We start from the raw sequence: 72,089 nt of genomic DNA on the forward strand, positions 1-72,089 counted from the left end.
CCGTGTTTGTTTCTCAGTGATAGGATTATAGATAATTTTTTTTGAGGGGTTTGTATTTTTAAATGTTTTCTATAACAAGCATGAATTAATCTTACAATCAGAAAAAAATGTTAATAAGGATAGAATATGGACGGATGTCTGATAAAGGAAGAAGATTTTAGAATCAAAGTAGGACCTTTGAGTAAATTAGGAATATGTGGAATACTGGGCACATGCAGCAAAATTTCAAGTCATTTCCATTTATCCAGTCTGTTTTCTCATCTGCCCCTTTTCCTTATTATGTATTTATGTATGTACATATTTAGCCAGATACCATTTAAAATAACTGTCTAGATCACTTAGGACAGGTTTCATATTTTAATAGAGAAGCTAATCTTGTTTTTTGCCTCTAGGTAAGTAAGAATCGTAATTTCCTCCCAGTCAAACAGGACCAGTTTCTTTTCTTTTTTTTTTTCTTCTTTTTCTTTTTTTTTAAAGTAAACTTGACCCCCACCATGGGGCTGGAGTTCACGACTCCAAGATCAAGAGTCACATGCTCCAGCTCCACTGACTGAGCCAGTCAGGTGCCCCCTCTTTTTTTTTTTTTTTTGTTTAAGTAAAAGACTAGTTTCATTTTTTAATTTTTATTTTTTTAGAGGGCGTGGAGAGGCGGAGGGAGAAGGAGAATCTTTTTTAAATTAAATTAAATTTATTTGTTTATTCATGAGAGACACACACACACAGAGCAGACATAGGCAGCGGGAAAAGCGGGCTCCCTTTGGGGAGCCCCATGCGGGACTCGATCCCAGGATCCCGGGATCACGACCTGAGCCAAAGGCAGATGCTCAACCACTGAGCAACCCAGGTGCCCAGAGAGAGAGATTCTTAAGCAGCCTCCTCTCCCAGACCACAGCCTGATCTGGGGCTCCATCTCACAACCCTGAGATCATGACCTGAGCCAAAATCAAGAGCCTGTCGCTTAACTGACTAAGCCACCCAGCCATTCTAGTTTTACTTTTTAAAGACATCTTTTATTTTGGAATAATTTTTATATTTACAGAAAAGTTGCAAAGATAGTATAGAGAGTTCCCGAACAATCTTCACCAGCTTCCCATGATGGTAACACCCTCCCTAACTGTGGTGCATTTGTCCACACTGCAGAATTAACAGTGGTATGTCATTATTAACTAAACTCCAGAGCTTTGAGGGGTTTCCATCAATCTTTCACTGATCTTTTTCTGTTCCAGGATCCAATCCAGGAAACCACACTGCATTTAGTGAACTCGTTTCTTTTAATTCACTAAAAACTTTTAAGAATGAGCTCCATCTCAATTTTGTGATTTATCAAGCCATAAATATAGGTGAAGTATCTGGCTATCTTTACTAAATTCCTTTAAATGGGCAAGAGGTGTCCAGGAGACCCTCTACTTGTGTTTCCAGACTTTGCATGGCCTCTGCTCTGGATAAAGAGCTTTCAGTTTTACAAAGAATTTTTACAAATATCTCAATCTGTCATCCCAATCTCCCCACGGAGGAGGCAAGGCACCTGTCATTTTGTTCTTTTCTGTTTTACTGGTTAAAGAATTAAACCTGGAGACAGATACACCTGTGCACTTGCCCAGGCTCTCGTGCTCAGAAGGACCCTGTGTTGGTTCAAGCTGTGGTGCAAGCTTTACTAAATTCTTCAACATTTACAAACAAGGGGCCCTGCATTTTCACTGTGCACTGGTCCTGGCAAACTGTGAAGCAGGTCTTGCTCAGAAGAGCTTGCCTTGCTCACGTGAGGGCACACGGAATCAATGTTGAGTCAGTTTTTGCATTTTCTGACTTAGAGTTTGCCCTTCCTTCTCCTACCCTAAAGGCTCTGTCAACCTTGGGATCTATGACTTGATTCCAGCCTTGTGGTCCATTCCCTGAATTCCCCAAAACTTTCCTTTTCTGGCTCTGTATCAATGCTGCAGCATTTCAGTTTGTCATTTTTGCCTCGACGACTTTGACTTCTGTTTGAAAAACAAATCAATCTGAAAACTTGCTTACCTGTGGGTTAGACAAACTGCTCTAATTTATGTTCATAATAATTTCCTACTGGTGGTTACTGCCTCAGCAGCTAGGCATTTCATATTTATTAAACAGGTTTAAAATAAAATAAAAACGGCTCTATTTTGTTTCCAAGGTTGGTTAATTAGCTCATGCTGTTGTCAGGACTGAACTGTGAATTATAACTCTTTTCCTGAGGGGAGATATTAATTTTTCTGCAGACATGGAAACATTTGGCTGAGCAGTTTGATTTTAAAATCAGGGAGCACTGCTTGGTGGCCAGATAGTCAAAGTAATGCTTAGTGGCCTGGATGGTGGATCCACATTATTCGCGTGGGCTCAGAAAGCCCTCGATAACATCATTTTATGGCCCTTGAGAGAGGTGAGGACTTCACCCAGGGTTTTGTATCACTGACAGAAATAGTGGTTTTGTCTGGGAGCAGAGGTCTGGATTGATCTAGTTTGCTTTAATTTTAGCTCCATAAAGGTCTGGTTAGATGGACACTGGTTGTCTATTAGAGCTGTGTCACAGTCATGCTCAGATTTAATTTACAGAATCGACCACAAGAATTTAGGAAAGAGGGGCACCTGGGTGGCTCACTGGTTGAGCATCTGCCTTTGGCTCAGGTTGTGATCCCAAGGTTCTGGGATCGAATCTTGCTTCTCCCTCTGCCTGTGTCTCTGCCTTTCTCTCTGTGTCTCTCATGAATAAATACATAAAATCTTAAAAAAAAAAGAATTTAGGAAAGAGAAGGAGAAGGAGAGACAGTCCAAGTTTAAAAATATTTCTGGATGGAAAAATGTGTAATTAAACCCCAAAAGGCAAGATAGAGTCAAATATACACAGGATATATGGCAGGCAAACACTTAATACCTCTAATTCTCAAAGAACTCTCACAGAGGGGTTGGAAAAATGACACAGTAGAAAAGAAACTTTGTATTCATATTCATAGAAACTAAAATGTAAGTGATTAATAAACGAATGAAAGGAGGCTTAGCCTTATCAGCATTCAAAGGAATGTGGATTTGAAGAATGATTCAATAACATTCAGTACTGGTGATAATCTGGGAAAACAGACATTTGTGTGTTGTTGTGGGAAAGCGAATGTAGAGCTTTTAGGGAAAGCTATCTTTTTATATTTGTAAAAATGAAAAAATGGATACACCTTTGGCCCAGCAATCCCAGCTATGGGGATCCATCCTACGGATTAAACACACCGTAACAGAAGGTGTAATTATAGGTACATCCAGGCAGCTTTTTCTGGTAGGGATAACACTGGAAACACCGTGAATGTTCCTCAGCAGAAAAATGGTTGAATTAATCATGCAAATTCTTGCTTTGAATGATTACTAGAAAAATGAATTATAGCTATATATATTGACTTAGATGCAGGGATACATTATGAAGTAGGGGGGAAACAATCTTCTGGGAAAAACAGACTATGACATAAGTCTGGTAAAAAAAAATAGACCTTGTCTCTCATCTGTATTTGTTTTTATACCAGCATAGTGAGAGATATAGCAGGATATGCCCTGAATTATTATTATTGGATATCCTGGGGGTTTGATTGGATTGGGGGATAGATAATATGTGGGAAGGTCTTAGCACTGTATGTATTTTAGTCAAGATTTTAAATGAATAGAGTATGGGGGTGCCTGGGTGCCTCAGTTGGTTGTGTCCAACTCTTGATTTCCACTCAGGTCATGATCTCAGGGTTGTGAGATCCAGCCCTGCGTTGAGTCCCACGACCAGCTCCACTGGGCATGGAGCCTGCTTAAGATTTTCTCTCTTGGGGCAGCCCGGGTGGCTCAGTGATTTAGTGCCACCTTCAGTCCAGGGCCTGATCCCGGAGTCCTGGGATCGAGTCCCACATCGGGCTCCCTGCATGGAGCCTGCTTCTCCCTCTGCCTGTGTCTCTGCCTCTCTCTCTCTCTCTCTCTCTGTGTCTCTCATGAGTAAATAAAATCTTTGAAAAAAAAAAGATTTTCTCTCTTCCTCTCCCCCTCCCTCTCTAAAATGAATGAATGAATGAACGAATGAATGGGATATGTCATTATTGTGTTTTTTTTCTTTCTTTTAAAGATTTTATTTATTTATTTGACAGAGAGAGAGTGAGTGAGCACAAGCCCAGGGAGTGGCAGGCAGAGAGAGAGGGAGAGGCAGGCTCCCTGCTCAGCTTTCATTCAACGTAGGGCTCGATCCCAGGACCCCAGGATCATGACCTGAACCAAAGGCAGACACTTAACCTACTGAGCCACCCAAATGCCTCCATTATTGTTTCAATTACAAATGTACAAATGCTTATTTATTATAAAGCAATGCAAAATAGAATTACATTTAATGAAAAAATGATTGTCAATTTTTTAATGTATCTGTGTCATATTTGTGTGTGTGTGTGTGTGTGTATACTTATGTGTCTCTCTCTCCCTTATGTATTGGCATAACAGATACATGTAGTTTAGAATCTTGCTTCAGTCACTTTTTTTAAGGTAGGGGAGGGGCAGAGGGAGAGGTAGAGAGAGAGAATCCTAAGCAGGTTCCACACCCAGTGCAGAGCTGGATAGGGGGCTGGATCTCATAACCCTGAGATCATGACCTGAGCCGAAGAGAAGAGTTGGTCTCTTAACTGACTGAGCCACCCAGGCGTCCGAGAATCTTGTTTCAGTCACTTAACTGCATTTCCCATGGCATTTTAAGATCCCCTGTAATATATATATATATATAATAAAATATGTATTTATATACATTTATAAATATATAAATATTTATAAATATATAAATATACATATATATTAGTATTATAGTTTTTAATGTCTGAATGGTATTTAATTTAAGTGAAATATCATTATTTTCTTAACTATTCCCCTAATGTTAGGCATATGTTATTTGTAGTTTTTTACTGTTATGGTTCTTGCTGCGTGACTACCTTTATGCTTATTATTTTAATTCTGTTGATTCATTTAAAAATATGTTCTCTAGTACATTATTACTATTCAAACTATATAGGAATATTCATTGATCTCATTACACACTGCCTTAACTATGAAATTTTACATCAGACATTTGAATTGAGATTCACTGTAATCCCTTTCTGTCTGTGGGCAAGCCTTCTAAAGGCAGATTTGAAAGTAATTTGCAAAGTGTTGCTTTCCTCTTTATTTTACTGATAGCCCATCATAAGGGCACGCATTACCACTTGTTTATTATAGGTAGAAATTTTAAATATACCAAGATGCCTATAATAGCTGAAAGGATCTCTTAGAAGAATTTGACAGCAGTAGTGAAAATAATAACAGTAATTTGCATTTATCTGATGCTCAACTGTGTGACTCCATTTTCTTTTTTGAAATAATGCATTGCCACAGGATTTCTTATATGCTTCACGGCCAGCTCGGGACACATTGTTTAAGGAACTGTTTTCACTTGCCTGAGTGACCACAGTTTATTGGTGGAAATTGGAGAGAAGAACCAGGGCTCTCTGTTACCAATGTTCCCATACATCAATATTTACTGTTTTTCTGACATATCCCTTTATCATACAATCTCTTTTGGTATTTAGGAGGGGATTTTACAAGCACCAGTAGGCTTTGAGACCCCCCCATTCCCACCCCTTCACCGCTCTTCTCTCTCTCTCTCTTTTGTTTTTCAAGATGAAGGACATTTTTTTTTTTTTAGATTTTATTTATTTATTCACGAGAGGCACACACACAGAGAGAGGCAGAGACACAGGCAGAGGGAGAAGCAGGCTCCATGCCAGGAGCCTGATGTGGGACTTGATCCCGGGACTCCAGGATTGAGCCCTGGGCCAAAGGCGGGCGCCAAACCGCTGAGCCACCCAGGGATCCCCCCCCCCCCACTCTTCTCTATTGACATCCATGCAATTAAGGATTCAGGTATCTCACTCTGATCTTTTTGTGTCTTATAAATGACTCAACTATACCCATGAGTCATGGATGTGCATCGCTGGACCATTTTCTATTACCTTTGGGGCTTCCCAAGTAGGTTTGGGCCTTGTCCTTCTTCCTCTCAAGACAGAATTCCTATTGTGGACATCTAATAATACTAGAGGTAGGGACACCTGGGTGGCTCAGTGGTTGAGCGTCTGCCTTCGGCTCAGGGCATGATCCCGGGGTTCTAGGATCGAGTCCCGCATCGGGCTCCCCAAGAGGGGCCTGCTTCTCCCTCTGCCTGTGTCTCTGCCTCTCTCTGTGTGTGTCTCTTTCATGAATAAATAAATAAAATCTTAAAAAATAATACTGGTGATATATTTGCCTCCTCTTTTTAAGTGCTCTCAGCCAACCCAGGCAAGACCTTTTGTATTTTTAAGCTTCATTGGTTGAACTAGGTGATCTAACCAATCATTTTCATTCAATTAGATCTTGTTTTTAGGATAAAGGGCTCACAGGGCTTCATGTTTCATTACTTCTCAAGCAACATCAAGATATCGTTCATCTATTACCTGCCACACTCCCTTCTCCTGTTCTGCATAACACACTTGTAGTGGTAAAGATGTCTGTTTTAAACTCAAGTGACAGATGGTACCATTTGAACTCAACAGAAGTAGAGAAGAAATGGAATGAATGCAAACAACTCGCACAGTTAGCAACTATTGAACTGATGGTCTGTATGCTCGGATGGTACAGATTGCTTCATACATGATGCACCTTAAATTGAAATGCTCTAAGATATTTGCCACTCGCTTTCTGCTAATTCCTTTTTCTGCACTCAGAGCAAGTTGCTGTTATTTAATCATGAACTATCCTCTGCTCTCATCCTCCTCATCAAACCACCACACTAGTAATTGGCAACGGGATTGGTATTATGGTAAGCAAGGTAAACAGATGTAGCTCCTATCTCTATGACTTACATTCTAAAAATAGCACTTCACAGGGCGACCACAGTTGAAGAAAAATAAAAACACATGGAACAACATCATAAAAAAATGTTACACCAGCTGTTTCTCTTACTCTGTTTTCTGTTTTCTCTCTGTGTGTGAGAAGTACAATGACATACAGCAAAATGTTCTAATCTCTAGTGTACAGTTCACTGAGTTTTAACAATATGTACACCTATGGAACCAACACCCCAATCAAGATAATCTTCCATCACCTCAGAAAGTTCTTTTGTACCCCTTTCCTGTTCACTTTCTTTTCCACCAGGCAACCTCTGTTCTGATTTCTATCTCAGTAGATTAGTGTTGCCTGTGTTAGAACTCCCTATACATGGAATCACAGGGTATATACTCTTTGGCCTCCGGTTTCTTTCACTCAACTTAATGATTTTGAGATTCATTCATGTATTCGTAGTTCATGCATTCATAGTTCTTTCTTGTTGCTGTTTTTTTTTTTTTCATTCTTCTTGTTGTTGAGTTGTATTTCGTAGTATAGCTATACCATGATGTTTTTCATTCTCCTGCTGATGGGTGCTTGGTCTGTTTGAAGCTTTGGGATATTATGAATAAAGCTACAATGAACATTCTTTTTAAAAGTAAGATTTATCTACTTATTTGTGGAGGGGGTCAGAGAGAGAGGCAGAGGGAGAAGGAGAGGGAAAGGAGAGGGAGAGGGAAAGAATCTTTCAAGCAGACTTCCTGCTGATCATGGACTTGGGGTTCTATCCCATGACTCCTGAGATCATGACCCAAGCAGAAACCAAGGATTGGATGCTCAACTGACTCAGCCACCCAGGCACCCCTGAACATTCTTGATAGAGTGTTTTCGAGGACATATGCTTTTACTTTACTTTATTTAGTTCCTGGAATTGGAACTGCTAGATCATGAGGTAGCTTTATGTTTGTCTTTATTAAGAAACTGCCATATGGATATATTGTTTTACATTTGCACTAGCAATGTATGAAAGTTCTCTTTGCTCTGAATCCTTGCCAACACAAGTTTGGTATTGTTAGTTTTTAATTTTTCAATTTAGATTTTTTATTTAAATTTAAAATTGTAGTCATTTTAATGAATATGTAGTAGTCTCTCATTGTGGTTCTCATTTGAACTTACGTGGTAACGAATAGTGCTGAGCATCTTTTCATGTTTTCATTGGCCATTCATATATCTTCTTTTATTGACATGTCCAAATGTTTTACTCAGTTTTTATTCAATTGTTTGTATTTTTTGTAATTAATTTGTAGGAGTTCTTTACACATTCTAGATACAAATTAGATAGATAGATGGATAGATAACTTCTCCACGTCTGTGGCTTGATTTTTCATTTTCTTAATGGTGTGTGTGTGTGTTTAACAGAAGTGTCTTTTGAAAAGTGAAAGTTTTAAATTTGTCTGAAGTTCCATTTATCAATTTTGTTTTATTTTAAGGATGGAGATTTTTGCATTCAGTTTAAGAAATCCCTGCCTATTTTTCTAGTAGGTTTATTGTTAAGCTTTTATATTCAGGCTAGCGACCATCTTCAGATATGGTGTGAGGTATGGGTCAAAGTTCATCTTTTTAAATATGAATATCCACTTGTTCCAGCATCAGCTGTTGAAATACTTTACTTCCCCAACTTGACTGTTATGGAATCTTTGTCAAAAATCCCTTGACCATAGGTGTGTCAATTTTTCTTCTCTCTATGGTATTTTGTTGATTTATTGGTGGATCACACACCAAAACCCTCTGTATTGATTGCTATAACTTTAGAGTAAGTCTTGAAGGCAGGGATATAATCCTCCTGTTTTGTTTTTCTTTTTTAGGAACTTCAGTCCTTTGTATTTCTATATAAAGTTTAGAATTAGTATTTAATTTCTTAAAAAAAGTGGCTGGACTCTTTTCCTGTTTTCTTTCTTTCTTTCTTTCTTTCTTTCTTTCTTTCTTTCTTTCTTTCTTTTCTTCTTTCTTTCTCTTTCTTCTTTCAAAAAAAGATTTTATTTATTTATTCATGAAAGACACAGAGAGAGGCAGAGACATAGGCAGAGGGAGAAGCAGGCTCCCCATGGGGAGTCTGATGTGGGACTCAATCCCAGGACCCTGGGATCATAACCTGAGCCAAAGGCAGATGCTCAACCACTAAGCCACCCAGGTGCCCCTTTCCTGTTTTCATATTAACCCTTGACAATTAATCTAATACTTTGGTCCATTACATTATGAAGTTTTCATAACATTAAGCAGTCTTGGTTTCTGAAAAACAAAATACTTTAGAAACTCAAGTCTTGTTCTATGAACATGTCTTTCAAGCACAAATTAGTGCTGCAAAATCAAGTTTTGCCTTTCCGCCTCATACGAGAATTCAGGAAGACTTCAAAGGCAGATGTGGGCTGATTGCTGTCATTTGAACATTAGGAAATGCCAACCCAGAGGAAGCCAGACATGCTTATCAACACGCTATGAAGTTAAACGCTGTCATTCTGTGAAATCGCTTGAAGGCCAAAGTGATTGTAAAAGACAAAAAGACATAGCTGAAAGTAAGAGAGTGTCTCATGTAAAGAAGACACTCTGAGGATCTAGAATGTGGCATGTTAAAACTTTATTTTTTAAAAAGATTTATTTACTGATTTTAGAGAGAGAAAAAGAGGGAGAGCACATATGCGAGTAGGGGGAAGGGCAAAGGAAGAGGGAGAGGGAAAGAATCTCAAACTGAGCAGGGAGTCAGATGCAGGGCTCGATCCCGTGACCCTGAGATCATGATCAAGAGTCACGGTCTTAACCAACTGAGCTACCCAGGTACCCCCATATTAAAACTTTAGATGATTATTTGATGGAAAATGCAAAATTAAAAAGAATTCCTGGACTTTGCAGGCCCTTAAGGTATCAATAGTGGTCCTAAGATGTCAGTTTGAGAACCTCAGACACAATGTTTTTGTGTTAGCCATATAGTTCTCTGCTTGCCACCCAGTAGGTGTGTATCGATTAATATTGCTAGAGGTTTTTTTCTTTTCTTTTCTTTTTAAAAAAGATTTTATTTATTTATTTGAGAGAGAGAACCAGCCAGGGGGAGGGACAGAGGGAGAGGAGGAAGCAGGATCCCCGCTGAGCAGGGAGCTCAATATGGGGCTCGATCCCAGGACCCTGAGATCATGATCTGAGCCGAAGGCAGATGGTTCACTGACTGAACCACCCAGATGCCCCTAGAGTTTTTTTTTTCTTTATCATTTTCTGAGTGACTGCTTATGCACAGTAATGGAAGGGGTTACAGAATATTCAGGGAGACACACTGGCCATTTAATAATTTGGGTCCAATAAAACACAGAGGGAATAATTTTATTCGAGTCCTCATGTACCTGCTGCATATTAGGAACTGTGCTAGGTGTTGGGTATAGGGCAATGAACAAAGCAGAGGTTCTCTTTCACGAAGTTTCCAATGTACTGTAGACTCGAATTAGGGAGGGCCTCTGTGAGGAGCGAGGCTGCTCCCCAGGGCAAAGGATGATCTTGCAAATGAAAGGCAGCCCTCCATCCTCAGAATCAGAGAACCCCACAGTCTTGATCACGGAAGGTGGGGTTAAGGCAGGAAGCTCTGGGGGAGCTCATTTCCAAACTAGACCTTGGACTGCTAGAGGTGGTTTTGTGGAAGATGGAGAAAAGAAAGAGGTGCATAGATCAATAAGGTTAGGAAAATGGAGCTGAAAGGCAAGGAGAGGTGATTGGCATCTAAGTTTCAGGGAACAGCAGGAAGACGGAGACAGCTTACAAGGCAAAGTTTTATGATTTAGTATCAGATTGTGCTTGGCGCGTAAAAGGTTCATTCAGATGGATGGAAGCATTTCCAAACCAATGAAAAAGTGTAATGATAGAACACCTTATTTTTTCTTAGCCTCACCTCTCTGAAAATTTCATTGTTAGCAGTGCTTTAAAAAAAAATCCACCCAAGTTCCACTCAAATATATTGATGCTATGGGTCCTGGGGGAACTATTTATGGCTGAGATACTCTCTTACAAGGTCATTTTTGAACATCAGTGTGGAAATAAATTCCTTTGGGTGGAGACCAAGATATGTCCCATGAGATGCCAACTTTTTCTGAATATATTATATAGTAGTGGTCACATTTTCAAGTGGTGGCAATATTTTCTATGCACATTATTTTCACTCGGGGCTATTATTTTGTGGGTCATATGTTTCATCTGTGAAAATGAAAATAATTATACATAGCAATTAAAATATGGTGACCTCTTGAAAATATCACCTTGAGTATTTATAATCCTTCTCGTACCATAAACATCATTTGTTATTAATTCAGCCATGAAACTAAATGTAATTGAAATAGCGAAATAGCCCATGGGTCTTGTAAAATTGGTTTTAAAAGCTGGTTATCTTAGGGACAAATGTAATGACCCAATGAACTCAATGTGTAGGATTTTCTTGAGGTGCCTACATCATTTGCATCGTTTTCTATTTTAGGTGTTCCTACTCATCTGTCTGGCTGCTACTGCATAAAGAGAGGATGTCAGAGCATCTGGAGTTCTGACAGACATCGGGGAGCATCTGACAGACACCAGGAGAATAAGTTTTTATTCAAGAGTATTTTGCTGCCCCCATGGGTCCGATCTGTTTTCCCTTCCGATGTAGTTAATATTCTTACAAACTGTAACCCTGTGCTGTGGAATACGAATTGCTGATATTTTTGAACTGCACTCAGGATGATCGAAAAGATATGAATACGAATCGAAATAGTGAATCAGTCACAATATAGATGAAGTTCCTTAGCAGTGAAAAACCGCAACGCAGAGAGATCAAATGTCAACAAGATGCGTGGTGGACTTGGAACCCTTCGGGATACCACAGAACTTTCTGGTTCCAGGCGTGGCCACAGCCAAAGCTAATAGGCTGATGGGGTGGTGCTAGTGGGGATAGGCGCCTTGGCTGAATGACACTCCTTGGTTCCTTTGGAACTATGGGGTGGCTTTAGGCAAACTACACAAAGCTTTGTCTTCAATCCAATTACTCTTAGTTGAAAAAAAGACAAAGACAGAAATAAAAATGTGACCTAGAAATGGGGTGTGGTTTCAATGGATGTCTAAAAAGCTACCTATTGGGGCAGCCCGGGTGACTCAGTGGTTTGGCGCCTGCCTTCCGCCCGGGGTGTGATTCTGGAGTCCTAGGATTGAGTCCCGCATCAGGCTCTAGCATGGAGCCTGCTTCTCCCTCCACCTGTGTCTCTGCCTCTCTCTCTGTCTCTCATGAATAAATAAATAAAATCTTTGAAAAAAATAAAAAGCTACCTATTTCTAAACGTTTTAGCTCCTATCAAATATATTAAATTAGTAGACCCTATTTCTCAAAATTTGACAGTTGTCACACCTATTTCCCTTCCCATCTGAGTGAAGTGTTAGATTCTGTTTTTCCGAAGGGGTGGGGAAGTTGCTAATGAGGCAGCATATCCCACACTTTGGCTAATTATAAAAGCCTTCCAATGGGGACGCCTGGGTGGCTCAGTGGTTGACCCCCTGCCTTTGGCTCCTGGTGTGATCCTGTGGTCCGGGGATCAAGTTTTGCATCAGGCTCCTTGCGGGGAGGCTGCTTTTCTCTCTGCGTCTCTCTCTGTATCTCTCATGAATAAATAAATAAAGAAAATCTTAAAAAAAATTAAAAGCCTTCCAGTGGAGTCATTATGGGGGCCATGGTTTTCTTGCTGGCCTTGAAGTGAGGGTATGAATGGAGCAATTATCATTGGATAGTTTTTGATCCCAGGACCCCGGGATCACAACCTGAGCCAAAGGCAGACACTCAACCGATTGAGCCACCCAGGTGCCCCGTTGGATGTTTTCTCGTTCTTAAAATGATGACTCTTCCTAAGACTTTTGGATGACCATATTTATCACTTATTCTGAAATGAAATGAATTTATTTGATAAGTGGCTCGGCCTGGCTTCTGAGAGCTTGGGTGCACTTTCGTAGGTGGAAACACAGCTTCCTTGAGATACCTGCCTGGCTCTCTTTACCTCCTTGCCTAAACTGTTTTTAGGTTTCTGTTATCCAAGTTCTTGGATAAAACCCCCATTTTAGGGTTTCAAACTGTAGAACTAGCTCTCACAGGCACACTTACTGTTCATGAAACCACTCGATAAAAATGCAAACGTCAATCCTTTTTTTTCTTTTAAATGTAATTTTAGAAGCTCTGGGTAACTTGGTGTAATTGAACCGTAGGGGACATGAAAGAAGGAGACAGCAGTGAGTCTTCCTGCTGTGTGTTTTGGCCAAGGCAGCCTTTTCTTGGTAAAAGATTTTATTCAGGCCTCTGCAACGGGATGACATTTGTAGTGGAGTGTAGGAGACATTGACAGGGCAAAATGCTTTTAAATAATTTCATAGATTCTTGCAGATGACACAAAGTCTGGAAAACATTCCTCCTCTCAGAGAAAGTCACGAATATCGGTACTTCTCCTCCGGTCTGAACAGCACAGAATGGCAGGAATACACGAGTCCTCTGAGTCCGGGGCAAGGAAGAGACCGCTCCTTCTGCCCTTTGGGCATTGCCCAGCCTTGGCCCTGGAAGAGCAGTCCATGGCTGAGGAACTGTCAACTACAGTGTGAAGGGGCCTTGCCCTGAAAATACATAGGAGAGCAGAACGAGGCAGTCACCTCTCTACCTCTTCAAACACGGTGAAGAGTTGTTTTTGGCCTGCTCGGTGTATGGCTGGGGAGCCACGCTGTCCACATGGGGCAGATGCCATGCCTAGAGTCTGTGGGTGGTGTGGGAGCCTGGTGCAGGACTCTGGGTGACCTCTCAGGGAAGAAGCTTTCTTCTCCACTGGTCTTACTAAAGCAGCAGAGGGAAGATCTGGAGCTGCCAGTGGCCACCTCTGTCGCCATGTCGGGAAAGACCACTTATAAGAAAGCAGAGCCCAGTGATGATGAGCTTCCAATATCTGGGCACCTGGAAGAAGCAGCAGAGCCTGGACACAGCTCTAGCATGCCCGAGAAGCACGCAGGAAAGACAACTAGAGAAAGAGAAAAGGAACGACAAGGAAAGAGTAGAAGAGAGCTTACTGTTGGCCGTGGGACCCCGGGGGAGTTCCTGTGGGGAGCAGGAGCCACATGGCAGGCCATCTTGAGGGTCAGAAGAAATGTGTGGGTCACTGAGGTGGAGCCTGCCCACCTCTTGTAATTTGATAGGCGGCCACCTGAAGATCGGAAGGCATCTAAGTTATTTAAGGCTATGATCAGCCTCGGAAACACCCCCATTTGGTTAACTTTGAGTTTCCTCTTGTGTGTTTTTGTTTTGTTTTGTTTTTTAGTTTCCTCTTGTGTTAAATGAGAGGCTCACACTTGATCACCCCTACGGTGTCGTTCACTTCCAATCCGGGCAGAAGGCTTGTCCCTTGGCAAAGTCCAGCCTCCCCATGAGTGACCCAGGTGCAATGACCGCAGATGCCCCCCAGAGATCACTGTAGGATACGGCTGATTCCTCACCTCCTTGGGCTTGTTAGGAATGCAAGCAGAGACCACAGGAGACATGGGAAACCACCCACAACGGTATCTCTTGCTTCCTGGCTGGCCAGTCATCCACCATGTCAAATATCTAAGTTTTAATTCATGGTAGAACCTTCCTTTCAAGTACGTAGTTCAGGTAGGCGTTTCCTGTCTCTGAAGAACAGTACAGTGTTCAGTTATTGGAAACTAAAAATCTTGTGCCTCTGATGAAAAGGTGAGCTTGAACACAAGCATTTCAGCTGGAATTTGGCCTGTTGCTCTCCCCTTCTCTGTTCTATGTGCTGTCATTTCAGAGCCACCACTGCCTAGAAGATGCCCCACCTTTCTGAGGACCTTATGGTTCTGCTCAGAGACTGTTCTAGAAGCACCAGTGGTTCCCCCATAACTTGGAATTTCACTGACCACGCGAGCTCTAGCATCAGGCACAAGGGTCTAGGGAAGATGGTGAACATACAAGTCTGAGTGTGCGTATATCTATGCTGTTCCTGTCTCCATTGAGCACTGATTCTATTCTCATTTAAATAGTTTATTTTCTTGTATGGAAGAGACTGTAGTGCTCACTTACTCACCACATTCACCCCTAAATTCGCCATAATTCCTTGAAGCTAGGTTTGAACAGATCCTTAGTCCTGGCCAATGAACTCTGATGGGAAGTGACATGTGCCTCTCTTGGAACAAAGCCATTAAGAAGCTGCATGTCATATCCATCTATTTCATCACAAGCTACTCTGACCCTTTAAGCCATATGTTCCAGATGCAGAGCCACAAAATGGAGGCAGATGGACTAAATGTGATTAAATAATAAACACTTCTGCACGAAGTCCCGGAGATTCCGGTGTTCATTTGTTACTGCAGCAGGGCCTGTCCTATCCTAACAGCATGGGACTGTGAACACGTATAGCAGAAAGAGATGAGCTTTATTCAGAAGCTCAGCACAGTCCCTGGCATTTTCCCCCTTAATTATTATTAATTTTCATTATTGATAAATTTGTAGGCAGTGATGAGAGCAACACTGCTGTGAGCCAAGCACTGTCAGGGGCAATGCCAATATCTGGAAAGCTTGGTTTGGGGCTCTAGTGGAACCTAGAAATGATCAGAGGGACATTCTAATGGACCAAAAATAAGATACATTTGGATAACACGTGTGCATGAGTCTTGAACCAATGGTCCTATGGAGAACTATTCCTGAAAATTCATAAAGGAGGCAGCTCTTAGGTGAAAGAAGCCTGACCACTCCTAAAATTAGTGGAAGTGCCATGACTTTCTGCCATGCTCTGGAGAGCAGGATTTTAGTGTCTTTCCAAAAACACAGAGATTCTTATTCTCTCTACGCAGGCCCAAGTTGTACACTATCCTAATATTAAGATGACAGGAACTTCAAATAATTGTTTTCCCAAGCAGATTTATTTTTGATGTCTTTTCATTCTAAATTCTAAACCAAAGGAAAAGAATTTTTAGTTTGGTGGTTATTACCCTAATGGAATCTACCAGCCTCACCCCACCATCCCCAAAGACTGGTAAGGAAATACTTAATAAAGAATTCTTTTCTTATCATAAAATTTCCAGCACATATCATTAAAGCTCACTGGTGATTGAGGACTTTTATGGTTAGTCACAGGAAAGGGAATTTACTCTCTGCACATTACAGTTTGGTTCAGCTTTATTTACTGATAGGTTCTGTTTTAACTTTGCTTCCTCCTCTTCTATTTTTATTTCTGCCATTTTATGAACTCAGATGCTAGAATATTCTCCAGTAGCCCACGTCTTCTCACAGGACCTCAGGCTTGTCTTTCTGCCTTATGGTTCAGTTTGAAAGTGAGTTATCTCTTCAAGGTCTCTCCTTCTCTTCAACAAATGGAAGATTCCTCAAGGATGCACAGCTGCTATCATGTCAAGCTATAAAGACTTTCTTAGAATGTAGACATTCAGCTCTAGGCTTCCCAAGTGACAATGCCTGGTAAACTGAGAGGGGTGCAATTCTACTAAGTCCCTTGGAGACCTTCCTTTCAGGTGTCATAGATTTATTATCTCTGCCTTGGGGGACCTGCAGGCATTGTTTCTAGCTGGTAGTCCTCTCCCACATATTATGTAGTATGGAACAACTGCAAGAGTCTATCCTCTTGTTTGCTTACATTTTAATACTTTAACTTAGGATCCTATGATTTAACTACTAAAATAAGATTTGAAAGCCAATTAAAAGATATTTAACTTTTATAAGACGTATTTCACTTAAACTTATTTGGGCCCATGGTACCCTGGACTTTACCTAGGTTGACGGATTATGGTAAGCTGCAGAGAACACATGAAGGAGCCCAACTGTTATCTCTGTGTTCACAGTAGGCTGGCCACTCCCCCCCAAATTTCCCAGGAGCCTCTCTCTATCTTTTGAGGTGACACGAACTGCCATATCATTATCTTTTTCCCTCAGGGTACTAGGGAGAGTTTACAAGGCCCCACAAAACTTAGCATGCTAGTGATATAGTATGTGATCTGCATTAGTTATCTATTGCTGCATAACAAATTGCCCTGAAATTTAGCAGCTGATGGCAGCAAACATTTGTTATCTCACACAGTTTCTGAAGGTTAGGAATCCAGCTGTGGCTTAGCTGGGTAGATCTGACTTAGGGTGTCTCATAAGATTCAAGTTCAGCTGTTGGCAAGGGCTGTGCTCATCTTGAGGTTTGACTGGGGCTATAGAATATGTTTGTGGGCTTACCCATGGTCATTGGCAGGCCTTAGATTCTTACAGACTGTTAGGCATGTGTGCCTCTTTAGAGGGCTACTCAAAACATGGCTGCTTACTCCAAGAGAGAGGAGAGCAAGAATGTACCCAAGAAAGAAGCTGTAGTCTTTTATAACCTAATCTTTTAAAAAAGATTTTTAAAAATTATTTTTTCTCTCTTTTAAAACATTTTATTTCATCTAAATTCAATTAATTAACATATATTATTAGTTTCATAGGTAGAGGTCAGTGATTCCTCAGTTGCATATAACACCTAGTGCTCATTATATCTCATGTCCTCCTTAATGCCTGTCACCCAGTTACCTCATCCCTCCCTGACCTTCCCTCCAGCAACCCTCAGTTTGTTTCCTAGAGTTATGGGTCTCTCATGGTTTGCCTCTCTGATTTCTTCCCATTCAGTTTTCCCTTCCTTCCCCTATGATCCTCTGCACTGTTTTTTAAATTTCACATATGAGTGAAAACATATAATTGTCTTTCTCTGATTGACTGATTTCACTTAGCATAATACCTGCTGGTTCCATCCACATTGTTGCAAATGGTAAGATTTCATTTTTGATGGCCGAGTAATATTCCATCATATATATATCATATGTTCTTTATCCATTCCTCTGTCAATGGACATCTGGGCTCTTTCTATAGTTTGGCTATTGTGGACACTGCTGCTACAAACACTGTGGTGTAGGTGCCCCTTTGGATCAATATGTTTGTATCCTTTGGGTAAATACTTGGTAGTTCAATTCCTGGGTCATAGGGTAGTGTATTTATTTTTATTTGAGTGAGAGTGCAAGAGAGAGAGAGCATGAGTAGGGGAAGGGGCAGAGGGAGAAACAGACTCCCCACTGCATAGGGTGCCTGATGTGAGGCTCAATCCCAGGACCCTGAGATCACAACCTGAACTGAAGGCAGACACGCAACTGACTGAGTCACCCACGTGCCCTATAACCTAATCTTGAAAGTGCCATACCATTACTTTTGTTGTGTACAATTGGTCACACAGACTGACCCTGGTACAATGTGGGAGGGGACGACACAAGAGTGTGAATGCCAAGAGGCAGGGATCATTGGGGGCCATCTTGGAGGCTGGCTACCATGCAGTCTCTTTCTTCTCTGGTCAACTCTCTTATCTAGGGCTCCAGGACCTCTGACCTTTCTTTCTTTCTCTTTTTAAAGATTTATTTATTTGAAAGAGAGAGTGAGTGAGAAAGAGAGAGTGAGCGAAAAAGAGCGCATGAGCAAGAGGGGCAGAGGGAGAAGGAGAGAATTTCAAGTAGATGCCATGCTGAGTGTGGAGCCTGACACAGGGCTTGATTTCATGACCATGAGATCATGACCTAAACTGAAACTAAGAGTTGGATGCTTAACTGACTGTGCCACCCAGGTGTCCCTGGACCTCTGATCTTTTGGTTTCTCTGGTGTGCCATGCTCACTCTAGCTGCAATGATTTTGTACATGCAGTGTTTACTTTTTGCAAACTTCCACTTCCCCTTTACTTGGTTAATTGCTGCAAACCCTCAGCTCAATCATCTATTTCCCAGAGACAACTTCTCTGCTTTTAACATTATAATTTTACAATGGGTGCTTATTCAATTAGTTTCTCTCTCTACCCACCCTCTGGACTATAAACTCTAAGTTTATGTTAGTTTTTGCTCACAAACGTATCCTTGGTTCAGTGGCTGCTGCTAGGTGGACGTATTGAATGGATAAATTAATAAATGAAGAAGGTCAAGGTCGGTACATGGGGAAAGTATTGAGAGGAAGTTCAGGTGTGCAAGGATAATAGATGTGTGAGCTGAAATTATGTGACGTGAGGGATTAGATGTTTCTCCTTCCTCTGACATTCTCTATTCCTCTCCTTTTATCCATATCCTCTCCCTTTCCTTCCTTTCCTTCTTTCCCCTCTCCTCTTCTCCTACATCTCATTCTTTTGCTTGTCTATTCCACTTTACCATGACTGTGACATCTTCTCATTGATAGTAACTGGAACAGGGGAATCACAGGTTGGAACAGGAAGATGAGAAGTGAAGTGAGCTGTGCAATAGAAGTAAATGTCTTGTAACACAGTCCTAAGTAGAGAAAATTGAGGCAAAACTTTTCTAGATCAGGAAGCGTGCTGCTGCCTTTTTACAGAAGTGAGTAATTGGGGCAGAATGCCCTGTTATGTTCATTCAATCATATATTCATTTAACCTACATCTAGAAGAAGATATTACCTGTCTGAGAATGGGCTGAGTGTTGGAGACAGTCAGTTAAGGAGATAGGATACCTGATATCAAAGAGCCCGCTGTTTAGCATCATGATACTCAAAGTGTTGTCCATGTTAGAGAACTAAATGTGAGACCTGAAACCATAAAACTCCTAAAAGAAAGCATAAGCAGTAATATCTTGGACATAAGCCTTAGCAACATTTTTCTAGCTATGTCTCCTCAGGCAAGGGAAACGAAAGCAAAAATAAACTATTGGGGCTACACCAAAATAATAGGCTCTTGCACAGCAAAGGATACCATCAATAAAACAAAAAGGCAACCTATGGAATGGAAGAAGATATTTGGAAATGATGTATCCAATAAAGGATTAATATCCAAAATTAATAAAAAACATACAACTCAACACCAAAAAACCTCCATAAAAACGAAATAATCTGTAAAAATGGGCAGAGGACCTGAATAGACATTTTTCCAAAAACATATGGATGGCCTCAGGGAAATACAAATCAAAACCAGAATGAGATACCACCTCACACCAGTGAGAATGGGGAAAATTAACAAGACAGGAAATAACACATGTTGGAGAGGACGTGGAGAAAGGGGAACCCTCCTGCACTGTTGCTGGGAATGTGAACTGGTGCAGCCACTCTGGAAAACTGTGTGGAGGTTCCTCAAAGAGTTAAAAATAGATCTGCCCTATGACCCAGCAACTGCACTGCTGGGAATTTACCCCAAAGATACAGATGCAGTGAAACACCGGGACACCTGCACCCCGATGTTTCTAGCAGCAATGTCCACAATAGCCAAACTGTGGAAGGAGCCTCGGTGTCCATCGACAGATGAATGGATAAAGAAGCTGTGGTCTACGTATACAATGGAATAGCACTCAGCCATTAGAAATGACAAATAACCACCATTTTCTTCCACGTGGATGGACCTGGAGGGTATTATGCTGAGTGAACTAAGTCAATTGCAGAAGGACAAACATTTTATGGTTTTATTCATACGGGGAATATGAAAAATAGTGAAAGGGATCATAGGGGAAAGGAGAGAAAACGAGTGGGAAATATCGGTGAGGGAGACAAAACGTGAGAGACACCTAACTCTGGGAAATGAACAAGAGGTAGTGGAAGGGGTGGTGGGAGGGGGGTAAGGTGACTGGGTGATGGGCACTGAGGGGGGCACTGGACGGGATGAGCACTGGGTGTTATACTATATGTTGGCAAATCAAACTCCAATAAAAAATATACAAACAACAACAACAGCAAACAAAAAACCCCAAAAAACATATGGATGGCCAACAGACACATGAAAAGAGGCTCAACAACACTGATCATCAGGGAAATGCAAATCAAAACCATAATGGGATATCTATCACCTTATACCTGTCAGAATGACGAATACCAAAAATATAAGAGATAACAAATGTTGGTGAGGATGTGGAGAAACGGGAATCTTAGTGCACTATGGGTTGAAATGTAAATTGAAGTAGCCACCATGGAAAACAGTATGGAAGTTCCTCAAAAAATTAAAAATAGAATTACCATATCATCTAGTAATTCTACTACTGGGTATTTACCCAAAGACAGTAAAAACACTAATTCAAAAAGATATGTGCCCCTTTATGTTCATTGCAACATTATTTGCAATAGTCACAATATGAAAGCAACCTAAGTGTCCATTGATAGATGAATGGATAAAAAAGATGTGGTGTATATACACAATGGAATATTACCCAGCCATAAAAAGAGTGAAATCTTGCCATTTGCAACACCTGGAGGGTATTATACTAAGTGAGATAAGTCAGACAGAGAAAAGCAAATGCCATATGATTTCACCTATATAGAGAATCTAAAAAACAAAAACAAATGAACAAATAAACAAAACAGAATAAGACATACAGAGAACAAACTTGGTGGGTGCAGAGGGGAAAGGGTTGGGGAGGGGACAGGAAAATAAGTAAAAGGCATTAAGAGGTACAAAATTCCAGGTATAAAATAAATAAGTCACGAGAATGAAAAGGACAGCATGGGGAATATAGTAACGTGCTATGGTGACAGATGGTAACTGCACTTACGGTGAGCACAGCGTAATGTACAGAATTGTTAAATCACTCTGTTGTATACCTGAGATGAATTTAACATTGTACGTCAACCATACTTCAATAAAAAAACCAAATCAAACAAAGTTTGGCTCACAATCCGGCGGCATCAGCATCACCCGGGAGTTTGTTGGAAATGCAGGATCCTAGGCCCTGCCCAGATGTACTGCATCAGGATTTTCATTTCAACCACATGCCCAGGTCACCTGTAGGTCTGCTAAAGTTGAAGAAGCATGTGGCTAGAAAGCATAGACAAGTAAAAAGCCGAGGACAACAGGCGAGGAAGCGTCAGAGTGGGTGTAAGCACAGTGCTACGGGGTTGCATGAAACACCATCTAGCTCTCGCCGGCTGCCAGCAGGGGAGGTGGGCAGGGAGGTCAGGAGATGGCAAACGAATGGGCTTTTGGAAAGGGGAGGGTTCCACGGGTGTAGGGTGCAGAGGAAATAGAATATGCAAAGGCCCATTGGTGCTCGGAAGCGGGGCCCATTCGGTTAAGTGCAAGTTTTTCAACCTAGAATTGAGATAAACAACAAGATATGAGGTTCAACACATGGATGGAAGCAGGCCTCGAGGGATGAACTGTGCCCTCCTAACAAGGATTGACATTGGAGGGTCACTGATTATTCTAGTTTGGGAAGTCATTCTGAGAGCGACAGGAGCAGAACTAAAAATGGTATATTAATAATATTTATGGAGCGTGTATTATACACTAGGTGCTGTACCAAGTAGTTAAAATGCCTTATTTCACCTAACCCTTCCAACAAGCCTACGAGGAAGGTGCTATGACAACTTCTTGAGGTACAGGGGGTGGATCCTATGCACATGAGTTGGGGGAGGGGTGTGAGAAGGTTCCCTTGGTGATGTTCCAGAAAGGGACAGAATAAAGCTGCTTTGTGCTTGCAGCTTGAGTGTCCATGTTACACTATTTCGGGATGACAGAGTCTGGAGAAGAAGGGATGAGAGCCAACATTTCTCTTGTCCTTTGCTTACTGCTTTCTGTTAAAATCCTGTTTTGTTTGAAGAATGATCTCTTCTGCCTCCTGACACGGGTGATACACTGTCAGCCCATTTAATGCAGAGACCCTAGGCAACTGCAGGTGCTCTGTGGGTTGCCTGTAAAGCGAATTCCCTGAATAAACAGTTCAGTCAAAAAACACCAGGTGCTCAATCTCACAACTCATAAAGTCAAGCCTGACTTTTGCATCCTGTGGAGAATCATTTTTGCCAGGGTTGGCAGTAGCCAGAATTAGGAGGCAGGATACATTTGTCTTAGGGCTCCCCTCTGTCCCCCCTTTTTGGAAAACTGTCAGACTTGGTTGGATTTTCTATGCCTCATCAAAACACACCTGGCTTGTATCCATTTCCTTAGGTCCTGTCCTCCCCTAAGAAAATGTGTCATGATGTATCAATTAACTAGATATTTTTTTTTTTTTAAAGATTTTATTTATTTATTCATGATAGTCACAGAGAGAGAGAGAGAGAGGCAGAGACACAGGCAGAGGGAGAAGCAGGCTCCATGCACCGGGAGCCGGACGTGGGATTCGATCCCGGGGCCTCCAGGATCGCGCCCTGGGCCAAAGGCAGGCGCTAAACCGCTGCGCCACCCAGGGATCCCAATTAACTAGATATTAATCCTTCGTAATGTGTTAGCCCGTCAACAACATTATAACTCCCAGGGGCACCTGGGTGGTGTAGTCGGTTAAGTGCCTGACTCAGGCACTTGGTTTCGGCTCAGGTCAGGGTCTCAGGGGCGTGAGATCAGCCCTGCATTGGGCTCTGCATGCAGTGCAGAGTTGGCTAGAGACTCTCTCTCTCTCTCCCTCTGCCCCTCTTGCTCTTTCTTTCTCTAAGTAAATAAATAAATTAAAAAAATAATAATAGGGGATCCTTGAGTGGCTCAGCAGTTTGGTGTCTGCCTTTGGCCCAGGGTGTGATCCTGGAGTCACATGTGGGATCGGGTCCCACATGCTTCTCCCTCTGCCTGTGTCTCTGCCTCTCTCTCTCTCTCTCTCTCTCTCTCTCTCTGAGTCTCTCATGAATAGATAGATAAAATCTTTAAAAAAATAATAATAGTATATCCCCCAGATAACAGATGCCTTGTATTTAGAATGATGCCAGTGTGGAGCACAGTAAACAAGAGTAGTGAGGCTATCTGCTTTGGGATGCCTCCTCCCGCTTTCTGATGACATTGTCCTGATCTGTTACAGCAGTGAAGCTGGAGAAGGGGAGAGAAAAATATTTCTTTCCTTAACTGGTCTCAATCGTTCTTTCTCTTGGTTTTGCTGTTCCTCTGGCCAACACTAATCGACCTTCCGGGTTGTCTGTGTGACATGCATCGCAGTGGTGGTTGGGCTTTCTCCATGGGGCATCAGTGTTTTCTCTGAAAGGTTCTATAGAGGGTTACTTCACGACACGTGTCCTTGACGTGTCCATCTGACTCCTGCACTTTCACTTCCATTTCCCCTTAAGCTACTGCCATGGGTGGTGCATTCCACAGCCACTGGTGCTGACTCCCTTCTTACAGAAGGGAGCCTTCTGGGGTTGGGTGCCATTACCCAAAGAATGAAATAACTTTGGAACGCATTTTGGTTTAATAAGCAACAAAGATCCAAACAGAATAGTATGTAGTATGGCCAAAGGTTAAGAAACAGATATTTTTGTACATTGTTGATAGATGTATAAATTGATACAACCCTTTTGGAAAACAATTTGGCAAGAAGTATAAAAACCTTTAAAATTTTTCATATTTTTTTAGAGTCTGCAGTTCTATTTTTAAGATAAAAGAGGAGGCAAATGTATTTGAATCCATACAAAGAAATAGCTGCAAGGCTGTTCACTGTAGTATCTGTTTTGTGAAAACTTGGAATCTACTAAAATATCCAACAAAAGGGGATTGGTTAAATAAATGATGAAATGCTGTGTAACTACTGAACATAACTTTGTATAAAAATACTTCACGGGCAGCCCGGGCGGCTCAGCAGTTTAGTGCTGCCTTCAGCCCAGGGCCTGATCCTGGAGACCCGGGATCGAGTCCCGCGTCGGGCTCCCTGCATGGAGGCTGCTTCTCCCTCTGCCTGTGTCTCTGCCTCTCTCTCTCTCTGTGCCTCTCATGAATAAATAAATAAAAATCTTAAAAAAATAAAAATACTTCATAGCATGTGGAAATGTTAAAAAATGGCTTATAAAACAGTATTATGACATGATTTTATTTTGTAAAAGAACTCTACAGGTAAGTATTCATTTAAAAAAAGAAGGAAACTGGGACGCCCGGGTGGCTCAGTGGTTGAGCGTCTGCCTTCGGCTCAGGACCTGATCCCTGAGTCACAGGATTGAGTCCTGCATTGGGCTCCCCGCAGGGAGCCTGCTTCTCCTCAGCCTATGTCTCTGCCTCTCTCTCTGTCTCTCATGAATAAATAAATAAAATATTTTTTTAAAAAAGAAGGAAACCATTTGCTTCAAAATGTTACCTGAACTATCAAGGAGTAAAGAGCGAAGGTAAAGAGGAGGATGATACCTTTTCTTTTTCATTTTCTATATTTTCTATCATCTCTACAATGTGTGTATACTCCATTTGTATCAAGAAAGTAAAAAGGAAGAACCACAGAAATATGACAAAGAGAATTAAAGGTAGAAATGTGATATGAAAATACAAATAAATTTAATACACCAAATGTATGCCACAACACCCAGTGCACTAAAAGAGATGGGTCTTGTGTTTAAGAAGCACTGTTCTTTCAAGAGAATGAGAAGACAAGCCCCAGACTGGGAGAAATATTTGCAAAATACATCTCTGATAACGGATTGTTATCCACAACAACACAGGGAACTCTTATAACTCAACAATGAGAAGTTGAACCACCCAATTAAAAAATGGGCAAAGACCTGAAAAGACACCTCACCAGAGATATACAGATGGCAAAGAAGCGCATGAAAAGATGAGCCACATTATCTATTTATTAGGGATTGCAAATTAAAACAACAGTGAGATACTACTACACAGCATTAGAGCCATTAAAATCCAAAACACTGACAATACCAAACGCTGGCGAAGATGTGGTGCTACAGAAACTCTTACGCATTGCTGGTGAAGAATGGTACAGCCACTTAAGAAGACAGTTTGGTGAATTTTTTTTCTTTTTTGGTGAATTTATTTTTTATGAAAGTAAACATACTCTTACTACGTGATCCAAAAGTCATGCTGCTTGGCATTTACCTAAATAAGTTGAAAATGTCTGTCCACACGGAGACATGCACATGAATGTTCATAGCAGTTCTGTTCATAACTGCGAAAATTTGGAAGCAACCAAGGTGCCCTTCAGTAGGTGAATGGATAAGTAAAATGTGGTCCATCCAGACAATGGAATATTCAGCACTAAAAAGAAATGTGTGCTACCAGGCCATGAAAAGACATGGAGGAAACTTAAATGTGTATTACTAAGAGAAAGAAGACAATCCGAAAAGCCTACACACCACATGGTTCCAATTAGATGACACTCTGGAAGAGGCAAAACTATGGGGATAGTAAAAAGATCAGTGGGTGCCTGGGGTTTGTGGGGAGAGGGACGAATAGGCCGAGCACAGTGGATGTTCAGGGCAGTGAAAATACCCTGTATGACACTACAGTGGTGGATACGTGTCATTATACATACACCCAAACCTACAGGATATTCACCACCATGAAGGAGCCCTAATGCAAACTAGGGACTCTGGGTGATGATGATGAGTCAGGGTAGGTTTTGACAATGGTACCACGCTGGTGGGGATGTTGGTAGTGAGGGAGGGAGTGCAGGCATGGGGGTAAAGGGTATGGGAAATCGCTGTACTTTCTGCTCACTTTTGCTGTGAACCCGTTTTAAAAATCAATTCTGTTTAAAAAAAGAGAGAGAGAGAGAGAGAGAGATGCACCCTGTATCCCAACTTGAGCCAAAGACCCTTCACAGTTTAGAGGGAACACAGGTAACAGACCCTGCTCCTGGGTTTTGAAAGAATTTTCTTTTCTGACTTGTCCTAAAGAGGACAAGGTGCTATGTGCTAAAAAACAAACACCCCCCCCCCCAGAATAAAAAAATCGATAGGAGCCACTTTTTCTCAACCCCCTTGATATTGCCTGATGGTCTAGGACCAGAGGTCAGGTCGGTAAATCCAAGATTGGGAGGAGCCACACTAAAATGGGTAAAGAGTGCAATTCTCTGATGATCTGGTTTCTACAAGAATAACATTTTTGTACATGCAGGTGAAGAGAGCAGACAGCAGAGTGTGCTGGCCATGATCTATAAATATTATTTCTTAAACTTCAGCTTTTGGTAAGTGAGTGGTTCTCCTCTTTGGCAAGTAGTCAGCATGCAGAGACCTGAGATCACCATGTTACCAGTCCAGTTGGATGTACACTTTGAAATCAGCAGAGACAGTGATAAGGTAGCTTGTTGGGGAAGTTGAGTATTTGCCCAGAAAGAGATCTATTCGGATCCTACTGGTGGTAGGCAGACCCACCCAGGGTCACCCATGGGCCGGTGAGGCTTTCCTCACAAAGGTCTTCTGGCTTGGCGTCCAACACCTGGTTGGTCCGGGAGAACTTGGATGTTTTATGTTTTCTCAAAGTCCAACTTTTCTCTTTATCCGGCCTCATCACCACTTCCTTTCCTGTTTCTCTCTTCCCCCTTCTGGTCTGCCCCTTTCTCCTCTTTTCTTTCTCTCCCTCACCCTCCCCTTTCACAGAGAAGGTAGAGTTAAATTATGTAAGCAGACAAAAGCATATCGTGCAAAGATTAGCTGCCTGGGCAGTGCAGATTAAGCAAATTAATTATAAAGATGAGATGGCTTTCTTCTGTTTCCTTTTGACAGCCCTAAGAATGGCTCACTGTGAAGTGACCAGCATCTGACGCATCCGAAAACCACTGCTCTTCTGCCCATGGGCAATGATTTCTGAGGTTCTCTGTTCTTTCTCTCTTGCAGCTTTCTCTTGAGCGAGCTTGGAGGACAGGCCCAGGACTTAACACTGTTCTTAAGGCTTCCTGATGTTTTTCTTCTGGCATTTTCCACGGTCCAGGCACACTCACACGGCAAGGAGCTTTTACAGGACTCCACAGCTGGTAACACCCTTGAAGGAAGAGGCTCAATGTTCTGTCCTCATTAATTGCCACCAATTGAGCTACACCCTGAGGAGACCAAAGTCTTTCTATGTATCTTTTACAGGTCTATGAGGATGAAAGAAGTAACTGAAACATTTAAAAAAATGTGTTACACAGCCAAGGAGATGTTAAAAGAAAGGGAAAGTAATGCCATGCTATGATTCTTTGTTGGTTATCCTGTGTTGGGATTTATAAATGAAAATAGGCAATGATGCATTTTTAATTGCCTCAAAAAGATCAAATGTGTCAATGTGGTTGGGGAACAGAGAGCGCTGAGTTTATAGATAACAAATCATGAGCATGAATTTTCCCTTCTGTATGTGAACTGATAAAGAACTCTCCAGAACTGTTTTGTGTTTCACAGTAGAGCTTTGGCTGCCTCTGTTCAGCCTGAGTAGTGTATTTAAGAAAAATAAATATAAATAAGGAAACACAGGGCCAAATTTTTTGTGCATAGAGTTACCTAGTTTATTGGTAAGTTTTCGGGTGCTTGTCCTGATGATCCTGAGAGGAATATATCACAAATAAAATATGAGGAAGAATTTGAAAACAACAACAACAACAACAAAAAGACAAGCAGTGGTTTGCTTTACGTGAGGAGAATTATTTGTGGCCACTGAACAAGCTCATGCTGTCTAAACCTGGAAGCTAGCTGTCTTTTTTTTTTTAAAGATTTTATTTATTTGAGAGAGAGAGAGAGAGAACATGCATGAGCAGGGGGAGGGGGAGAAGCAGACTCCCCACTGAAAGGGGAGCCCGATGAGGACACAGGGCTCGATCCCAGGACCTGAGATCACAACCTGAGCTGAAGGCAGATGCTTAACCAACTGAGCTTCTCAGGTGCTCCCTCTAACTGGTTTTTAACAGCTTTCTTGAGGTATAGTTTGCATACCATGAAAATTTACCCATTGTAAGTGTACAGTTCAATGATTTTTAGTAAATTTCAAGAGTTGACTAACCATCACTACAATCTAGTTTTAGAACATTCCCATCATCAGCAAACTATGGCCTGATTTTGTAAATCAAGTTTTCTTGGAACACAGCCATGCCCTCATTCACATATAGTCCAGGGCTGCTTTCCCTCTACAGTGAAGCTGGGTTCGGTAGTTGCGAGAGAATACTTATGGCCTGCAGAGCCTAAAATATTTACCAACTGGCCTTTTACTAGAAAGGTTTGCTGACTTGTGCTTTAAAGGGAAACATGAAAAGCTGAAAACACTGAAAATTGCCCAGTGTGATGAAACATGTCTTACTTAGATAAAATCTATTTTATTTTTAGACATTAATTCCAAGATTCACTGGACTCATTTTCACATGATATACCTCTTAGCCTCAATTTTCTTCATCTGTAAAATAGGGACAATTCTATCTCATAGGGCTTTTATAAATATGAAGTTGAGATGACACATGTAAAATGGATTTAGCATAGAGCAGGATACATGATAAGTATTCAGTAAATTACTCCCTGCAACCCCAGATGTCAGTGTTTATTTTGTTGCTCAGCCAGAGAGAGAGAGAGAAAGTCGAATCATTTTGTAAAATTGACTCTCAGAGGAAAGTGTGGACGTTTCAGGGAAAGCTGCAAGATTCTAAAATATTTTGGGAAAGCATTCTACTCTTTTTTTCCAGGCCTTTGCTGAGGAGGGCAGGGCGGGGATAGTTGCACCAGTGCATGCCTAGAAATCCTCACCACTCTGTGGTTAGGACTGGGGTCCTAACTGGGGAAGTCCCACATGTGGGCCCAGACAGGCCAGCTAGGTGTTCCCCAGTTGTCCAGGGCTTGGTTTCTGTAGAACAACATTGGGGCTTGTGATCAAATGGTCAGACAAAACCATGAATGAGATCTAGAGATTATCTGACTGGGCTTTTAATTGCTGCAAAGATCATGTGGTTCTAGGAGATAAGAACTACATGAAAAGAATCAAGGTCAAAGGTTTTTTGAGTCAGAGGGAAAATGAACGTATATTTCTGATGAACCAAAGAAATGCAAAATTAAATCAAGTGAGGCAATCACCTTGGTGGGGGTGACAGAGGCTAATCTGGCCTGAGAATATGACTCACATCAAAAGGATGCTATGAGCCATCCCATTTGAAAGTTTTAAAGTTGCTGCTACAAGGAATAAGTAGGGCCCTGGTAAGTTCCATCAGCGTCATGGTCAAACATTCAGTCATATTCTGGCCAATCCCCTAAATTAAATGGGAAGCCAACCCCCAAATTGTGTGAAATGCCATAATGGGTTTGCAGCCTTTAACCCCAAGAAAACTTAGAATTAAGGATAGAAGTGTTTCAGGTAATCAGAGTATGTAATTGAGTAATTAATTCAGATTTGTGTTAAGTTGAAATTTTACTAAATTTATAAGCTGAATTGGAATATTTAAAATTCTTAACTATTGTATTTATAAGCTTACTACATTTATAAACATCACTTAACTCAAAAGTTTTGTTTGTGAAGTCAGACAACTGTAGTTTCTTTTTAAAGAAAATGAAATATATTAAATTTGTAAATTTAGTTAAACATGCTTAAAGCATTTAATTAAATCTGAAATGGGATTGACATTATTAGAGGGCCTTTTAAAGGTCATTCCTAAATTTTGGTAGGTTTAACCATAGAACAAAAATTTAAGCTTCTAAAAACTTAAGGAATTAGATTTTTTGAATTTGTAACTTTAATCAATTGAATGTTGATTGTATATATTTTTTTATTGGAGCTTGATTTGCCAACATATAGCATAACACCCAGGGCTCATCCCGTCAAGTGCCCCCCTCAGTGCCCGTCACCCAGTCACCCCAACCCCCCGCCCACCTCCCCTTCCACTACCCCTTGTTCATTTCCCAGAGCTAGGAGTCTCTCCTGTTCTGTCACCCTCTCTGATTTTTTCCACTGAATGTTGATTTTTAAAACACACAAAAAACCAAACTACCCTTCTCTGTACAAAAACCACTCTTAAGGAGGGATAGACAGACACATATGTGCATGTGCGTGCACGCACACACACACACACACACAGTCCACAAAAATAGGTGACTGACTGGATGAAAGTAGAGAGTATTGTTGGTAGAAAGAGTGAGTTTTCTTCTGTACTGCATTGCATTGGTGGGAAGGTGGGGAGAATGTCCTCCTCATGTCCCCACCCTGGATAAATTAAAGATGGCTGCATATTCTTTGAAATTCCTTTCAAGGGGTGAGGTTTGTGTCTCTTTCTTGGAATCTGGGTGGCGCTGTACCAGCCACCATTTGACCAACAGTTAGCAAGGCTGGATATGCTTCTACTTGAGTCCCAGCAATGCCACCAGCCTTGGACGTACATCTCAGTGAAACCTCCTTATTGCGAACGAGGAGACATACTCACGGGTGTCCACAAGTACAGACCCAACTGACCAACTGACATTTTCCTCCATAGAAGAATAGATAAATACACTCATGTGTCGGAACGCTCTACACAGTGGAAAGGAATAAACTAGAATTATACCTATCAACACAGTCACAACTCATAAAACTAAGGGAAAAGAGTCAAATGGAGAACAGGAGTTCTCAAATCTTTTCCCTTTATTGCCTCCCCAAAGAGCCTTTTTAGACATTTATTCTTAATTCTGTCTCATGAAACTGTAATGACTCGGATATACTGTGCATCTGCTTATGAACTATACGTATATCCGTGCTTTATACATCAAAAGAGTACGGTTTTTCTTTTTCTTTTTTTTTTTTTGGCCCCTCTAAGAACCAATTATCATTCCAACTGAGAACGCATGGTGTAGAGGAATGCATGAAGTATGATGCTATTTAGGCAACATTTAAAAGCATGCAAAGCGGTAATGGTTTGCTGATGGCTACATACATATGTGGTAAAGACACGAAGGGATGCTTTGGTGTGTTACCTAAATTTACCAAAATGGTAAATACCAATTTTGGGAGAAGGGTAACTTTGCGGGGACCAGGGAGGGAAGAAAATGAAATTAGAGACCAGTGCGCCAGGGACTTCGGGTGTGTGGACGGGTACCTGGTCTTAGGTCCTGGTGGCAACCCCAAGGGGCTGTGCTTCATACATGTCCATTTTTACTAGCTTTCCTCTACCTGAAAATTTCTCCAGAGCTCCCATTAAAAACCTCTTGCAAGAAAATGAAGTTAGTGGGCTGTAGTCACCACATCATGTGATAAATGCAATCAATAGTCCCTTAGTGTCTTTTTAAAAATTTGGCTAGGTATGGCCAAATATTAAGTGACCTGAAGTTGCATGTCACAAACAGAAACCACCTTTCCTCTCACCAAAAACTCAAAAGATGTGCATGAACTGTTGCAATCGCCAATGTATTTAGGGGAGGGGAAGGAATCAGCTGGCACGTATCATCTTCATAGTAATTTGGCGAAGACAGCAAGGTACATCGGAACAAAGCAAATCCCACAGGGGATTTAGGGCATGGAAGACACACTGTAGGATTTGTAATTTCTTAATTAGGCTCATGAAGTAGCTTTCATGAAATATGCATTTGTATGTTTAATTTTTCCTTTACTCAGCACATTGAATATACCACACATGCTGGCGGTCCCTGTGACTCCCCTGGCCTGAGCTGCCTTCACCTCTTAATGGTATTATGACTTCATCTGAAGGTGAGCTCCGTGCAATTCATAAAAATCCCAAAGTTTCAGCTCACTTTGTTACATTAGGTTATTTTTGGGCTTTCGCTCATTAAAATATTTTCTACATATATATGCATACTTATACGTCTTTATGTGTATATTATACAAATAGAAATATATGAACACCCATTTCTAGAGCATTTGTCTTCATAATAAGACCCAGCAGGCATAAACAGTTTTGATTTGCGCTCGTTGAGTGTATCAGATTTTACATATTTTATTCTATTGTGTGATAAAGAAATACATTATAACAGAGCAATGTAATTTCTTTCATAAGTGATGCAGTACTTTAATATGTAACCACATAAGAGGCTCTCTTTCCCAAGCTACTACTGAATGGATGGCCATGACAGTTCTTATGAGAGAGAGGACGTCTGGCTACATGCAGCTATCATAACTTATTTCCAGATGAGTTTTTAGTTATAGTTCCTGTAATTCTACAAAGAATAAGAAAGGGAGCTAGGGCAGTTTATAAAGTAAACATTTTTTTTCTTGAAGTATAATTAACATGTAGTGTGATCATGGTTTCAGGTGTACAATATAATGATTCAACAATTCTATATATTACTCGTGCTCATCACGATAAGTGTACTCTTGATCCCCTGGTAAAGGCAACATTTACAGGTAATGTCCCAAGGGAAGCTGCGCCTTTCTTTGTGCTAGGTATTGAGGTGAGCTTTGCACTCACTATTCTTCCTTCCCAAGCTTCTAGGTGATGGAGTGTAAAAAGTACCAAAAGTCAAATGATGTCAGCATTATTAGTGGCGGGATGAAAATCTCTTAACTCACAAATATAGAGTTCTCTGGAATGAAATATGCTTTAGGGAGATGTCCAGAGTGGAGCTTTCTGCTTCCTCCTTGAACCCAGACCCCTCTATTCACCTGTTGGAAAGTGGAATCTGAAGGGCAGTCTTGATGTTCACTTCCCCACATTACTTCAGGGGGTACAAGCCTGCCTCACTCACAGAGTGGCTGGTAGGACACATTAAGAGAGAAGGAATGGGAAGTTTCCTTTTCACAGGGAAGCTCTGTCTAGGAAGCCCTAACCCATGAAGGTGGAGGATTGTCTCCTGAAACGCCGCCTAAGCTCATGAAGGACAAAGATAGAACATGCCTGACTGGACTGTGGCCTTTAAAGCTCCATAATTCTATTGATTGAGAAAAGTGGTACCCTATGAATACCCTAGACTCTAACCAGTGGGTTTTCACACCTTCTGTTGGGACGAGCTTTTGGAGAGACAGACAATGTAGGTGTTCCCACTAACTCTTGGTCAACAGGTGGAGAGACGTGGAAGTCCCTTCTCATATGGAAACCTAAGGGGATGTGCTGATGTAGAGAGGTAGTGTAAACATTCCTCTTTCACCCCACATGGATTCACTAGGCCCAACTAGAAGGTTATCCATTGGACTGGGGCCTCTGAAGTATGCTGTTCAAGTCAATGTGGCAGCAGAGGATAGAAGGCAGCATTTATTGAGGGTCTACTATGTCCTAATAATTCTACATAATTACCTAATTTCATCGTCATATCATTAAATGCCCACAGTAATCAGGTGGAGTTACATCTCTCACTGGGGGCAGGGTCTAAAGTGAGCTAGGAAGGCCCTATGGTCCAAACTAGCCATGAAGATTCCTTAGGAAAAGCGCCACACTGGCAAGAGATTTACCTTCTCAAAGTAAGCCCAACACGGAACAGAATTCCGCCAGCTCTGGAACAGAATTCCAATTTTTGCTTTTCAGTTGAACATGAGGTAAGATAGTTGTCTGTTTAGGGAATATGTTGTCTATAAAATATGTGTCTTTAAAACCTGCAGCTATATTTAGTTAGTGAGACGCTTACACTATATGACGCAGTAAAAATGGGGACCACATGAGGGTGTAGCCATACAAGGATGATTCCTACCTCACACTCATGCTTAATCATGCAATTTTGGAGTGAAAAGGGGAGCAGAATGGTATTTCCTTCCCTCTTTTTTTGGTAATTTTTAAATTTGAGTATAGTTGACACACAATGTTCTGTTAGTTTTGGGTGTACAACACAGCGATTTGATGACTGCATATGTGATGCTGTGCTCACTCTAAGTGTAGCTGCCACCTGTCACTATACAGCACTATTACAATACCACTCACTATATTCCTTATCCTGTGCCTTTACCCCCATGACTGATTCATTCCATAATTGGAAGCCTGGATCTCCTTCCACCCTTCAGCAATTTTGCCCAACACCCCCCCCACCCCTGGCAACCATCAGTTCATTCTCTGTATTTATTCTTTTACATGGAGCTGTCCAATTTTCCCTGCAACATTTATTGAAGAGACTGTCTTTTCCCCAGGTTTATTCTTGCCTCCCTTGTTATAGGTTAATTGACCATATAATCGTGGCTTTATTTCTGGGCTCTATTCTGTTCCATTAATCTATGTCTATTTTGGGGCCAGTACCACACTGCTTTGATTACTACAGCTTTGCAGTATATCTTAAAATTTGGAATTGTGATACTCTCAGCTTTGTTTCTCTTTTTCAAGATTGCTTTGGCTATTTGGGGTCTTTTGTAGTTCCATTCAAATTTTAGTATTATTTGTTGTAGTTCTGTGAAAAATGCTGTTAGTATTTTGACAGAGATTGCCTTGGATCTATAGATTATTTTGGGTAAGGTGTACATTGTAGCAATATTGATTTTTCTAATCTGTCCCTTCTCTCTTAATTTAGTTTTTTGGCCAAGGTTATGTAATTAAATTTATCTGATTGTACATATGATGAGGTTGCATTATAATGGTGTATTAGTCGGGTTAGACTAGGCCATGTTGTGGTAACAAGATGATCTTGTAGTCTCAGGGGCTGAGCCCAAGAAAATAGTGGAATGGAAAAAAAATAGTGGAATAGGAAATAGTGGCCTATTTCCCACTCATGTGAAGTCTAATAGGAGACAGTGACTCCTTAAGGCAGCCATCCTCCTTTTGAAGACTCAGCAACTGAGGCTGTTTCCATCCTGTGTCTTTGCATCTCATCTTGTAGCCTCTGCAATCAAGTCTTTAGAGAAGAGAGCTGAAAGGCCCTATACTGGTTCTTCAATGCTTTGGCCCAGAAGTGACACACATCAATGCTCACAGTTCACCAGACAGAACTAGGTACATGGTCTTATTCAACTTAATCTTTTTGGTATCAAAGATTTTATTTATTTATTCATGAGAGACACAGGAAGAGGCAGAGACACAAGCAGAGGGAGAAGAAGGCTCCCTGCAGGAATCCCAGTGCGGGACTCGATCCCAGGACCCCGGGATCACACCCTGAACCGAAGGCAGATGCTCAACCACTGAGGCACCCAGGCATCCTGGTCTTATTCAACTTTAAAAGGCCTGGGAGATATGGGGGTGCACATGGCGATACAGAGAGCAGTAAATGTCTCTGCCACAGATCGTGAATTTAATAAGGAGCAATTCTGTGCATGGCTTTGTTCTAAGCACTTTATGTGCATGATTTAATTCAATCTATGAGACAAGTATTATTTTTATCTGTATTTGAAGTCATGAAACAGAAGGCTGGAGTCACTAAATGACTAGTCTAAATGTGCCCAGTTAATAAAAAACAGAGCCAGGATGTGAACCCACCTTTATGGACCTCAGAGCCACTAACCCAGATAGCTGTCAGTGAGTCACACATCAGCCCTCTCATCAGACTTTAAGAGCGTCAGTTGGGTTTATAGTTGAATATGTGTTGTGGTTTATCCTAAACCAAAGGACTTGATTTGTATTATGATTGAGGCATGCTACCTAGTCCTGAGAGGTTTTTTCCCAAGTATTTCTTTAGGATGTATATGTAACATAAGTTCCATCCTCTCTTTTAATAAAAATGTATCCTCTTCTATTACTTCCTCTTTTCTCCCCTGAAATGGCTTCTTTGCTCCTCTCACACTGAATTCACAGCTTTATACTTATCTAGGCACTAAAAATCTATCCACATTTACTAGAAAGCTGACAAATATCCCAGTGGGGCAGGGCTGGAAGTGGTGCATATCACTTCTACTAACACTCCCTAGGCCAGAACGAAGGCATCTGGCCACACCCGGCTGCACGGGAAGCTGGGAAATGCAGTCTAGCTGTGTGCTCAAGAAGAGAGGATGGGTTTGGTGAACACCTTGACAATCACTGCCACAGCCAATATGAACAGAAAGCTAGCAACTTTACAGAGGGCTCAGTGTATGGCCCTGATTGGGAGCAAGGATTGGGGACTGCATGTCAGGGGCCAGGAGAATCATAATACTGCAGGTCGGCCTCACGTGGGACCTTGATACGCATAGACTGTTATTCCTTGGTGTTAATCCAATGGCCTTCCGGGAAGAGAGGGGCTCCTAGAACTATGAGGCAGTGGACACATAAATGGATCTGGATTTTTGGGGAACTCTATACAGTTTTTTGACACCTTATATGAGACTCAGCTACATTTTCCTATTATGCTGTGGACATCGTCTTGCTATAATGTTCACAGATGATATAATAATGAGTGGGCATCGGACATGTAATATATTGTAACCACAGAAAGGATGATAGCCTGGAGGCTCACACATTCAGCTCCCCCCAAGGTCCAGAGACGAAGGACAGCAGACACTACCCAGATCTACCACACCTGTTAAGAATGGTGAAGCAGAAGATAAAAGCTCAGATTTCTGATGGCTCTGCAGAGCCGCCCTAGCATGCCCGGACCGCCCAAATCAGGTTTACTTTATGTGAGTGTAATTTTCAAGGTGGGCTAACTGCTGTTAACAAACAACCCCCAATTTTAGGGGCTTAGTGCAACGAAAGCTCATCTTCATTCATGTAAATGTCCACCTTCGATGTTTAGGTTGCACGACTCTCCTGGCAGGTCCTTTCAAAGTGGCAACGAGGAATCTGGTCCTCCACCTGTGACTCCCCTATTTTCTAGCTCCTAGAGCCCATTCCATTCCGATGGGGAGAGGAGGATCACCTGTGGGAGGGTTTCATCACCCATGCCTGGAAGTGGCACACATCACTTCTGCTCATCGCTCATTGGTGAGCCTCAGCCACATGGATGTGGTCCACTGCAAGGAGTCTGGGAAGTATGGTTTATGTCCAGGAAGAAAGAGAATATGATTTGGAGAATAACAACCTAGTTTCTGCCATGGTGAGAGAGAAATGATCTCATTTGGGGTGCCTGGGTGGCTCAGTTATATCTGCTTTCGGCTCAGATCATGATCCCAGGGTCCTGGCATTGAGCCCCATGTCTGGCTCCCTGCTCAGCGGGGAGCCTGCTTTTCCCCCACCCCTTACCCTTGCTCTCAAATAAATAAATAAAATCTTAAAAAAAGAAATGATCTAATTTGTTTAAGTCATTGTTATTTCTAGCCTCTGCCCCCAATTGAAGTTACATCAATTTTAGTATTGAACTGGCATGTCTTATGTAACAGTATAATAAAATTGCCAAGAAATATATAAACAAGGATAAATTATATAAACAAAGATATATGATCTATATAAAATTCAACATACTACATGTTTATGTATACAGATGGGTCTGGAAATGGGAAGGTACTACTCCAAGAGGACACATATCAAAATATTTTTGTATATTTTTTTATTGGAGTTCGATTTGCCAACATATAGAACACATCACATTTTTAAACGTCGCTACTTTTAGGAAGTGATTTGAGATGGACTTTTATTTTTAACCCATGTGCTTCTATACTGATTTTTTTAACAAAAGGAATGGATTTGTGTCTATACTAAATACATTTGAAATAAAAAGGGCTCATATACAGTCATGGTTAAGGCCTGTTTTACATAACCCATATAGGGGCACCTAGGTGGTTGAGTGGTCGAGTGTCTGCCTTTGGCTCAGGTTGTGATCCCAGAGTCCTGGGATTGAGTCCCCGCGGGCAGCTTGCTTCTCCCTCTGCCTGTGTCTCTGCCTCTCTCTCTGTGTCTCTCATGAATAAATAAATAAAATCTTAAAAAGAAAATAACCCATGTAATTCTGAACTCCAAAACTTCATGAAGCCTAAGAACCCTACAGAGTTCCCACACAGCCCAGAAAATGCCTAGATGTGGAAATATAAAAGTGGCAGTGAAACTGAGGAACTCAGAGAAGATAAAGAGAAATCAGAAAGTGGACAGTAGACAAATGAACGTTTCTCCATATCCGGTGAAGACGGATCAAAGGGAAAAGTGGTTTAAAGTGCAAGATCAAGGATTTGGGTTAGTTGTCAGCAAGATCTTTTTCCACTTTCTTGCTTGTTAAAAATTGGGCTGGGTTATAATGGGAGGGTGTGGAATTTCATTTCCCAAGGGTTGGTGTGACAACAGAAGGGCCTTTATTGTTATGTTCCTCAAGTTGGATAGTATTTCATCACTTTTGACTCGCCCGGGCATGGTGATTTGAGGTAAAACCCACTGAAAGACTTATGTTTCCTATTTATCTTGTAGCTTTTGTCTTTGCTGGTGCCAGTTAGGAGTGAACTAGCTAGTGAGTGTTTTGGGAGAGCCAGAGCGAGTGCAGGCTGGTGGAGTGTTGTGCCCAGGAGGATGTGTTGGGCTGAGGCAGCACAAAGCTGTCATCCCATTAAGCAGGGTTAAGATAGAGATTTTCACCACTGATTACACCTTGTTCTGCATTCTTTTATGTTCACACTTTTTTTCTCACTTCTTAACTTCTTTTCAGCTTTCTTAGGAAAAATATTTTGCTTATTAAGGATAGTATGAATAAATGTTTAATCATCATCCCCTTATTATACTGCACATAATGCTGGTCTAGCATTTTCTAACTTGATAAATGTGTTACATTTGCTTGTAAATTAAGGATATTCGTATTACAGATGGGTGTGCCATGAAAGGGATAAAATCTATGCTTAATACCCTAAAGTCTCATAGGATACTCATGGTAAGCCTTCCTCCCCACTTTGTTTTGAGGTATTCTCAATTTCCAGATTTAGTGTTCACAATTTTGTAGCACTGAAGGCAAAAATAGACCAGGATAAATGAGCAAACTGATGTTAACTCATTTGCTGGCTGCTGCTCTTCTTCTTCTTCAAACACCTTGAGATACCCTCCCCCTAGATTGGGGGGGAGGTTAGGGGAATCAGCCAGAGGGATTGGACGGCAACAGGAATTTCAGGCTCCTTAGTAACACCCCGGTTCATGTCAGGAGGTCTTATGTTTTGATAAAATTTAGGAGAAAAGTTTGGAATTCAATAATTTTCACTTTATAGGCTCTCCATTTTCGTTTTTATCTCTGATCTGCTTAAGCAGTACACTCCTCCAACAATTTATCGCTTTTTAAGGCCATGAATTCAGAGGGCTGACAGTAAATCTGGACAAGCTCTAATATGCCCTGTGCCAACTGTAATTTAGCTAGTCCTTTGAGAGCACAAGTTTTTATTACCATAAATCTTCTGCTTCTAGACGTCTCTCTGCTGACAACGTTGTCCAATTTTGAATCCCGACATCTTCATTTCAAAAGCCCGCAAATGAAACTGCAAAGGTCAGGTTTCATTGTAATTGTGGGCTATGGTGAAAAAAAAGACCACATTCCTCAGGACCAAGCTGCCACCCACTGCTTGCTTTGGCGAACACAGGGCTTGGGCAAAATGTCACCGTGCAATTCAGGTGAATGATTACACCTGGCACTTGGATCATTAGGAAATATCTGGTCATATTTCAGTGTCTGACTTTGTCACCGCACAAGGAGAGAAAGATTTTTACAGAGGACTTAGCATATACGTGAATACTGCCTACTTCCTACTTTTGGGATGTCCTTTTCTCCTCCTTTATATAATGGATGGTTCCCAAGTTTAGGATCGTATCTCAAGCAACACAACTTTACATGGCTGACCTTTTGGTACCTTGCATTTACCGGCAAAACAGGTATAATGATGACTTCTATATCAAAGAGTCATCGGTGAGATTAAGTGAGTTAGTGCGTGCCACATACTTAACAGGGGCGCCTGGCATGAAGTAAATGCTCAACCACGGGTAGCTATTATTATGACCTCTATCACTATGATAGCCAAAGCTGTCTGAGCAAGACAGTCTATGTGATTCATTTGTATTTTCTTGTTTCATTCCCACAGTAGCCCTATGAGGTCAGCACTACTGTCATTTCTATTCTCCAGTGGAGGAAAACTCAAGTTAGAACCATAACTTGTTCAAGGAAACAGACCAAGGCAATGCTGCATCCAGAATTTGCATCCAAGCACTCAGACTCCAGAGCCCATGCTCATTAATGAAGCCATGGTGACAGAGTTATGAAGTAGATACTGTTACTGCCCTGCCCACATCCCATCATGCTTACTACTTCATGGGACCCTGGCCTGACTTCAAACTCTCAGCATCTACATTTTGTTGTTCAAGGATTCTCTCTGGCCCCCAAATCCTACTTTACCACTCCGGTGGAAGACCGGTGTCAGGGAATCAATGTCCCTGGAGCAGCCCTCAATTAATGATTGCTGTGGTCTGTAGATAAATATCCCAGCTTTCTCGCCTCTGTGTGGGATAACTCGGAGACATGTCCCACCCTGGCTCCAGGTTCCAGTTGCCCACCATAGCAGCTGGCTCTAATCCTTTATTATCTTCCTTTTGCTTCCTGACTCACTTAAAAAAGATTTATTTATTTATTTTAGAGAGAGAGAGAGAGATGACAGAGACAGAGAGAGATGGAGAGAGGGAGAGGGAAAGAGAAACTCAAGCAGACTCTATGCTGAGCTCAGAGCCCAGTGGGGGGTTTGATCCCATGACCCTGAGATCCAACCTGGGCCAAAATCAAGAGTTGGGTTCTTAACTCACTGTGCCACCCAGGTGTCCCCTGACTCATTTCCTCATGTTCTGTTGTTGTTTCTTCCATGTTCCAACAACTTACACGTGAACCATGTCCCAGAGTTGGCTTCTGGAGGAACTCAACTAGGGTAATTTCTCATGACCCTGGGATTCTGTGATTCTAAAGATGCTGAAAGTAGAAAAGGGCGAGAGAGTGGCTGGACTCAGACAGAAGGAAGAGGGTGTGCCACAAAGCAATGTGTCCTGTGAGTACACAGCAAGGTTTCTTATGCTTGGCACTATTGCCATTTGGGGCTGGATGTGTTTTAGGGGGTTGTCCTGCACATTGTGGGAAGTTTAGCAGCATTTCTAGCCTCTACCCTATAGAAGCCAGTAGCATTCCCACCTATCACTCGTTCTGACAACCCAAATTGTCTCCATCATCGCAAATGGCCCCTTTGGGGGGGGGGCAGTGAAAAGTCTCTCCCAGTTGAGAAACAATGAGTTAGAGAAATGAGACTCAATTTTGTGTTTGATTGACATACTGACTCAGCAGGTACTAACCAATTCAAGAAGGTTATAATGATAGTAACATTATTGAGTGCCCACGTGCAAGACATTTTACCTGCTGCTCTACATACCATGTCTCATTTGGTTCTCACAGCATTTTATCTGCACATCACACAAGGAAAACAAGGCTCAAGGAGAGTGAGTGATTTGCTCAGGGTCATAAAACGAGGAAAAGAAGGACCCAGGGTTCAAATCCAGGTCTGTCAGGCTGCAAGTTTATGCTCCTTTAACTAAGATTCATTAGTGTATCAGTGTACCCACTATTTATTGAGCATCTGCTGGGTGTCAGGGATGGGGCATTAACAGCGACTGCTATACTAGAACCCTAATGCTTAGCTTGGTACTTGGCACAGAGTTGTGGCTCTAGATATAGTTCTTACACCAAAATAAACAAAATCAAACTACATGAAAATTTGGGGGTTAATATGAAAAATTAATCACTTTTTTGGAGACCATTTTATTAGGAAATATGTTCTAAATCTCAAGAACTTTACAAATCAACTCTTGGAATACAATCTATTCAAAATCTGAAAAGTACATATTTGGGAAAAATCCTTTTTTCCCCTTATCCTTTAGATTTGAAAAATGAAGACTTCACTTTGTAAACCACATGTAATTATGATTTTAGTGGATGTAATGATTTTTTGGGGGGGACTCATGAAAACATGAGTTCAGATGTTTTCAAAACACTATTTCATTTCTTTTTTTTAAGATTTTGTTTATTTATTCATGAGAGACACAGAGAGAACAGCAGAGACATAGACAGAGGGAGAAGTGGGCTCCCCACAGGGAGCCCGATGCAGGACTCGATCCCCAGACCTGGGATTATGCCCTAAACTGAAGGCGGATGCTCAACTGCTGAGCCACCCAGGGGTACCCACTATTTCATTTCTGTTTGACTTAGACAATTAGCAAGAAGACCTTAGCTGCTTATCAGATCATAGTTTCACTTAAGTTTCTCATGACTAGAAACTAGAGAGTGGTTTCCAAGGTAACAGAAAACCAGGATGTTTGGCCCTCCAGGGTATCAGAAGTATAAAATGGGATTCTACCTAAGTTTTCACTTAGGTCTCAAAGTCTCATAATGAAAATAAAAAATGTTAAGTACTCTCACCTTCCAATGTTCCAACATGAGGGGCTGGATTAACACACACAAGCGCACGCACACGCAGAATTTTGGACCCTTAGATCACTATCAAGTTTGTAAGAAGACTGATGCTTGAGAGGCCAGGGGGAGGGGAGAGAGAGAGAGAGAGAGAGAGAGAGAAAGAGAATGGAGGTGAAGGTAGATGCATACCCTCACTTCACATCAGTGAGAGGGGCTTCATGGGCACGTCTCAGAGAGTGCTTGTTCTATGTGTCCTCTTTATACGGTGAGCACATAGAGATTGGACCCCCCAAGAAAGAATACAGGCAAGGGAATAACTAAATGAAGTAGCCAGTATTAGTTTCCCAAATTGAGTGGCTTAAAACAATATATTCTTTCATAGTTCTGGAGGCTAGAGGTCAGAGATCAAGATTTAGCAGTGTGATGCTCCATCTGAAGATTTAGGGAATGTTCCTTTCTTGCCTCTTCCAGTAGTTAATTATAGTTACCATGCTGTACATTAGATCATCAGAACTTACTCATCTTATAACTGAAAGTTTGTTTCCTTCGTCCAACATCTCTCCTTTTCCCCCATCCCCTGCCCCCTGGTAACCATCATTCTCCTCTGTTTCTACAGTACAGCTCTCCTTTTCTTTTTTTTTTAAGCTTCCACGTATAAGTGAGAACACACAATATTTGTATGCCTGACTTATTTCACTTAGTGTAATGAGCTCAAGGTCCATTCATGTTGCCTCAAAAGGCAAGATTATCTTATTTTTTAAGAACAAAGTAATATTCCATTGTGTCTATTTCCTTTATCCATTCGTCTGTTGATGGACACTTAGGTTGTTACCACATCTTGCCTATTGTAAATAATGCTGCAGTGAATATGGGGATGTAGATATTTGAGATTGTGATTTCATTTCCTCCAGATATATGCCCAGAAGTGGGATTGCTAGATCATATAGTAATTGTATTTTTAAAGTTTTGAAGAGGGGCACCTGGGTGGCTCAGTGGTTGAGCATCTGCCTTTGGCCCAGGTTGTGGTCCTGGGATCCCAGGATTGAGTCCTGCATCAGGCTCCCCACAGGGAGCCTGCCTCTCCTTCTGCCTGTGTCTCTGCCTCTCTCTCTGTGTCTCTCATGAATAAATAAAAAAAAATCTTAAAAAATAAAGTTTTGAGGAACTTCCATGTTATTTTCCACAGTGGCTGCACCAATTTGCATTCTCACCAACAGTGCAAAGGGTGTTCTCCACATCTTCGCAACACTTATTGTGTCTTTTCTTTTTGATAATAAACATTCTAATAGGTGTGGGGTGATATCTCATTGTAGTTATTTTTAAAAGATTTTATTTATTTATCTGAGAGAGAGAGAGAGAGAACAAGAGGGAAAGGGAGAGAGAGAATCTGAAGCAAACTCTGAGCTGAACATGGAGCCCAACTCAGTGCTCAATCCCAGGACTACAAGATCCTGACCTGAGCTGGAACCAAGAGTTGGACATGCTTAACTGACTGAGCCACCCAGGCACCCCCATCTCATTGTGGTTTTGATTTGCGTTTCTCTGATAATTGGTGATGCTGAGCATCTTTTCATGTGTCTGTTGGCCATCTGGATGTCTTCTTTGTAAACATGTCTATTTAAGTCCTCTGACCATTTTTTTTAGTTGGTTTATTATTTATTTTTGCTATTGAGTTGTATGGGTTCCTTATATATTTTGAATATTCACCCCTTATCAGACAGATGATTTGCAAATACTCTCTCCCATTCCCTAGGTTTGCCTTTTCATTTTGTTGATTGTTTACTTTGCTGTGCAGAAGCTTTTTAGTTTGATATAGTCCCACTTGTTTATTTCAACTTTTGTTGCCTCCGATTCAGGTGTTATATCTGAAAGAATCATGGCTAAGGCCAAAGTCAGGGAGCTTCTTCCTCAGTTTTTTTTCTAGGAGTTTTATGGTGTCAGGAGTCATATTTAAGTGTCTAATCCATTTTGAGTTAGTATTTCTGTGTGGTGTAAAATGGGGGTCCAATTTCTTTTTTTTGCTGTGACTATCCCGTTTCCCCAACACTGTTTATCCTTTCCCTCATCGTGTATTCTTGGCCTCTGTGTCAAATGTTAGTTGGCCATATATGCATGGCTTTTCTTCTTGGCCCTTGATTTTGTTCCATTGGTCTATGTCTGTTTTTATGCCAATACCATACTGGTTTGCTTACTATAGCTTTGTAATAAAATATGAAATTAGAAAGTGTGATGCCTCCAACTTTGTTCTTTCTCAGGATTGCTTGAGCTATTTGGGGTCTTTTGTGGTTCCATACAAATTTTAGGACTGCTTTTTCTATTTTTGTGAAAAACACCATTGTAATTTTGACAGGGATTACATTGACTCTACAGATGGCTTTGGGTAGTATGGACATTTTAACATTAATTCTTCTGATTTATGAACATGAATTATCTTTCCATTTATTTATGTTTTCTTCAATGTCTTATACTTTTCAGTGTAGTGAGCTTTTGCCTCCTTGGTTATATATATATTCCTAAGTATTTTATTCTTTTTGCTGCTATTGTAAATGGGACTGTTTTATTTATTTTTCAGATAGTTCACTGTTAGTGTATAGATACATGCTGATTTTTGTATGTTGATTTTGTATCCTGCAACTTCACTAAAGTCATTTATTAGTTGTAGCAGTTTTTCAGTAGACTCTTTAGAGTTTTATGCATATAAGATCATATCATCTACAGAGATAATTTTGCTTCTTCCTTTCTGATTTGGAGCCTTTTATTTTTTGGTCTTGCCTAGGTGCTCTGCCTAGGACTTCCAGCACAATGTTGAGTAAGAGTAGTGACAGTGGGCATTTTTGCCTTGTTCCTGATCTTAGTACAAAAGCTTTCTTTTTTTTTAAAAAAGATTTTATTTATTTATTCATGAGAGACACACAGAGAGGCAGAAACATAGGCAGAGAGAGAAGTAGGCTCTGTGCAGGGACCCCGATGTGGAACTCGATCCTGGGACTCCAGGATCATGCCCTGGGTCGAAGGCAGATGCTCAACCACTGAGCCACCCAGGCATCCTAGCACAAAAAGCTTTCTTTTCTTTTTCTTTTTTTTTTTTTTTTGCACAAAAAGCTTTCAACCTTTCTTCATTGAGTATGATGCTAACTGTGGGTTTGTCCCACATGGCCTTTATTATATTGAGGTACATTCCTTCTATACCCAATTTGTTGGGTTTTTATCATGAAAGTATGTTGAATTTTGTCAAATGCTTTTTTTGCATGTATTGAGACCAGCTTCTACATTCCTTTTTTTCCAGCTTTTTCCAGATATCATTGATATATTGTGTAAATATAAGACATACAACATAGTGATTTTATAATTGTATAGATCGCAAAATAATTACCACATTAAGGTTAGTTAACACATCCATCATCTAACATAGTTACAATTTTTGTGTGTGTGGTGAAAACTTTTAAAATCTACTCTCTTAGCACCTTTCAAATATATAATACAGTACTGTTGACTGGAGTCCCCATGCTTTACTTATTACAGAATGTATTCATCTTATAAGTGGAAGTTTGTACCCTTTGACTACATTCACTCATTTCCCCTATCCCCCCACTTCCCACTCCTGGCAACCACTAATCTGTTCTCTGCTTCTATGAGTTCAGGTTTTCTTAGATTTCCGGTATCAAGGAGACTATGTTGTCACAAATGGCACCTGCTTTTCTAACAGGCTTCCAGGTGATGCCAATGCTCCCGGTATGGGGATCATACTTTAAGTCATAAGATTTTGAGCTATCTGCCAAATACTGAACATGCACATTTTTTTGAGAGGAGGGAATTCAGTTTCCATCAGTCTTAAGCACTCTGCGACATGAAAAACATTAAGAACCAGTGCTTTAAAGAAATTAAGTTATAACTAGCCGAGTTAAGAAGCCTTTACGAGATCTGAAAACACAAATTTGAAAAGAGGCTAATATAGACACCCATGGTGGAGGCCCATGGGAATCTCTTAATTTGTGGGAAGGGATAGGGCTGTAGTCTTTATGTTCCCTTTCTCTTGAGGGTGGGAAGTGGGGAGAGGAGAGAGGTTTTCTTTATTTCTGTGGCTCATATGAAGCTCAGTGCCTCTGTGTTGCTGCTTGGGCCCTCTGGCATTTTCTGGCTCTTCTTCTGCTTCCTCACCATTTTCAGAGAGCAGGATAAGGAGATAGAAATTAAACAAAACATAAAACCTTTGTGGGACATAATGACCACCAGAGGTTGCTTTAAAGTGCAGATTCCCAGGCCTTAATCTAGAGCCTAGGAATGTGCATATTTAAAAAAATACCTCACATGACTTCGATGTGGCCCTCCCTAACCATGTTGTGAGAAACCCTGACCTATTATTTTCCAAGTGTTGTGCTGGCTTGAAGAAAACAAATTAAATCTCTAGGTGCATCACAAATCTAATTTCTCAGCTACCTGTGGTTATGAAAGCTAGGCCTCTCTCTTTTCTTATTACACTTCCAGCTAGGGTCATTTCCTCCTAAGATTCTAACTCCCCTGTGCCCTGAGGTTAAGTCAGAGCATTTCTCCTTATTTGGCTTCCTAATTGCAGGGAAGAGCTACTGTGCCATGTTTTGCAACCTCTCCACTGTACCCTGGAGGTGCGCCATCTCAGTGGTGGACCTAGAACTTTCTCTTTGCAACATGCTTTGTAGAGTCAGTAAACTTTATAAAGTGCTTCATGAGCTATTTGGACCTAAGGCATTGCATAAAGAGATTATGCAAACAGAATGGCATTCACATTGCAGGCAGGTGGTGAGAAATTTTCTCTCCTCCCCTCCTACCTGCCCCAGCCCTGGGAAGAAGTTGAGTGCAGATCTGCTGGGAAGCCTTTGCAGAGAAAGGCTGAGCTGTTAGAAGAGTAAAGTTGATAATATAAACTGGTAACACCTGCAGGCTGGAGGAAGCATCATGGGAGAAGATAGATTGAGGTGCTGGATGTTATGCTTTGAATAGGAAAATCTATCAGCTGAGGATGTAATAATATAACGATTTACTGAGCATCTACTATAGGTCAGGCACCGATCTAGGCATCTGCTTATATACCTTTTCTTATTTCATATTTGTCACAATGCTGTGAGGAAAGGCCTTTTTAATCTCCATGCCACAAACAAGGAAACTGAGGCTCAGGGAAATGCGGTGAATCTTCTCCCTCTAAGAAGGGAACTTACTAAGAACTTAATAAGTTCTTAAACAAAACATAACTAGGATTTGGATTCCCAACTGTGTTTCTTAAATCAAAACCATCTTCTTGCCACTATACAGCTCACATCCACTGATATCTGGGAGGCAAATGGAATGAGGAAGATGACGAGAAATATAAGATTTATGCTACAACCAACACAAATCCCTTTCTGGCTTATCTTTATGCCGAGTTTTGGGGTATTGTTGCTATTACACAGGCACTACTTCTTTTATGTTGTACATGAAAAATATTTCTGTTTCTGCTGAAGCAAAAAGATAATTTTGAAAGTAAGTAGATGAGGATAATATTTTGAAAATTATAACTCAATATATTTTTTATTTCCTTGTAGGTGTTGCCCTCCTTCCACTATCTTATGAGTCGTAAGGTTTATGGCCAGGCAAAGGATGGGAGGAATCAAAGATGGTACACAGGAAAGGAGGAAATGAAGGAGAAGTGCTTCTATTCCACTGGGACAGGAAGTTCTTTTGGCTCTGGGAGAAAGACCCAAGGAAAGAGAAAGAAGTTTAAGAGACCAGATACCAGTGTCCTTATGTTCTCCCCATGCTAATGGGTGAATCTCAAGAGGCGGAGATGCATCAGTAAAACATTTCACATAGTTCGATGGGTGATGTCCATAAGAGGGGAGGCTCATGTCCTACCTCCTATATGACTCTGGGAAGAAAGCTCACAAGGCACTCTGCAGGCACACAATTCTCACAGAATGTTCCAGAAGATAACCTAGGTTTTATTGAGCTCATCTATATGAAATATGCCATAGGCTTCTGATCTAATCACTTTAGACAGCTTTTAATTTAGTTTTGTTAGTACAGAGTTCTCTTTACCAACCATATTTTGGAAATACATACATGATTTCTTTTTTTGCTTTTTGTTTTAGTAGCATAACACAATGAGTCAAATTTCATAAGAGGCCAGAAAAACGTGACATCTCCTATGGATGCGGAAACTCGTGAGTTCTTACATGCCAAAGAGTAGATTTGGCCCCTCTGCCTGCTCCCATTCCTGACAACACGGCATGGATATGAGCCATGGCATTAACACTTTGTGTTCTCAGTAACGACACTCAAATTTAGGGTAGACAGTCATGACAGTGCCTTCTGGGGATTAAGGGCTTCTTCATTTGAATTCATTCATGCACAGGGGTTGACCTTACTTTAAGGAAATGGTGTCAAATATTGCAATTGTTGGATGTATTGAAAACAGACAATGACTCAAGCATGTGTGAAGATGTCATCACTATCTCCTGGCTATTAGCTTTGATGCTTGCAGAACGGATTGCAAGGACAGTTCAATTTGTTCATGGTTTCCAGTATCCATGTCCTTTAGTAGTGCCCTGCCACATCTGGGCTTAGCCTTTGGACTTGTTTTGGCCGACGGGACAAAAGCATATATGATATGGAGCAAAGACTTGAAAAGTGCTTGTGCACTGGGACTTGTCCTCTTGGTGCTCCTGGAATCTTGCCACCAAGCCCAGGCTAGCCTACTGGAGGATGAGACACCATGTAGAAAAAAAAATGACAGGCAGCCTCCAGGCAGCTGGTTATAGCTACATGTGTGAGTCCCAACCAAGATCGACCAGGGTAGTTCAAATCAGCAGAACCAGCCAGTTTAGCCCAATCTAAATTGATGACACACGGAATCATGAGATCAATAAACAGCTGTACCTTTAAACCACTACATGTTTAGGTGGTTTGTTATGCAACTGAATCAATACTGATATTGAGCACATGATTTAGTCAGCCTACTGAAAGCTGTTTGGGGTTGGAGGATGACCTCATGAAAGACAGATGAATTAAACAATGCAAATTTATTAATATATTAAGAAGCAAGACTGATCTGTAGACAGGATAATTATCAGTGCATTTTCTCCTTTAGGAGAATTTTCATGGGAATCCAAATGATACTCAAAAGGCAGCCTTGATAGCAAAAATATCAGCCTCAAGGAGGTAACTGCTTGATGTGAGAGCTAGCTTGCTGCAGCCATGTCCGCTCTCAATGTATAGTAGGTTTACAAAGGGAAGAGGGAGAGAGAACTACCAGTTCAGGTGTGATGAGTCTCCTCTCCCCTGAAGAGGCTGGAGTTACATATACAGATTCTTCCACTTTGGGTTCCCCTTCCCTAGAATCCATGAGAATTGTACCAAATATGCCTCTCTGAAGTCACACTCAGGTTATTTGGCTTATACTTGGAAATTATGATATCTTACAAATCATCTTTTATTATATAGGTTATTTCTTTGGCATTTGATGTTTAAGGTTTTTTAATCTTATTTATTTTAATGTTATGGGAGGAGGAATGGATTGAGTTGAGATAGACAGTTGAGGGAGAGGCTACTCCAATCAAGAGGCTAGTGCAGTGGTCCAGACAAGGGAAATGATTATTAAGATTAAGCTGTCAGTTGTGCAGATGGAGAGAAACAGATGGACTTGAGAGAGTTTGGAGGTAGGGCAGTCAGGACTGGATGAAGGTGGAAGTAAAGGGAAGGATCAAGGGTGATGGCTGGTTTTAGGATGGAGCAGTTTGGTGGTGTCATTTGCCATATGAGTTAAATATCTTTATCTTGTTGTTGTTGTTGTTGTTCTATGGAAAAACATGGGCTCAGAGGCATTAATTAGGATGACTTGGGCACAGTTCTGGTACCACCAAGCTGTTAGTAAATGCCAGGTTCTATTTTCATTGCCTAGTCACACAGCTAGTCTGATTCCAAACTCTATACTCTAAGCCAGTGCTGCTCAACGTTTGATGTGCTTACAAATCACCTGGATATCTTGTTAACATGCAGATTCTGATTTCTATTCTTTTTTTTCTCATAAGGTTCCAAGTGGTGCCAATACTGCTGGTTCACAAACCATTCTTTGAGTGACAGGGAATGGGAACACCTACGTGAACATGGGATTGCCACAAACACTTTAATAATAGTAATGATGTGGCTTTGGCAGCAATAAGAGCTAAACACTTACAGAGTGTGGGTAAAGTATGATCAATAGATATTTGAGTTTGCCTTTGAGGTTTCAATTATAGACTGTTAATGCAAGCAGTCGGGTTGGTTCTTGGAATAGACGAGGTAGGCTATGTAGAAGTCTCATGGTAAGAGACTAGGACGCCCAAAATGAGTACTGAGTAATTTGTTTTAATTTTATGTATCCAAAGCTATGGCTTGCAGCCTTTTTTGGTGAAATTGAAATATTCAGAAAAGAACCTTAATCTTCCACGAAGAAACAGAATAGTTTTCTTTGGAGAAAGGTATAGTAGAACTTTTCTGGGCATTCCAACAGAGACCTAGGGCAGCCTTGTATAGAATGCCCTTGAAATGTAAGTGACTGAACCACATTTGACATTCTTTAATGCATAAAGACTTACCCCTCTTTAAGAAGCTATCTCCAGTAGTTGACAGAACATAAAGAGCTAAAGAAGCTATTGCAGGCTGTCAGAAAATATTCAACTACATTAGTACAGGATCGGTTCGCTTGCTCAACAATTTAACCCAGGATGCTGTTGACAGATTTCTTAAGCAGCTCCATCAAACTGCATACAATCTGACAGCATTTTTAAGTACTAAGCACACATTTTTGTCAAAGAAAAACATTTTAAGCTGATTTCTCTTGGGGGAGGGGGTGTGTGTGTCAAGGTGTAAAATAGCTTTCATGGGCTGTCAGATGAATCATGGTGAGTTAGCATCAGAAGTGATTTTGATCACCAAACTTTAGGGCTGGAAAAAATTTTGAATCCATAGAAGTCACAGAGTCTCAGAGCTGGAAGGAACTGAATAGAACTTCTCATGAGGCAGTGGAGAAAGGTGGGACTCAAAGAGATGAGAGGACTTAGAGTAAGTCATACAACTAGTGAATGACCATCCTTAATATTGGTTCCTGACATTACTGATTGACTTAACACTAATCATTGTTAAATTGTAAGAATTGGAATTTTGCAGAGCCCACATTTTCTATGAAAAGATTTATTAAAGCACTTGGGGGATAGGGAAAAAATGGGACCTTCACATATGGATAGAAGGCTTTGACCATCTTTTGTCCTTGAAAAGTAAAAGGAAATCGATTTAGAAGCATTCTGCATTCCACAGATAGGAGACTCCTGACATTATTTCTCCCTTTGCAGGAGAGTTTAAGTCAGATGAAGAAATTTCTTCTTTCTTCTGAAGGCTCACATGAGCTAAAAGACACTTATGAAAAAGAAGGGAAGATGGTCCTTGCTTGATAAGGGCTCCTACCTGAAGAGTTATTTTTAGGGATGACAAAGATATATTTCATACATTAATTATATAGGAAAATTATTTAATTTTTATCCCTTTCATTTTCTCTGATTTTAGTTCTATTTTTCTTCCCTAAGTTCTATAGTAAACATTCCTACAGGAAAATAGTGAGTCCTCTTTTACATGACCTAAGGGAAGAAAGATATTGGCTCATACCTAGGCTACAACAGCCAGGACCTTCACTTGCAGGATTCAAGCACAACACCCAGCATGGCACTCAAGGCCATTAATGACCTGGCTCCTGCCTTGCCAACACCTACCTACTATTTAGCCATGGGAAACCATATTATTTATTTTCGAAATGCATCTTCCTTTTTCCTAACTCTGTATCTTTGCACTTGCTCTTCAATCTGCCTGGAATATCCAAGGCCCCCTCCCTTGTACTCTGAGAACATTTCCTCATCCAACTAGACCAGGTCAGCATCTCCTCCTCTGTGAAGGCATCTGCAGGGTCTGTGGTCAGAAGCAGTGGCTCCATCTTCTTGCTATTTATAGCACTCTGATCTTACTCTACCCACAGGGTCTTATAATTACTCATTTACACACACACTCATTTACATGTATGTCTCTCCACAGGGATGGGCAGGCCCAGTCTGCTTACTGAGTCACCTGGAGAGCTTCAGAAAAACTACTACTGTCCTGGCCTCACTCCTAGGGATTCTGATTTGAAAGGTGTAGGGTAGGTTGAGGGTACTGGTACTTATGCTGAAGCTCCCCCAGGTGACTCGAATGTGCATCCAGCAGTGAGGAATACTGTGATTAGAAGGTCAGTCAGCACTTTGCAGAGACTAGGCTTGGTTGGTTTTCTTTTTTAATCCCTCCCTATAGGTGCCAGACAGTGCCTGCAATGGAATTTATGTGAACCCAGAAAGTGAAGCCAGTCAAAGTAGGCTCCCCTCAACACATAATGGCTTACATTGAATGATCTGTGTTTTCAAAGGGGATTTAAGTCCAATGGGGGGGGGGAGACATGTACACAAACTTCACAGAGGAAAATGGGATCAACATTTATATTTTCAGTTGATATGATTGGCATCCAAGTATACTGTTTAAAAAAGAAACCCCCAAGGAAGCTGCCTAGAGAATCATCTGTTTGCCGCTAAGGAGTGCAGAAGTGGGAGGAGGTGCGATTAAGGTTTGTTGGGTCCCTCATGAGACCCATTCCTATAACAGCTGGGTCCAACTCCCAGCAATGTCAACTTATTAGTTCTGGCATCTTGTTCAAGGTACTTCATCTGTCTGTCCTCATTTTTCCCCATCTGCAAAATGGGATGCTGATGTTATTGGATTCCTAGGATTATCATGATGACTCAGTAAGTTAACATACATAAAGCACCTAAAACAACATCTGGTATATAATAAACTCCCAGCGAATGTTAGATCTTTTTATTATTGTTGTTGTTATTATTATTCGTAGGGAAGGTGGAAGCTGGAGCAGGAAGCTGATCAAGTGAAGCCAGTTACCCAGCACAGAAATAGATAAATGCAGTCTTGTTGTTGTCCTCTGCTGTTTGTCCAGTATCCTTGATCTAATGTGTTAGAAGGAGTGGTGCCTTTTGTCTTTAAAGTATAAATGAAAAAGAGTTTGGGAGATGCCTTGGGGCACCTTGTCCATTCAACTAGAGAGTGACCAATGATGGCACTCAGCTTTTCAAAGGGAAGCCTCAAGTGCATCGCTGAAGCCCAATTGGCTTGGGGCCTTTGGCCAGAATATCATTGTTTCCCTACAGTCCTGCTGGGGGCAATTTCAGGTTTAAAGACATATATATATATATAAGCTTTCTCTACCAATTGTTTTTCTTAGTGCTGAGAACATAGCACGTATTTCTGTTAAAGTCATTTCCTTCAGAAATGCTACTGAACGCAGAAAATATATTTCATATATTTCATGACATCTTCTCTGAACTTTTTACATGACTTGAGAGGAAAATTAACCCTTTGGCCACTACCTGTTCTATCTAATGGAGAATATGGCCATCGACTGCATGCCAGACAGGAATCCTGATACCTCTGGGTTCAATCTCAACATGAGGACCACATTTCCAGTGCACAAGCCTAATTAAATTCATTAGGAAAATAAAAAATATTATATAGATTTAATATTTTGACCTAGGAATCCCCCAGAACATGACTGATTTGGAACAGGGCCTTTAAAGAGGTAAATTAAAACGAGGCCATTAGGGTGGGTCCTAATCTAGTCTGACTGGTGTTTTTAAAAGAAACCCGAGATTAGGACACACAGAGAGACATCAGGGATGAACACCCACAGGACAACCATGTGAAGAGGCAGCAAGAGGTTGCCACCCATAAGCCAAGGAGAGAGCCCTTAGAGGAAACCAAGTCTGCCAGCACCTTGGCTTTCTAGCCTCCAAAAGTGTGAGGAAAGGGAACTCCTACTGTGGAGTCCATCCAGTCTGTGCAATTTTGTTATAACAGCCCTGGTGAACACTCACCTTCTCCCAGGTCTGATCCCAAGGTATAACACTATTCTGGTCTGTTCTTTCTCTTTCTGGATGGATGTGGTTGGCAATATGCATGGTGGGGACAACTCTTGTCCGCATCTGGGTGACCCAGCCTCAGGTGTGCAAAGCATCCTTTACACAAACAGGTCACATCCAGAGCAGTCTCAGCTTCCAACAGGGCCGAGTTCTTGTGTAACGTACCCCCCTCTTTTAACCTAGCCCCCTTACCCCCTCCTCCAGAGCAGGGCAAGGTCGTCGCCATGACTATTAAATCAGATCAAGAGCCCATTTCTCATTGGTTCACTTTCTGTAAAAATCCATTTGAGAGACCTCGGCTGTAATTACTGTTGCTTAACTGCTTTATCTTGCTTAAGACGACAAATTTTAGCAATGCTGGGAAGTAAATCATTTTTGTGGTCACATTATGCTGACTAATACCACATAATCTCAAATTAATTTATTCAAAAGAGTACATCCCCAGCCCAAGCATATTCAGTGTGTTTGCAGTTTTCCTGTTTCCAATGTGAGATAATCAGAGCATCCATTAGGACTTTTCCATAATTCCTAAAGCTAAATATGCAACATATTCTTGAGAAGATTCCCCATAAATTGGCTGATGTTTGTTTTTCTGTCCTCAACTTCCATGGACAAATCATTAAAAATAATAACAAGCACTGAGCATTCCTTTGGGTGGGACATTGTGCTATACACTTTTGTATTACCTCATTTATTACTTAAAAATAATTTTATAAAAAAATAATTGCATTAGTTGCTATTAATATCTTCATTTTGCAAATAAGGAAATAGAAATATAGAGAGGTTATAAAAACTGTCTTACTACAGGACTTTAAGGAATAAAGAACCACATTTACATAGTGTTTTATCTCGTCTGTGTTACCATCAGATTTTTTGTTTTGTTTTGAGAGAGAGAGAGAGACTGAGCGGGGGGGGGGGGGGGGGGAGGAAGGGCAGAGGGAGAAGTAGAGAAAGAACCTCAAGCAGGCTCCACACTCAGTGCGGAGCCTGACACAGGGCTTGATCTTGCAACCCTGAGATCATGACCTGAGCTGAAATCAAGAGTTGGATGCTTAACTGACTGAGCCACCCAGGCACCTCTATGAGTTTTTAATATATTTTATTGTCAATAACAAAAAGTGCTTACAAAATTTGTACATAGCTGGGGAACAGTGTGATGCAATGAGGGAAAAAAAAAACAGCCTTTGGAACCAGGGATGGTTGGCTTAAAATATTAGCTTTACTCTTAACTCTATGACCTTGGAAAATTTACCGAACTTAGCTAAGCAACAGTAGATCCAACTATCAATGAAGTTCTTATTACATCCCTCACATTATGCAAGTCTTTGTATGGACATATACAGTGGCTTCTCTGGGCGGATACTTAGGAGTGGAATTGCTGGGATGTATGGTAAAAATTTATATTTAACTTTTTAAGATACTACCAAGCTATTTTTCCCAAATGGTAGTGTTATTTTAAATTCCTATTAGCAATGTATGAGAGTTCCTGTTTCTTCACATTTGTTATTGTCTGTTGTATTGATTACAGCTCTTTTAGCCACTGTGGTGGGTATGCAGTGGTAGCTCATTGTGATTTGAATTGAATTTGCACTTCCCTAATGACCAATAATGTTGAGCATCTTTTCGTGTTTAGTATTCATTTGTATATTTTCTTTGGTAAGATGTCTATTCAGATCTTTTGCCAATGTTTTAATTGGGTTGTTTGTCTTATTAACTTGTAAGAGTTCTTTGTAGATTCTGGATAAAAGTCTGCTGGAATCCTTATAAGTTTGTTCTGAATTTTCCAACATCAAGTGCACCACACTATGCAGAATATCTAACAAATATTTGACAAGAATGACTCTGACAATGCTATTCAATTCAGTTTAGTTGAACAGATTGTTATTGAGTTATGACAATGTGGTAGGCATATTCCAGGCATGGGAGATTCAGCAGAGAATACAACCGACAAAATCTCTGCTCTCAGAGAAGCAAGGAGTCGTCATTAATGGTTGCATGGCTATCAGGTAGAAAAGACTGGAATCTGTGCCAGGCAGTCCCCTTTGAGGCTCAGGCTCTCAGCTCCTATTCTCTACAGCCCAGGCACAAGTGTAGTGAAATATGCTAAATTTCTGTTCAAGAATCTCATTCCCAATGTGACTCAAATTGTTCTGATTACCATTTGGTATCACGGAAATCCTCAATTCCGGGAGTTATTTATATTTCAGAGTGAAAACTGGCATGGAGTACAACTTTACTTATTTAGGTTAATCCTATAGGATATATTATTTTTACACACACCATATATATATGGTATATGCAACCCTGTATTTTCCTCCAAAGGCTTAACCTCCACCAGAAACTTACTGGCTGGGTCATAGTTCTCTCTTTCTCTGACACAACACTCTCCTTTTCTCTTTTTCCATATTGTTGGCCTAAAACCCGCTCCTCAGAAGTTCTGGGGACCAATCTCATCAAGATCTAAAGGTAGGGAATTTTATTCCATATCTTTAGGAAGTAGGCTACTAAAAGATCAATGGAGTCAGTTGCCTTGATGTCAAGAGAGTTTTCTCTGAGATGGCAGAGAGGCCAGAAAACCTTTGATTACAACGTCTCCCCAGCCTGCCCTTCTATTAGCAGCAGCCTCAGCAGACATTTCGGGGGATGGTGGGCCCCCCCCCCGCATCTCCGCTCACAGCAGCTTCCAGGAACATTTCTTCCTGGTGGAGGCAGCTTTCTCAATGGCAGCTTCCAACTGCTTCTGTTGCCGGCTCTCCAGAGTTCTCCCTTTCAGGGTCACTTCTGGCAACTCTCTCCACAAAAAGTTCTCTGTTGAGCCTCCTCTGCTCTCTCAAAGTGTGCTTCACACAGAGCTGTTTTTAGGATGCGAGCTGGCTGTCACATCCCAGGTGGCCGCAAATCGAGCTACTCCCTCTGGCTGTGCTGTGGCCTTTCTGCTTTTTTTTTTTTTTTTTTTCCTGCGCAGGGCCTCCTGGGAAGACATCCTCATGGCGTTGAAGGCACAGAATTTGGGACCAGACAGACATATAATCCAGGGCAGGATTTTCCTAACTGCCTCATCTCAGGTGAGTGACTTAATCTTTGTAGTCCTCAGTTTCCTTTTCTATAAAATAGAGGGATACATTTTCCTGCCTCATGGGTTACTTTGAGGATTAAATGAAAAGCACTTTGTATCTGGCACATTCTAAGAACCCAGTAAATACTAGCTACTATAATATTCGATGCCGAATAAATACTGCTTGAATAAACAAACTCTGGAAGGGACTTGCAAACAGCCCTAAATTCTTCACCTTGGGTTTAAGGACATCCTGGAAAATTGGCAGAAGAAACAACTGCCTGTTCTTTCCAGCACACTGCCATGTCTTTACTGCCACCTTTCCCATTTGGACAGCTGGAGTGCTCTTCCCTCCTTCACCGGGGGGACCACTCAGCTTTCAGATCTACCTCAAATGTCATATTATGTGTGACATATGCCCACAGCTTTTACTATGTGTATTTATCTAATATTGTTTTTCCTGTATCGCACTACAGCACTTGTCTGTCTGTCTTCTTTACCAGACTCAGAATACTTGAGACAGAATTTTTGCCTTATTTATTTAAGCAATTTCCTGTCAACATGTACTCAGCCTAGAAAGTTATTTGAGATATTTTATATTCTTTTTTGGTGAATGTATTATGCCTTCAAAATCTTGTATTTTATATTTACAGCACATCTCAATTTGGATTACCCACATGTCAAGGGCTTCATAGATTCATGTAGCTAAAAGGTACTGGACTGGACAGCACAGTTCTCAATGCTCCATCTTCCATATTCTCCTGGCCTTTGTGCATATCAATTGTAGCCCCTAGAACAGATTATATTACAAATTATCTGTCCATGTGTTTGTCTCCTATAAGCATTCCTAAGAAGAAGATTTTCTAACTTATCTTTGCATCCCCATTCCCTGATGTAGTGCTTACCATATAGCAAGTTCTCAATGAATCATTATCAAGTGAATATTATCGATATCATTTATTGGGTAACTAGTAAGTGCCTGGGACTTCATACCTGATATTTCATTTAATCATTACACAACTGGTTTGGTCATCCCGAGTTCACAAATAATACAATGGAGACTCAGAACGTTTAAGAGATTTCCTAGAAGTTATAAAGTTTTAAGTAGCAGAGCTGGGGTTGAACCCTTCTGGCTCTAAAATTGGAACATGGCTGGGGCGCTTGGGTGGCTCAGTAGGTTAAGCACCCATCTCTTGATTTTGCCTCAGGTCATGATCTCAGGGTCATGGAGCTCCCCATGTTGGGCTCCTCACTGGGCATGGAGCCTGCTTAAGATTCTCTCTTTCCCTCTCCCTCTGCCCCTCCTCCCACTCTCTTTCTAAAATAAATAAATAAATCTTAAAAAAAATTGGAACTTGGTTCTCATCAGTGCATGTGGGTTCCATCCCAGCTTCATTTCTAATAGGATGACCTTTGGCATAACATGGAACCCCTTGAGCCTCAGGTTCTTATTTGTAAAATGAAAGAATTGAAATAGCTAATGTCTAGGGTCTCTTTTAGTTTTGGTTGCTGCAATTATAACTTCTTACATATAATTGAGTCAATTTTTCTCCACATCTAAGTGGTTTCTCAGAGAATAAACTATCTCCCAAATTAGGCATACTTACGTCGCTTGGTTACCTCCAAAGAGTGACTATATATTCACCTGATTTTATTGTAAGAACTGTGAATAAAAATTAAATTTTTATGAATGGAATTTTCTTTTTTATCCTGCATGAAAAAGCAAAGGTTGTTTTATTGTCATTCTTACTTGATTCTAATGCTTTAACACTGGTTTCCCCATTTAATTAATTTGAAGAACTCTAATGAACCTTGTGAGCCTATGCCTAATTTTAACAAGGAAAGCATTTGTTTTCCCCTGAATATTCTCTCCCCAGTTCTCACAATCTTCCCTTCATAGCTAACATTTATAAACGAAGATTAGGGGCGCTAAAAGAAGCCTTTACCATGAAATAAAATCAAGTGGGAATGTCTCCCAAGGTCCCTTCTAGCCTTAATTTCATATGAATTTTTCCTACAAATTGTATAATAGTGGCTTTACATATTCAAGGTTTTTTGAAAGTGGAACTCATAGGCAGTTGATGATAGGGAATTAATCACACTCTATACAGTTCTAGAGCAGGGGCTCAGGCAAACAGCCTGAGGCAAATCCAACTTGCTGCTGGTATTTGTAAATAAAGTTTTATTGGCACACAGCCATGCTCAGTTGTTTATGTACTATTTACTGTTTTGGGGCTATCTATGGCTGGTAAAGATGAAAATATTTATTATCTGGTCCTTTACAGAAAAAAATTTGTTAACCTCCTGTTTAGAGTACATTGCTTTGGTTTGCTAAATATCTTTGGGAACAGCCTCTGCCATGAGGGACATCAAGATTCTGAAGTGGCCTGTTTCTTTTTTTTTTTTTTTTTTTTTTTTTTTTTTTTTTTTTTTTTTTTTTTTTTTTTTTTTTGAAGTGGCCTGTTTCTTAAGAGAGTTCACAAAAAGCCCAGCTGGAATCCAAGTTTGGTAAAAGTTTGAGAAGAAGAAATAGACTCTGGATCTACATTGTGGGAAGAACAAATTACTTCATGCTGGTTGTGATGAAGATGGGAAACAATGTGCTTGCAGTTGTTAGGAGGGGTTTAATTCTAGAATTTTCTTTTTTTTGGTTAAGATTTATTTTGAGAGAGAGAGAAAGAGAGAGAGAGCGAGCGAGCATGTGAGTTAGGGGGAGTGGCAGAGGGAGAGAATCTTTCAAGCAGACTCCTCGCTGAGTGATGAGCCCAGATATATCCCACAACTCATGAGGTCATGACCAAAACCAAGAGTCAGATGCTTAACCAACTGAGACACCCAGGTGCCCCAATTCTAGAATTTTCTACTTAACATTTTTGTGACCTTACCAGGTAAAGAAAGTAGTTTTTCCTGACTCTTTGTCTTTAGTTATAATATATGACTGATGATAATATATTCCTCCTAGGGCTGTATGAATCTTATGTGAATTAATATACACAAAGGACTTAGAACAGAGCCTGGCACTCAAAGAGCACTAACCATTATTAAGTAGCTATTTCAAACGAAGCAAAGCGTACCAAGAAAACATTTTCCCTCTGAAGTTACTCTAGATTTCAATTTACAGGATGAACTAAATCAGTTACCAAAAGACTACATTCATTTTCCTTGTCATGTAGAATCCTATGGTGACCTCACCCCAGAAAAAAAATTCATAGGAGAGAAAATTAATTACATTTGGCAGGGACTTTTATTTGTTTATTATTAAAACATGTTCTGATGATGCTCTAGCTGCCATAGCCAGAGGGAAGTAATATAGAAACCAAAGCAAATCAGCAAATTTGAACATTATTTTCTGAATATGATATATATTAGAAAGCGTATGCTGTTTGACAGATACCAAGTCTTTGGGGCTCCAAGAGAGGCATCCATCATCTCACAGAACAAAATCAAACTATCAAATGGGGGAAAACATGGCTATTTACTCTAAGTGTCATCAGCGCTAGTTATTGTTTTGGCTTGAAGGGGATAGCAGCTGCTGTTACTGCCCTATACACATTCCCTCAGCACTGATGTATGTGTGTGACAGCTTGCCTTTCAACTGCCAGCACCTGTGATCTTTCAAGGATCTCTCTGGCCACCAAATCCCTCTGTCTACCCACATACAGTAGGCCTGACATGCCATATAATAAACACTCTCTGGGGGCAGCCCTCAACCACTACCTAGTGGGAATTGGTGGATAGATAACCCAGCTCTTTTGCCCCTTGGATGTGAGGTTTCTGAGGATTGTTTTACACTGGCTCCCAGAGCTTTCCAGTGGGATTAAACCCCAGCTTTCCAAAGTAGTAATTTGCTTCACCATAATCTCTTTCTTGGCTTTCTTCCCTGTCCTTTCTCACTTCCCTATGCATCTCAAATGTTCCCTGGGATTACCTCCAAAATACATTTCTTGTATTTGAGTTCTTATCTCAGAGTCAGCTTCTGGCAAAACTGATGGGAAGATAAGTTTTTAACTGCACCCCAGTGACGCATTTCCCTTTTTTATTCATAGAAGAACTCATAAGCACATAATTAAATAGGTTAACTATATAATGACCAACCATTTTTACCAAAAAACCCCCAGTTGATTTCCATACAAGAATCACTTGGATCAATTTTCACAGATAAGATAAGTGGAAGTGAAGGCACAATATGGTAGATATAAAGCTTAGGCTCACTTAGGAAATGATTTTGAAAAATCTTCAACCTTTTCCTAAGGTCAGAAAGTGAATCATAAACTTGCTGAGGTGTGCGCAGAAATATATTTGTTCTGGTATCCAAAACCCTTTATGTTCTAGAAAATTTATCTAAACTTTCTATGCTGCTATTACCAGCTTGTTTTCATTTTTGGAAACAAAACAGAACCACCACATATTCATAGCTGCAGAAAGGATATCGAGCAGGGTTTCTTAATTCTCAGTCTGTTGATAACAATGATTCACAGTTGGGCTTTGAGGGAATCAATGGAATCTCTGGCATTTTCTACAAAATGAAGACCATGCACATTTTTTTTCTGAAGAAAGTTCCTTGAACTTGCATTAGATTCTAAAAGGTGTCTATGTCCCAAAATACACGGGAGAGACCAACCACATTAAAGATACCAGAATTGATTAGCAAGGGCCTTTAAGAGCATCCTCAAGGAAATCTTTGATAATATTAAAGCATAAAAGTTTAAAGATTCTGGTTCTGATCATGGCAGAAGTATGGCTATCAGATTTACCTTTCTTTTTTTTTTAATTTTTATTTATTTATGATAGTCACAGAGAGAGAGAGAGGGGCAGAGACACAGGCAGAGGGAGAAGCAGGCTCCATGCACCAGGAGCCCGATGTGGGACTCGATCCCGGGCCTCCAGGATCGCGCCCTGGGCCAAAGGCAGGCGCCAAACCGCTGCGCCACCCAGGGATCCCCAGATTTACCTTTCTATCATAAACAACTATCAAACTGGACAAAATATATGAAGCAACTGATTTAAGGCAGTAGAGAAAACAGGGTTTTGATCTTTGAGAGGAGATACATGAGGTAAACTCCATATTTACTCTGCTTTCTGCTTCGGTGAACTTTCTAGACTATAGCACAGTGGTGTAACCCAAACAGTGAATAGCAATCTTGCTCTGCTTAGGAAACAGAGATTGGACTTCTGGATTGTTAAATTGGCCGGAATTTACTGGAGAGAGTGACCTGAGCAGAACAGGAGTTTCAGAAATCTGCATAGGTGAACTCTTGATTCTTTGGTCAAATGCAAGCTGTATAGGCATAGGGTGGAACTCTATGAGGTCTAGCAGAGAACAGCTCCTAGGAATATGGAAGAGGGAAGAGACATAGTAGATTCAACTGGCGAAAAAGAAGAGCTTTTGCTCAGTACTTAGGTCATTCAGTTGAGACCCTAAAAAGAGCATGCCTGGGGATAGAGGGATAGAGTACTCTAGTCCTAGAGGAAGGGCTACTAGAGACTTACCCTAGGCAAGTCTAAAGGCAAGCTTCAACAAGTTCGAGCTGATCTACCAAAATTTATCTGCTAGCCAAAATAAAATCCAGTACTTTTTATAGGAGGACAACCAAATCCAGACTTTAAAAAACGACAGCATTCATGATGCCAAGTATACATTTAAAAAAAGTTATAGTATGTGTGAATAAACAGAGAAATCTGAGATATAAGCAGGAGACAAATTCAGAGATCACAAAGATATTGTAATTAGTGGGTAAGGGTTATAAAATAGCCATTACAAATAAATATTAAGAAAAGTGGCCACAGTGAGAGAACATGTGGGGATTTCAGTTTCTCTATCAAACTGTGAGAAAGAATTAAATAGGAACTCTAGATGTACCACATCTGACATTAAAATTTTACTGGATGGGTTTAACAGCAGATTGGACACTGCCAAAGAAAAAAAAATCAATGAAAATACCTGTTGCACAATACCAAGAAGCATAGTAGTAAATATTTTGATTTATTTTTTTTAATATTTTGATTTAAAAAAAAAAAGAGAGGGGCACCTGGGTGGCTCAGTCAGTTAGGCATCTGACATCAGCTCAGGTCATGATCTCAGGGTCCCAGGTTTGAATCCCATGTCGGGCTCTGCAACAGGTGGGGCGTCTGTTTGTCCCTCTCCCTCTGCTCTTCCCCCCCACTTGTGCATTCTCTGTCTCTCTCAAATTAATAAAATCTTTAAAAAAGAGATAAGAGAGAGTTATTGGGGGAGAACATAATGGCCCCCCAAATTTCAAACTTGTTGAAAAATATCAACTCATAAAGCCAAGGAGCTCAAAAAAAAAAAAAAAAAAAACTCAAACAAGAGAAACACAAAGAAAACTACATCCAGGCAAATTTTAATCACATTTCTGAACACCGAAGATAAGGAACAAATTTAAGAATCAGCCAGAGAGAAAAGACACATTACACACATGGGAACAATAAAAAAAGCAATGACTAATATCAAAACTAATGCGAGCCAGGGATGGTGGAATGACATTATGAAGTATCTAAAAAACAAAACTTTTAACTGAAAATTTAATATCCAGAGACACTTTACTTTAGAGAAGAACAAAACATAAAGACATTTTCAGGTAAATAAAAGCTAAAAGAATTCATGGTAGTAGACTAGACCTTCACTATAAAAATTCTTTAAGATGAAAGAGGCTAAGTACAGATAAAAATTCAAATCTACCTCAAGTTATGAGGAAGGCCAAAAGTGAGAAATATGTTTATAAGGCTTTTCAAGAATTATTAGTTTATTTAAAAGACAATTGGCTATTTATTTTTATTTTTTATTTTATTTTTTTTTAATTTTTTTTTTTGATAGTCACACACAGAGAGAGAGAAGCACAGAGACATAGGCAGAGGGAGAAGCAGGCTCCATGCACCGGGAGCCCGACGTGGGATTCGATCCCGGGTCTCCAGGATCGCGCCCTGGGCCAAAGGCAGGCGCCAAACCGCTGCGCCACCCAGGGATCCCCGACAATTGGCTATTTAGGGCAAAAATAATAATATATATTTCATGGATTGGAAGAATCAATATTGTTAAGATTTTAATTCTCTCCAAATTTATCTATATATTCAATACAATCCCAATTAAAATCCTAGCAGGTTTTGGGGTGTCTGGGTGGCTCAGTTAAATATCTGCCTTCAGCTCAGGTCATGGTCTTGGGGTCCTGCTCAGTGGGGAGCCTGCTTCTCCCTCTTTCTCTGTGCATTTTCTGTCAAATAAATAAGTAAGTAACTAAGTAAATAAATAAAATATAGTATAATAAAATCTTTAAAAACATCCTATCGGGTTTCTACATAAGAATTGATAAGCTGGGGCACCTGGGTGGCTCAGTGGTTGAGCATCTGCCTTCAGCTCAGGTCGTGATCCCAGGGTCCTGGGATCGAGTCCTGCAACAGGCTCCCCGCAGGGAGCCTGCTTCTCCCTCTGCCTATGTCTCTGCCTCTCTCTCTCTGTGTCTCTCATGAATAAATAAATAAAATCTTAAAAAAAAATTGACAAGCTGACTCTAAAATATGTATGTGAGTATAAAAAGATCTAGGTTGGTCAAAGGATCTTTAAAAAGAACAACGAATTTGGGGCACCTGGGTGGCTCAGTTTGTTAAGTGTCTACCTTTGGCTCAGGTCAGGATCCTGGGGTCCTAGGATGGAGCCCTGTGCCTGGGCTCCCTGCTCAGTGGGGAGTCTGCTTCTCCCTCTCCCTCTGTGCTTGTGCTTTCTCTCTCTCAAATAAATAAACATTTAATAATAAAAGAACAAATTTAGAGGATTCACATTCCCTGATTTTAAGAATTACTACAATTCAACAGTAATCAAGAGAGTGTGGTATTGGCATAAAAACAGACAAATAAATCAACGGATCAGAACATAGAGTTCACAAACAGACCCACACATTATGGTCAAGTGACTTTTGGCAAAGGTGCTAGGTAGGTATTTTGAAGGGAGGAAGAATGATCTTTTCAACAAATGGTTCTGGAAGAATTTCCTACAATATCCATGTAAGAAGAAGGAAAATTTAACCACTATATCATACCACACAGTATATCATATGGCACACCACTGTGTCATATAGCATAAAGTTAATTCAACATAGGTCACAGACTCAAACATTAAAGTTAAAGCAGTAGAGCCTCTAGAATAAAACAGCAGCAGAATATCTTTGTGATGTTGGGATAGGCAAATATTTCTCACACAGGACACGGAAAGTACAAACCATAAAGGAAAAAAAAAATGGATCAGTTGGACTCATCAAAGTTAAAAACCTTTGTTTACCCAAAGACAATGTTTAGAAAATGAATAGACAAGCCAGAGATTAGGGAAACATATTACACAGCATATATTGGATAAAAAGCTAACATTCAAGGTCTATAAAGAGCTCTCATCATTCAAAAATAAAAAGACAATGAGAGAAAGATGGGCTAAAGATTTCAATAGATAATTCACGAAAAGAAGATATTCAGGGGCAACTGGTGGCTCAGTAGTTGAGTCCCACATAGGGCTCTCAGTGGGGATCCTGTTTCTCCCTCTACCTCTCATGAATAAATAAATAAATAAAATATTTCTTTTAAAGAAGATATTCAATTGACCAATAGGCACCTGACAATTCAATCCACATCTTTAATTATCAGGAAAATACAAATTGCATCCATGTTGAGATACTACTACACACTCATTAATATTTGAAGAGAGTGTTGGGCAACCCGAACTTGCAGGGTTTTTGTGGGAATGTAAAATGATATGGCAACTCTATAAAACCAGTTGATGGCTTTTTTATAATGTAAAATGTGCACCTACCCTATGGCCCAGCAATCCTACTACTCCTAGGTAGATACTCAAAATAAATGAAAATGTGTTCACAAAATGACTTGTTCAAGAATGTTCATAGCAGCTTGATTCATTATAGCCTTTGCTGGAAACAACCAAATGTTCATCAACAAGAGAACGGATAAAACAAATTGTATTTTCTTTGCACAATAGACTACTAATCAAGGGTAAAGAGGAATGATATACATATGGATGAATACCAAAAACATCATGCTGTGTTACAGAGCCAGATGCAAAAGAAAACACACTCTATCACTCCACTCATATCATGAAGTTCCAGAATAAGTCTAAATAATCTATGACAATATTAGTCACCAGAGGTTGCTTCTGGGGGCCTGTGCTTACTGATTGGAAGGGGCATGAGGGAATATTGGGGGGGGTGTCATGCTAACGTTCAGGTTATGTATTTATCACAACTCATCAAACTATCATCCTAAAATCTGTGCATCTCACTGTATGTCAATCACACCTCAACTAAAAAAATAAGAAAAATTAAAGCTAAGCACATTTCTAGTTTAATTTTATACTTTCCCAACAGATTATTTTTTTCTGTTACCAAGGGACTGAACGGGTAATGCCTCATCTCTGCTTTGTGCAGTTCAGTGTGCTAAGTGTAGACAGACTACGGAGATGAAGGAGACACAACCTTTGTCCTCAAACTGCTTATATGCTTGTAACCTGGGAAGGGAAGAGTTGAGCAGAGATAATGGAAGGAAAGGAAAAATAATGCAGCAATATTTCCCTGACAGCTGTGAGCTTAGGCACTGCTATGGCCGGAACTCAGCTTGGCCACAGAGAATATTAATTAGGTTTAGCTTTTCACCAGCTTAGCACTGAAAGAGCCATGGTGATTAACGGGACTAATTAGGCCAGCCCCAAGGGCAATATCTGCATGTAAATATAATAGGATTATTCTTTATGCCTCTCTAGCATGTCACCTTATATTACTATTATGAAATGTTTAGGGCATTTAACGTAATCACTTGTCTAGACTTGTCTTCAAGATAGACAGGCTTTTCAGATTTTATTGTTATTCTTACCAAAAACAGAAAAATCAGATTCAGTCCAGGTAGAGAGGCAAGAGTGAAAGGGAAAATATTCCTACAATTTGGTCTCAAAAGAACCCAGGGAACATGTCATAGGTACCACTGTTATGAATCCAAAGCCTGTCACGGAAGTTCACAAAATAATGCCTTTCACTTCCCACTATTCTGAACCTTCAACCATGTTTTCAAAATCCCTATTAAACCAAGCCCCTATATTTTTGCAATGGAAACGGTCTACAATGAACTTTTATTTATTTATTTATTCATAAGAGACACACAGAGAGAGGCAGAGACACAGGCAGAGGGAGAAGCAGGCTCCCTGCAGGGAGCCCAAGACCCGATCCCAGGACCCTGCGATCATGACCTGAGTCGAAGGCAGACGCTCAACTGCTGAGCCACCCAGGCGTCCCTTTTTTTAAATATTTTTTTATTGGAGTTCGATTTGTCAACATGGAGCATAACACCCAGTGCTCATCCTGTCCAGTGCCCCCCTCAGTGCCCGTCACCCAGTCACCCCATCCCCCCACCGACCTCCCCTTCCACTACCCCTTGTTTGTTTCCCAGAGTTAGGGGTCTCTCCTGTTCTGTAACCCTCCCTGATATTTCCCACTCATTTTCTCTCCTTTCCCTTATGATCCCTTTCATTATTTCCTATATTCTCCATATGAGTGAAACCATATAATGTTTGTCCTTCTCCAATTGAGTTACTTCACTCAGCATAATACCCTCCAGTTCCATCCATGTGGAAGCAAATGGTGGGTATTTGTCGTTTCTGATGGCTGAGGAATATTCCATTGTATGCATAGACCACAGTTTCTTTATCCATTCATCTTTCGATGGACACCGAGGCTCCTTCCATAGTTTGGCTATTGTGGACATTGCTGCTATAAACATTGGGTTGCAGGTGTCCTGGCGTTTCATTGCATCTGTATCTTTGGGGTAAATCCCCAGCAGTGCAATTGCTGGGTCATAGGGCAGCTCTATTTTTAACTCTTTGAAGAACCTCCACACAGTATTCCAGAGTGGCTGCACCAGTTCCCATTCCCACCAACAGTGCAAGAGGGTTCCCTTTTCTCCACATCCTCTCCAACATGTGTGGCTTCCTGTCTTGTTAATTTTCCCCATTCTCACTGGTGTGAGGTGGTATCTCATGGTGGTTTTGATGTTTATTTCCCTGATGGCAAGTGATGCGGAGCATTTTCTCATGTACTTGTTGGCCATGTCTTCTTTGGTGAAATTTCTGTTCATGTCTTTTGCCCATTTCATGATTGGATTGTTTGTTTCTTGGGTGTTGGGTTTAATAAGTTCTTTATAGATCTTCGATACTAACCCTTTATCTGATACGTCATTTGCAAATAGCTTCTCCCATTCTAGAGGTTGTCTTTTAGTTTTGTTGACTGTTTCTTTTGCTGGGCAGAAGCTTTTTATATTGATTAAGTCCCAATAATTCATTTTTGCTTTTGTTTCTCTTGCCTTCATGGATGTATCTTGCAAGAAGTTGCTGTGGCCAAGTTCAAAAAGGGTGTTGCCTGTGTTCTCCTCTAGGATTTTGATGGAATCTTGTCTCACATTTAGATCTTTCATCCATTTTGAGTTTCTCTTTGTGTCTGGTGTAAGAGAATGGTCTAGTTTCATTCTTCTGCATGTGGCTGTCCAATTTTCCCAGCACCATTTATTGAAGAGACTGTCCTTTTTCCAGTGGATAGTCTTTCCTGCTTTGTCGAATATTAGTTGACCATAGAGTTGAGGGCCCATTTCGGGGTTCTCTATTCTGTTCCATTGATCTGTCTTTGTGCCAGTACCACACTGTCTTGATGATCACAGCTTTGTAGTACAGCTTGGATTCCGGTATTGTGATGCCCCTGGCTCTGGTTTTCTTTTTCAATATTCCCCTGGATATTTGGGGTCTTTTCTGATTCCACACAAATCTTAGGATTATTTGTTCCAACTTTCTGAAGAAAGTCCATGGTATTTTGATAGAGATTGCATTAAATGTGTAAATTGCCCTGGGTAGCATAGACATTTTCACAATATTAATTCTTCCAATCCATGAGCATGGAATATTTTTCCATCTCTTTGTGTCTTCCTCAATTTCTTTCAGAAGTGTTCTGTAGTTTTAGGGCATAGATCCTTTACCTCTTTGATTAGGTTTATTCCTAGGTATCTTGTGCTTTTGGGTACAATTGTAAATGGGATTGACTCCTTAATTTCTCTTTCTTCAGTCTCATTGTTAGTGTATAGAAATGCCACTGATTTATGGGCACTGATTTTGTATCCTGCCCCACTGCCGAATTGCTGTATGAGTTCTAGCAATCTTGGGGTGGAGTCTTTTGGGTTTTCTATGTACAGTATCATGTCATCTGTGAAGAGGGAGAGATTGACTTCTTCTTTGCCAATTCAAATGCCTTTTGTTTCTTTTTGTTGTCTGATTGCTGAGGCTAGGACTTCTAGTACTATGTTGAATAGCAGTGGTGAGAGTGGACATCCTTGTTGTGTTCTTGATATTAGGGGAAAGGCTCTCAGTTTTTCCCCATTGAGAATGATATTTGTTGTGGGCTTTTCGTAGATGGCTTTTAAGATGCTGAGGAATGTTCCCTCTATCCCTACACACTGAAGAGTTTTGATCAGGAATAGATGCTATATTTTGTCAAATGCTTTCTCTGCATCTTTTGAGAGGATCATATGGTTCTTGTTTATTCTCTTGTTGAAAATTGGAAAAAACTCAAATACACAAGCTAACCATGCATCTAAAGGAACTGGAGAAAGAACAGCAAATAAAACCTACACCAAGCAGAAGAAGAGTGATAATAAAGATTTGAGCAGAACTCACTGAAATAGAGACCAGAAGAACTGTGGAACAGATCAACAAAACCAGGAGTTGGTTCTTTGAAAGAATAATAAGATAGATAAACCATTAGCCAGCCGTATTAAAAAGAAAAAAGACACAAATTAATAAAATCATGAATGAAAGAGGAGAGATCACCACCAATACCAAGGAAATACAAATGATTTTAAAAATGTATTATGAGCTGCTATACGCCAATAAATTAGGCAATCTAGAAGAAATGGATGCATTTCTGGAAAACTACAAATTACCAAAACTGGAACAGGAAGAAATAAAAAACCTGAACAGGCCAATAACCAGGGAGGAAATTGAAGCAGTCATCCCAAACCTCCCAAGACATAAAAGAACAGGGCCAGATGGCTTCCCAGGCGAATGCTAGCAAACATTTAAAGAAGAAATAATACCTATTCTACTAAAGCTGTTCTGAAGGATAGAAAGGGATGGAATACTTCCAAACTCGTTTTATGAGGTCAGCATCACCTTAATTCCAAAACCAGACAAAGACCCCACCAAAAAGGAGAATTATAGACCAGTATCCCTGATGAACACAGATGCAAAAATTCTCAACAAGATACTAGCCAACAGGATCCAACAATACATTAAGATTATTCACCATGACCAAGTGGGATTTATCCCCGGGATGCAAGGTTGGTTCAACACTCATAAAACAATCAACATGATAGATCACATCAACAATTTACCACTTTTGACATATAAAGCTTCACACATTCTTGGTTTTGTTGGGATGGCACACTTGTGGTACAGGTCAATATGTTTCTCTATCCATTATATTTCCTATCAACTGGCAGGTGGATGCAGAAGTTTGCTCAGATTCAGCTTGAATTCTTTGACAAAACCAAAGAGGAAGTGTATTCTTTCTTTTGGAGACACATGGTTTAGTGTGTTGTTACCCTGTTAACAGCTGTTATTTCTCAATGGCTGGATACATTAATTTCAATGAGGTTGCAAAATGGTGCTATTCTGTTGTTTCTTTTTCATTTATTAATTTGAATGCTTTTACAAAGAGATACTTATTATCTAACCTTGGTTGCCCAGTGGTACAGTTCATATAGGAAAAGTAGGATAAATGCTTGATTATTTTCCTTCATTTACACAATTTCAAGGCGATGAATTGGCTTACTGTCATCCTTTTTATACAAAGGTGACAGATTACATTTTTAAAAAATACTATTACATGGTTATGGATTTATAGAAATTTGATGGGTTTCAATTAGTTGCAATTACTACTCTTTGAGACTCAAATTGTCCCATCTTTGGCAGTGAGAGCTTCCTCAAGTTAGCTTCTGAATCCTTTTGACTTGACCCTTGTAGTCTTTGATAGCTGTCTATCAGGTGTACAATATAGTGATTCAAGACTTCCATACAACACTTGGTGCTCATTACATGCATTCCTTAATCCTCATCACCCATTAACTCATCTCCTCATCCACCTGCACTCTGGTAACTGTTAGTTTGTTCTCTATAGTTAAGAGTCTGTTTCTTCACGAGAGACTCCTAACTCTGGGAAATGAACTAGGGGTGGTAGAAAGGGAGGTGGGCGGGGGGTGGGGGTGACTGGGTGATGGGCACTGAGGGGGGCACTTGATGGGATGAGCACTGGGTGTTATTCTATATGTTGGCAAATTGAACACCAATAAAAAATAAATTTATAAAAAA

This window comes from Canis lupus, chromosome X, assembly GCF_003254725.2.
Source record: "Canis lupus dingo isolate Sandy chromosome X, ASM325472v2, whole genome shotgun sequence".
Classification (NCBI taxonomy): domain Eukaryota; kingdom Metazoa; phylum Chordata; class Mammalia; order Carnivora; family Canidae; genus Canis; species Canis lupus.